The following is a 57,500-nucleotide window of genomic DNA, read 5'->3' as shown; positions in this document are numbered from 1 at the left end:
AACAGATGCAATTAATCAATGTAATTACTTCCTCCCAGCAGCTTCAAGGACTGAATGGTCAGGTTGAAAAACACTACATCCACTGCTGTCTGTCTGTCCGTGCGTGTGTGCGTGCGTGCGTGCGTGCGTGCGTGTGTGTGTGCAAGTGCGTTTGGCAGATGTCCTGGCTTCTGAAAATCCAGTAAACATTGGTGGAGAGAGAAATGCTAAGCGTATACGGACAAAAATGTGTGTGTGTGTGTGTGTGTGTGTGTGTGTGTGTGTGTGTGTGCGTGTGTGTGTGTGTGTGTGTGTGTGTGTGTGTGTGTGCGCGCGCGCGTGCGCGCGTTTGCGTGTGCGTGAGTGTGCGTACGTACGTGCGTGCGTGTGTGTGTAAAGAGTGTGTGCATCAATTTGGTTCTATACACTCTCTGAGTTTGGATTGCTATAGTGTAGATTGGCGTCCCAGAGATAGAAAATGGTATCAAATGGTGGTCTGTGGCCTGGTAAATATCAAACTGGGGGTCCTTGAAATGAAAAGCATTGAGCAGGGACGTGCTGGCCATTGGGAAAAGCGGGACAACTCCCGAACGGCCGGTTCATTCCCAGCTGGTCCAGGCCGGCCATTAGGAGAAAAATTAAAATGACGGCCCGTTCCATTTTGGGGGCTGGGCGGCCAACAAAGTAAATCGTCACTTTCGGGCAGAAACCTCGTATCTCCAAGTTTCAAATTTGTACATTCTTTCGCGAAGCAAAGCCCTGCTTCATCATGCAAGGCAGTCGCACAAAAGTAGTGAAAACAGCAGATCTACAAGCACACAACTCCTCGCGGTGCGAGGCGTTGTGTGCTTGTAGATCGGCTGTTTTCACTAGTTTAAATAATTTTTAAAATGATAAATACAAAACAAATGGTTTTGGACATACAAGGTTTCCACCGGACAACAACGAAATATAACTCATGTAATTGGCCCACTGGCTTGTCACTTGTCATGATCTGAAATGGAAAATCTTTGAGTAGCAGCAGCGCGCTATAGAGAGATCTCTCTCTCTCTATAGCGCAATGAGGGCCTCTCCAACTCTTTTTCCCAGGCTGAATCAGGGGCCCAGCACGTCCCTGGCATTGAGACAACATGAGGCAGCAGAAGCCAGACATTCATCCTGGGAGGATGCATGCTAATCATACAGTACACTGGTTCTCAAACTTTGAAATGTGACGGTCTCCCCACTTTGACAGTGTACAAATGGAATGGGTCCATTTGGTATCATTTGTACAATGTCAATGTTACAGACACAACACCAGAGGGAGCGAACACAATGATCTGATAACACAAACCCATAAGACAAATATGGGTAAAGTCTGCTTCTACAACACTGCCACCCAGGTGTGGAATTCCTTGACTACCTCCCTTAAAACATGTACTGTAGCTCGCTGGCATCCTTCGCTGGCATCCCTGAAAACTCACCTTTCAGGAGGCCAGAGAAGGGGGCTGTTAAGTATGACATCATTTTGTAGGCAGAGGAGAATTTCTGCCCCCAGTTTCCATGAATCTTTTTACTATTTTTACTATTTACACGTTTTTCTTCTCTTTGTTGTTGAAAGGAAAGTGTTAGAATTATACTTTATTCGTTATTTTTGTCTCGGATCTGTTGAAATAGCGAGGGACAGAAAATGCCCCATAGACAGGCGAGAAGTGAGCACCCCCCCCCCCCCCCCCCTTACCTTAGCCCCCTTGTTTCCCCTATCCTGTACATATAGTGTTTTTATAACTGCGATATTATTTAATGTTTTCTTTGGTTGCTATTTATTATGTCCATGAATTAAATACTGAGGGCTTCCAAAGTAAAAAAGACGTAAAAGGTCTTATTTGGGATGTTCCTTGTTTTGGTGTTTAACTGTAGGCTACTTGTACTGTACTACATTTCAATTGTATTGACTATACTAAAATAATCAATCAATCAATCAATCAAAACAGACTTGCAAGGATCAATTTAGAGCCCCATAAAGGAACATGGAGTCCCTGAAATCCACTTTGAGAACCACTAATATAGTAGATCCAGTCACCGTGGTGACTCCTGATGGCACTGTAATATATGTATGGACGCTTGTTTCTGCCCACGTCAGCTATTTATTTTAGATGTGTATAAATGAGGCTTTCACCCCCAGTAGCTATGGCAACCTATCATCTTTATCTCTTGTGTAGGCTGCTGTGCTGTAACCTACTTGTACAGTGCTTTACAGGACGACATGCAGGTAATGGGTAGAAGCCCTGCAGGTACAGACTGCTTTATCTAAAGCCACGCGCTGCTGCGATCAGAGGTCTACATTCATATTCGTATTTTCCAATTTTTTAGTTTGATGTTTCTGCGGGTAGGTCCCAGGATGAGGATAAAGATAAAGATTCCTTTCGAATAATTACGGTTCAAATAATTGCTGCGGGAGATATTGAATTAATAAGCGCTAACAGCATTCCAACATGCAGCAGAATCGTGATAAATGATTGGACCCTGATTGTTAGACGGAGCCAACCTGATTTGAAGCGCTGTAAACCTGCTGAGCAGAGGTTTTTCAGAGACAGCGTGAAACTAGAGGAGGGTTCCAGTAATGAAACTGAGTCTTGCAGTTTGTCTAACTAGCCCTGATTCACTTATTGTTTTTGTATCATGTCATCATGGGTCCGTATCATGTCAGTACCATGGTCAGTACCATGGTCAGTACCATGACAGTATCATGACAGTATCATGGTCAGTACCATGACAGTATCATGGTCAGTATCATGTCAGTACCATGGTCAGTATCATGACAGTATCATGGTCAGTATCATGTCAGTACCATGGTCAGTATCATGGTCAGTATCATGACAGTATCATGGTCAGTATCATGGTCAGTATCATGGTCAGTATCATGGTCAGTATCATGTCAGTACCATGGTCAGTACCATGGTCAGTATCATGACAGTATCATGGTCAGTATCATGGTCAGTATCATGACAGTATCATGGTCAGTATCATGTCAGTATCATGGTCAGTATCATGTCAGTATCATGGTCAGTATCATGTCAGTATCATGGTCAGTATCATGGTCAGTATCATGGTCAGTATCATGTCAGTACCATGGTCAGTATCATGGTCAGTATCATGGTCAGTATCATGGTCAGTATCATGTCAGTACCATGGTCAGTATCATGACAGTATCATGGTCAGTATCATGACAGTATCATGGTCAGTATCAGGTCAGTATCATGACAGTATCATGGTCAGTATCATGACAGTATCATGGTCAGTATCAGGTCAGTACCATGGTCAGTATCATGACAGTATCATGGTCAGTATCATGTCAGTACCATGGTCAGTATCATGGTCAGTATCATGACAGTATCATGGTCAGTATCATGTCAGTATCATGGTCAGTATCATGTCAGTACCATGGTCAGTATCATGACAGTATCATGGTCAGTATCATGGTCAGTATCATGACAGTATCATGGTCAGTATCATGTCAGTATCATGGTCAGTATCATGTCAGTATCATGGTCAGTATCATGTCAGTATCATGGTCAGTATCATGGTCAGTATCATGGTCAGTATCATGTCAGTACCATGGTCAGTATCATGACAGTATCATGGTCAGTATCATGACAGTATCATGGTCAGTATCAGGTCAGTATCATGACAGTATCATGGTCAGTATCATGACAGTATCATGGTCAGTATCAGGTCAGTATCATGGTCAGTATCATGGTCAGTATCATGACAGTATCATAGTCAGTATCATGTCAGTGTCATATCAGAATCATGGTCAGTATCATGTCAGTATCATGGTCAGCATCATGTCAGAATCATGTCAGTATTGTAACGACCCTGCAAGAGATCGAGCCGCAACCCGCAACGCCAAGAGAGCTAGCTCGCTTGGCATGGTGAGTTACGATCTCAATGTCAGTATGATTGTATGTTGTTTCTGACAACTAGACAGAGTGTGGTTTAGCAGTTATGTGGTCCAGTGCACAGCTTGTAAACTGCTTATAAAGTTAGATCAGGCCACAGCTGCTCTGATGTCCACTTTAAACTGCTCAGCAACACACACTCAATCTGACTGTCCTCCACACATCAGAGAACAATGGCCTGGTAAAAGTTACTACTTTCATGACCCTGAGAGCTGTGTGTGCGTGCGTGCGTGCGTGCACGTGTGTATGCGTTGTTTCTCACGACCCTGGGGAAGAAAAGTGGCCTTGTGTAACAGGGACTCCTGCAGCAGGACAGCAGAGAGGGCATCAAGTTCAACCATAGCATAGAGTCTATGCTAGTGTTGAACTTGAAGCCTTCTCGGTCTATGCTGTGGTTGCAGCCTTATCCACTGTCCTGCAAGGGGTGTCCAAAGTGGGGCCCGAGGATACATTTTATACGGCTGCCTCTTCATTCCACAACTGTATTATAAACGGCCCGCCAGCACGGTCAAACAAGAATATTATAGTATAATTTGTCAGGAGTCCTTGTTCCCTGTTCCCTCATTCTGAAGGGGTGAAAGAAAGGCTGTTTTATTTTTGTTTTTTTACCTTGCACGATTGGTTACATTTGGTAATGTGAGTTATTTGTGTTATGTTCAGAGCACACACCTGACAAAAGACCATTGCTATTAAATATTGATGATGATAGTTAAATAAAATATTGCGATGCACATGTAGCCTACTGTATGTGACTTTGTTATGGTCCGACCGAAAGTACATTTTGTCAGGAGATACTGTAAATGGGTGTTTTAATATTTTCTAATGTGGCCCCTTTTGAAAAAAAGTTTTGACACCCCTGGTCTATGCCATAATATATCTTTAAAAAAAGTATACTAGTTACATTAATCCAAGCCGTAACATGATTAGTTGCTCAAGTACTCAAAGGCAAAGCACTTTTCAATGGTTCATTCATTGGGAGGTGAAGCTGCACACAGTTGACACCAACTGTCCGTCGTTGCCCCTCAGTTTGGCCTTGTGCCCCTCAAGACATTGGCATGACCTGAGGCCACAGTGGCTTTAATGTCTTTTGTTGAGATTCTGAAATCTTAACTCCCCAATTTTAAACCAATCCAGTGACTTTGATTGGTGCTGGGCTGAGCATGGATCAGATTATAAATACCATCATTTATCTATTTCACTGCAGACTAAAATCTTATTTTATGCGATGGCCTTCCTGCCCTGGCATTTGGCCTTTGTGCCCTCAAAAAATGCACAACACCAAAGGCCAAGTGGCCTTGCCCCTAAAATGACAAAATTCCAGGCCTGCTTAAGGCCCAAGGATACTTCGACATATGAACCGGAGGAGCTGGGATTCAAACCGCCGACCCACAGATCCTTGGATGACCTGCTCTACCTCCTGAGCCACAGCCACCCCTTTCCTTGATCATAACACACTCTGGAAATGCACACAACCCACCCATGTGACTTGTCAGATGGGTGGACCACAAACACCTGAGATTTTAAAGTGGGTCCTTACCCAGAAAAGGTGGAGAACCACTGGATTAGACAGACAGACAGACAGACAGACAGACAGACAGACAGACAACACAAATAAAAAACAAAGCTTCACGCACGTAACATGAGCAGATGTAATATTATATTACTTTATTTATCTTTTGTACAATGTAATTACAATACAAATATGTAGGTTTAAATACAAAAATTCTGTAAATAAAGATTAAAAATAAACTCCACTGGTTTGTTCGTTTCTCGATTTTTTTTTTTTTGTTACCATCACTAAACTATGGTTTTTACAATCAACTTCATGAGGTCATTTAGTTTGCTTAATATGGAACACAATTAACCTACATCTTTTTTTTTTATTTGGAGGGCGTGCTTAACAAGAGGCTGGAGAGGAGAAGTAACAATGTTCTCAAAACAAAACAAAAGCATCAAATTCATGAGTGACTCTGTGTCTCGTAAAAGACAGGAGAGGTGGTGGAAGAGAGGAATTCCTCTGGTTTGTCCAGAAAACAAAACAAAAGGGGAAAAGAAACATGGGCGCACCCGAGATCCCATAAATTAGGGCCCATGCCATATAAATTTAACCCATTTAGGCAAGAACACATTACAACGCAATATTTTATGCTTTAAATATTCAAAAATAGCAGATATACAAGCTCACAGCGCGGGGTCGGTGCCGCGCTGCGAGCTTGTAGATCTGCTATTTTTGAAAAGTCGCGAAAATTAGAATTTTGACCCGATTCTATAAGTGTCTTTTGAATCCTTCTAAGATTTTTTGAAAAACCCTATGTTTCTACGTCAGCAATCTGGCCAGCCATCGTCAAAGAAAAGGTCCTTTTCACTTAACTGGAGCTCAGTTAGTCTGTTCTTGAGAGACTACTATGTCAGTGGTTCTCAAACCTTTTCATGTGAAGGACCCCCAAAATGATATTTATTTGGCCACGGACCCCCATCGCAAAATATTTAGTTCCAGGGACCACCCAGAAGCAAAATTTTAGTTACAAACGTTCGCTTTGAAAATACATATATTCAAAGATTTGCACACATTTTAACGACTTTTTCAAAAATAGCAGATCTACAAGCACTCGGTGCCGCGCTGTGAGCTTGTATATCTGCTATTTTTCCGAGCTTGTATATCTGCTATTTTTCACTGGTTAAAGCATTCAATAATTCTAGGCCTAAATGGGTTAAAGTCCTCTTTGGAGACAGCTTATCCTAGGGGTCTTCAACGTTTTCTGTCCGAGGACCCCTTAGTTGAGAGAGAGATGAAGCAGGGACCCCCCACACAACCTGTTCATAGATTCCATGTACTATATAGTTTCATTGTTTGACAGCACAATCTTAAGTATATTTTGGATTCATGTCAATGAGTGTTTTCAGATGTTTAACCACTTGAACCGTCAATACTTAATAAACTTGACCTTCACTCTGTACTTAGTCTGCTCTTTTTCCACTCTACACCAAAGCTCTTCGCCGAAAATAGCCAATCTACAAGCACACAACGCCTCGCAGCGTGAAGCGTTGTGAGCTTGTAGATCGGCTATTTTTGGCTAAAGTTCTCAGACGCTGGGGTTCAAGTGGTTAATATAAAAAAGGAGAAAAGGTTTCTAGCACTCAAAGATTTGGAGGACCACCTGTGGGGTCCTGGACCCCCTGTTGAAGACCCCTGGCTCATCCCAATGGTTCTCAAACTGTTTAATGATTGATGGTTAGGAAACTATCATCAGATAGTGTACAAATGGAACCAAATCGATCCCTTTACTGGTATGTACGGGTAACTCTGACAGCTTACAAATGGATCCGTACAGATGCATTTTGGTTCCATTTGTACACTCTCAAAGTTAGGGGGAGGTCAGTGCTGTAGCCTAATACATACCGGGGGGATCTTGTAATTATAAAGGTTTGAGAACCTCTTGCCTATCAGACACAGGCCGAGGGGGCTTCGGCTTAATTGGCCGACTGAGCCATATGGAGTTAATGATGGCGGGGAAACTCAGCTGTGGTGGAACGGAAGCATCCAGTGGAATTCCCCTGCGGAGGTTCAGTGCTTCTCTAGACCAGAGATGAGTCTGGTCTGGTCTGGAGAAACCAGACGGAAATCGCTACCTTCCGAATTATATCTCCCACGGTTGTCAGCACTGAAGGATTTGCATATTACTTGAGTGTTGGATGTCTATCTACAACTGCGTAAGGGATTTCTTTTTTAGTTGGGGGAGGATATCCATCATTTATAAATATGAAAAAGGTCTATCACCAAAATCAAGCAACAAGTAAAAAACGTTGCTACTCAAAATCTGGGAATTACACCCAACAGAGAAGGAAAGCCTATAATTCTTGACATATGCCATTAAAACCTCCTCTACACCCGAAAAGCCCTTCTTCTACAAAGCACATTTTTACACCTTGCAGGTTCTGTAATGTTGTCTTCTTCAACGGACCACACCTCCTGATGATTCATGCTGCAAGTAAAGCCAAAACGCATTAAAAGCACTGGAGCACATTGTCGTGTAGCGGCTGTTAAATATACTGTATACTGTATAGAGGGGTTGCGCATACCATTTGTTACACAAAAGAATAACTTTCAGTTTATGTGGCCACAGCCATATGATCTGTAACTCTTTTCTTTTCTATACGCAGGGCTGCAGATGAAAGTGATTTGTGTAAGCCTATATTTCTAATAGTAAGAAAGTGTTGTACTTCAAAAAAAGGGGGCAGACAACAATAGGCCTACTCCTATGGATGTTTAATGTATTTTTTTTGCTCGTGTTTATCGCCTCTGTTGGGTGGAAACCTCATAATGTCCCAAACTGTTACTTTTCAGGATTCAAAAGCAAAAAACAGAAAAAGCAGCAGATCTGCAAACTCAAAACGCGCCGCCTTGCACAGCGTTCCGAGCTTGCAGATCTGCTACTTTTCATGCTTTTGTGTGCCACTGTAGTATGATCAAGTAAAGCGTAAAAAGTTAGAATAAGATAAGAGGTTTCCGCCCCGACAGTGACGATATCCTCACACACTCTCACTATCTCTCAATATCTCACTGCCTTTCCCCCCCATCTTCTTTCACAGCCTTTCCTTCAGACATCCTCCAGTACTATTATCTTGATTATATGATATCCCTTCTCTCCTTCAGACGGACACTTTTTTCGCTTTTCTTTCCCTTTTATTTTTGCTCTTCTCCGTACCTCTGTCTTACGGATTTGGGCTGCCAGTCTGAGGCATAGCCTTAATCAATTCAACTCAACGCGACTCCTAACTTGTCTGTCCACTACTAACTGTAGTCTTGTGTAGCCAGACAACAATTCCACAATCTCCGAATGCTGTATAGAGTCTGTTCGTCATTTCCGTTCACAAACGTAATCTTAAAATATCTTCACATATATATATATATTTTTTTAAATTCTATTTCTGCTAAGCAGCAAGCTATATATCGTCGTTGTCGGGTGGAAACCTTGTATCTCCAAGTTTCAAATGTGTACGTTCTTTCGCAAAGTAAAGCCCTGCTTCGTCATACAAGGCCGTCTCGCAAAAGTAGTGAAAACAGCAGATCTACAAGCACACAACGCCTCGCGGTGCGAGGCGTTGTATGCTTGTAGATCGGCTGTTTTCACTAGTTTAAATCATTTTTAAAATGATAAATGCAAAACGAATGGTTTTGGACATACAAGGTTTTCACCCGACAACGACGATATGCTTAAGATGATTTAGATTTATTTACGGATGAATTTTCACGACTGTAGAGACGAAACGGAAGTTGGGAGGAGCCTGTGTCACATCCGCTTAATAATTCTCAGAGCTTCCGTTGCTCCAGACCGTATGACGGAAGCATCTGAAAATTGTGCGAGGCAACAGTCTGGCTCACGAGACTAGTCCCCTACGAGAGGAACGTGGACCATGAGAGGCACTATCTTGTTTTTCTCCTGTTAGTTAAGGGGCCGTTTTTTCCGCCGACCACTATAACTATAACGACAACTACATTGTCCACCGTCGTCTTTGTTATGGCTGTGGTGTGAACTCAGCCATCCACTTGAGCTAGAACATTTTTTTTAAACTATATCTTTATAGCTATAGTTATCATGCTTGGTTGTGAATGTCCCTTTCTCTCTCTCCCCCATCTGGTGAAACTCTACTCCTCTCTCCTCAGTAGTCCCAGTGACACAGTGGTGGGCGAGCGAGCACCACTCCTATACGGTGACATGACTGTACCCTGTGTTTGTAGGAATGTAGTGCATCGTTTATTTGGACCAAGTTCCACAGTGTTTCGAAAAATGTGACATAAAAGTTCCACTGAGTTTATTACAGCTCCTTGTGGGGGGGGGGGGCAGAGTTCAAACGAGTTCAAAACAACTGCTGTGTTGTAGAAGAGTAGTAAATCCAGAGTGTTGGTTTGGGCTGTCCTGAAGTGATTCTGAATGCGTTCCGGTGGAGCTAGAGCAGTGGTTCTCAAAGAAGGGGGGGTCCGTGGACCCTGGTGGACAAATGGAACCCGATGGACCCGGAATCCAATTGTACACTCTCAGAGTTGTGGGCGTCCGTGGCCTAAACTGTGGGTCCTTAAAATGACAAGGTTTGAGAACCATTGAGCTAGAAACCCTGGGAAGGCAACGGATTTATAGCAGCAGTGGAGTGTTACATATGAAGGCTATGGAAGCATGCCACTATTTACACACACACGCATGCACACACGCACACACACACACACACAAACACGCACGCAAGCACACGCACACGCACACACACACACACACACACACACACAAACACTCTCTCTCTCTCTAACACACACATTGCTGTTGCGTACACGTCGTGCTGTGCTAGCAGCCCTGGTGTTTTGGTTTGTTTTGTTATAGTGTTTCAGTCCAGTTATGTATGTTCCGATTTAACTCCCTTTGCCTCCTCACACACATCTGCTGTTTTGACGGTCCCTTTTGCATGTACAACACAAATAAATATATACGCTTGGGGGTTGGGGGCTGGCGGAGGGGGACAATCTCCCAAAATACTGCGATTCAACAAAATGTATATAACTTGTTAAAAGAAAAGAAACGATTAAAACCAATAAATAAACAAATCCTTTTGGCCTATTCTTTCAATCTCCTCGACTATTGGTCAGTGAGTCTCCTCTTTGTTGGGTGGGCGGGCACTCACGTCATTGGCTTCCTTCCTTATTGGCCATGGAAACCCTCTTCACTGTGCTTGGCTAATAGCAATGGCAATCTCTCTTAGCAGTCAACCAATCAGTCTCTGCCTGGACATAAATATCTCCACAAATAAATCAAAAAACAAACTGCAGAAACACCTCATGGACTGGAATGCTTCTAGTGGAGCTCCCATTAAGAAAACAAGAAAGAAAGAAACTTGGACCCCTGCTGTTTTCAGGATGTATATAAACACAGGAACGGGTGGAATACATCCAGACCGGAAGAAGCAAAAGCAAGGAAGAGAAGTGGGTTGAGGGAAGGCTGGAAGGGTCAGTCCAATCCGGTTTGGGTCTATAGTGAGCTAGATCATCCAGCCTCCATAATTCAGAAACGGCCCAGCAACTTCCCAACGCCCCTTCCTCGCTCTCCCTGGAGTACAAACTAAAGAAAGCAATACACTTGATTAGACCCATCCAAACATCTTTCGAGAGCTGTTAGCAAGTTGCTAGGCTATCATGGTTCGGATGCTAGGCTAGTTCCAGGACCTGCCTTCCCCAGTCTACGCAGAGCTGCCGGAGGTTAGCACCTGGCTATCACGGGCTAACTCCAGGGCTAGTGGTATAGGGCTAAAACGAGACTAAGCTGCGGCTTTAGAGCTCGATCTCGAATGTCTTTTGCAGATCATTGGAAAAGGGGTTGGCCGCTGCCGCGGGCTGCTGAGAGGCCGGCTTGGTCTCCAGCGCGGCCCACTTGGCCTCGAAGCGGTCGACTTCCTGTGACTCGCTGGCAACCGGCGCCGTTCGCTGACAGCCCTCTGGTGGCCAGCTGCTGCTGCTACTGCTCCCGCCGCCGTTCTGGAGGGCTGTGGCGGGCGCGGAGGACAGCGCGGAGGACAGAGAGTTGGCGAGCGGCGGCAGGCCGTTAACGGCCGTGGACAGCGGCTGGGTGGAGGAGGAGGAGGAGAAGGGCGGGGAATGGAAGCCTCCGGAGGAGTGTCCGGCCGCGCCGGGGAAAGAGTGGTGCTGCCCGACGACGCCTCCGAGCGCCGCCCCCACTTTCATGGCTCCCGCTCCGGCCGAACCCATGGCGCCCGAGGAGGAAGAACCGGCGGCGGCGGTGCAGAAGACGTTGGCCACCATCTGCGAGGGCGTGATGCCCACCACGGGCACCACGCCGGCGCTGGGGTAGGTCATGCTGCTGGCGATGCCCGGCATGTAGCTCTGCATGGGCACGAAGGAAGGCTGCTGCACCGGCTGTCCGGCAAACATCCCACCCCCGCCCGGCGCACCCGGCGTGCTGTCAAACACCAAGGGGTAGGAGGACTGCATGGAGCTGGGGAGGGAGCAGGGGGCCCCCGGCATGGAGGGTTGCATTATGGGGACCCCTGCCGGCATGGAGGGCTGCATTATGGGGGCCCCCGCCGGGATGGAGGGCTGCATTATAGAGGCCCCCGCCGGGATGGAGGGCTGCAGCATAGGCGCCCCGGACATGCTCGGACCCGACATGGTGGGGATGGACATGGAGGGGAGGGACATCGGGGGACCCGACATGGGAGGGCCCGGGATGAGAGGGACCGACGACAGCGCCATAGGCGGCGGGAGAGGCATGGCGGGCTGGCTGGGCAGCAGCGGGTTGGACATGGAGGCGAGGGACAGCGGGTTGGACATGGAGGCGAGGGACATGGCAACGGTGCACACTGTGGGGGCCTGATGGCTGGACAGGATTGGCTGGCTGGACATGATGGAGGGCGGGCCGGGGATGGTGGGGATGATGGCGGTGGGATGGTGGGCAGGGGGCGGGGTCTGCTGCTGGGCCTTGACCGCCATGGCCACCTGCTCCAGCCAGCGCTCCGCCTCCGACGGCGTCCGCTTGTGTCCGCTCTGCATGTGCGTCGCCGCCGAGACCGGAGGAGGAGACTGGAGAGGGACCGCCTCCGTCTGGACCCAGGAGGCTGGAGAGAGAAGGAGAGAGAAGGAGATTAGAAACACTGGAATGGAATATCATTATGATTCATGTGTATGTTGTTTTAAAGTGAAAGTGTCAGAGGCGTCAATTGGGTATGGCAAGGTATGGCAGCTGCCATACCTTGGCTACAGGGGAAAAAAGTTAAATGTACTTCTTAAAATAAATTCATCATGCCTGTTGCCAAGGTATGGCAACATGACTGGTGTCTTGCACACGTGCCTTCAGAAAGTGTCAGTGGTTTTCCTAAATATTCAACCAATGAAAAGTATTAACTTGCTTGTGACTGAATAATAACTATAATGGATCCAATCTGAACGCATTTTCCTGAAATCTGTGAGCAAAAGCTGGATCATCTAAGCAACATCTCTAAAGTTAGATGCTGCCTCAGTCAGATTCTGGAAAAACTGGTTCATGTTTTTATTTCAAGTAGGCTAGACACTAGCCTATTGTTATGCACTCTGTGCCGGACTTACAAAGCAGGTGTTACATAAAACTCTGGCTTGTTCAGAATGCTGCTGCGAGAGTTTAACTAAAAACAAATCTGAACATATCACTTCTATTTTGATCCCTTAGGCTTAGATCACTGTTTCCCAAACAGTGAGTCGGGACCCATTTGTAGGTCGTGGGTAGATTTTTATGGATTATGAGCAAATATCCCCTTTATGTGTTTTTCTTTCTATTTCCTACATTTAGTTTTTTATTATTTAAAAAGATTTGACATTTTTCACAAAAAAATCTTAAATTAAATTTTAAAATGAATTAAAAACAAATTCAGATTTCTTTCAAAATAATTGCATAAATAAATACAAAATTCCATATTTTTGAAAACAAATGAGAATAAGAAGTAGTGAAAATAGCCAATCTACAACGCGTTGCGGCGCGTACATAAAGTATAAACAGAGCTGTAAACATACAGTATAAAAAGAGCTGCCACCTTTGAACGCATTTTAAATCTGAGGCTTTTTTGTATACTATTTGGGGAAACATAAAAGTGTAGTGCAGTGCTGGCTGTCACCTTGCAGTGGGGCGGGGGGCGGGGGTGGCAGGATGGGGGGCACAGTGCAGGCCGGGGCGCCGTTGGCAGAGGACGGGGGGTTGGAGAAGAACTCGTCCGACGGGTTGGTGAAGGAGGTGTTGATCTGACTGCAGAGGGCGTTGATGCTACTGTCTGCCTCGCACCCCGGGACCCCCATGTCCATCTCTGACACTAGAGGAGATGAGGGAGAGAGAGAGAGAGAGAGAGAGAGAGAGAGAGGGAGGGAGGTAGGTAGAGGGAGAGAGAGAGAGAGAGAGAGAGATAGAGAGGGAGAGAGAGAGGGAGGTAGGGAAAAATCTATAAGTAATTGGTTCTCCAACGTATTCATCTATAAAGCAGGAAACCAGCAAGGATCTGGGAATAAACATGGCATTGTGTTCATGAGGATATCCTCCTAAAAACGGGTTGAAAAAAGGTCAGTCGTGAGAATATGTGGAGCCGTGGTTCAGAAACAATGAATCGGTCAGAACATTACACACTTTAAATACAGTACCTTTTTACAAAGAGTTCCCCCAGCCTTAAATATGTAATAATAATAATAGTGTTGTACTCGGGTCAATGACTCGTCTCAAGTCTGGTCTCGAGTCCAAAGTTTCATTGACTCTCGTCTCTGTCTCGCCCCTGATTTTACTCTGTCTTGACTCAGTCTCTGAGTCCACTTGAGTCACTACAATGCAATTAAATACTTGTGTTATATCCATTTTATGAGGAGCCCTTTCACATTAACATTATAAGACAGCTGTCTGGAGCTTTTCATAAATGAATTATTAGATAATGTGTGAAAATGGTTTAGTAAGTAAACCTAGATTAGTCCGGAGAATGTGTCAATCTTGAGCAAAACAGGGAAATGAGTGTCTGTCTTCAGTATATTTTCAGGGAGCAGAGTTGGAAAAGGGTGGAGTCGACTTCTAAGTTCTATAATAACTACACCTTTGAACATGCAGCACCTGTGTGTGAACACAGCTTTTACACACACACACACACGCACGCACGCACGCACGCACGCACGCACTCACGCACACACGCACGCACGCACGCACACTCACTCACACGTATTACCTAGGAGCAAGAACCTTGTGCACTGCCACTGCACCTTAAGCCTAGTGGATTTCAAATGTTTTCATTTTGGTATTGCATTAAGCCACTGACAGCAATCCTATTTGAGTGATACATACTTCTGTATAAATAAACACTGCAACTGCAACTATAACAAGGGAGCTACCAGCAGGTGTCGCCAAGATGACAACTAAAATGAATGCCACAGTATGACTCCAATATTGAATGTGCAGTGTTATATATAGAGATGATATAATCCAGCAGCATGCAAAAAAAAAACTCTTCTTCTCAACCCCAATATGTCTGTCAGACTGATGGGGCCTGCAGTGGATTTGAAGGCAGGATGTCCCCATTCTCTGCTCTGTCCTCTAGTGTGGAACGCTGGCTTATATAGAGCCCCATACTTCCATGTCAGCGGTGCCAGATTTTGCGAGAGAAACAAGACCAAAATGCTGTAAGCGTCTAGGGCAGGTCAGTCAAACTTTATTGTCCAGCGCTCTTTCAGAGCAGTGGTTCCCTGAAATAATATGTGGAGCCCTGAAATAATATGTATTAAAGGAGTAGTTCACCCCCCAAAATGACTTTTTTTCTATTGATTACTCATCCCATGGAGACTTAATAATATTTATATATATATATATATATATATATATATATATATATATATATATATATATGTATATGTATATATTTTTTTTCCTTTTTCGTATTCCTAAGACAACATTTTGATAATAGTAAACGTACCCCCATTGATTCCGGATGGGGACCCAAATGCATGGGTCCCCATCCGGAATCAATTGGGGTAAATGTATTATTATTGTGATTGTGATTTTTTTTGTCTTAGGAATGCGAAAAAAAAACTAAAAATATTTTTGAACTGAAGTCTCCATGGGATGAGTAATCAATAGGAAAAAAAGTCCTTTTGGGGGTGAACAACTCCTTTGAGGCACGGACACCTCCCCCCACCAACACGATTCCAGATTTGGGTAGCTCTTTTTTCTTTCCCCAACATATTATATTATATTTTGAAATTGGCAGATTTTCAGCCCGCAACTTCCAATATTTACGAGCGACTTTACAGGAAGACAAGCCTTACATTAAACAGACTTGGCAACACTGTTCCACATCCTTCCAATTCCGGCTTCCGCAGATATAAATAGACTATAGGAGGTCTAACTGTGGTCTCTCTCCACACTGCGGAGGTCACAGCACACAGAGACAGTGCATTGTTAAAGCTCCTGGGAGAAGCCACTGTAGTTCACATCCATTCATCTTTCTGTCAACAACTATAGCTACATGGAGGCACTTTTACTTTTACTCAAGTATTTTCCTTTTTTTTATAATGTATAGGCTATTTCTGCTCCGCAACATCTCAAAGGGAAAATATTGTGCTTTTTCGCTCCACTACGATTATTTGAAAACTTTAGTTAGTCGCTACTTTGCAGATTTCAGGCTATTATTATAAAACATACATCTATCACTTAGGCCCTTTGGCTATTTGAATAGCTGATCTACATCTCACAACAAATCATATCATCATGAGCTCATAAGATATGTTTTTTTTAACAAAAAAAAGCAGATCATTTTGAAACATTTAGATTGTTTTAAATGAGCAGTTCACAATAAGTACTTTTACTTTTCCACCAATGCTTTCTGTGGGACTTTACAACCACTTTCACGTCTTTCTTTCTGATTGTCTTTCTCTTCTTCGTTCCGTTCCTTTCTTTCCTTACTCCCTCTCTAGCCTTCACTCACCCCCCCCCCCCCCCCCCCCCCCCCCCTCCCTGTGGGTCTCCCTCCCTTTCTCCCATTATTTCCCTGTGCCTTCCATCTTCTCTCTCTCTCTCTCTCTCTCTCTCTCTCTCTCTCTCTCTCTCATGGGAAAGTTTTCATTCTACTGCTGCTCAGACTGACACCACCCATTAAAGGATGTTCGACCATGGTCTCTTAAAGATAGTGGCCTGAAAAAGCATTTATCAAGAGACCACAAGCCGGGGAGTTAAATGTAATGTGCCCATCACTTTTGTGCATATACTGTTACTGCACTCTGGCTTTGTTGTTGATGACATGTATCATTGTGATTTGATGGTACAGTATGTTGATGAATTGAATACATAGGACCACAACGGAAACAAGTCCCCAACACTTTGTTGTTTTATCCTTTTAGCTTTAATCTATTACTGTACCATCTGACTAATTAAGCATTCAATCAATCAATGAAGAAAGTCTCAGTCTCTCTCTCTCTCTCTCTGTCTCTCTGTCTCTCTCTCTCTCTCTCTCTCTCTCTCTCTCTCTCTCTCTCTCTCTCTCTCTCTCTCTCCTCTCTCTCTCTCTCTCTCTCTCTGTCAGTGTGATTAGCCTGGAGGCCTTGAAGCTGCAGTGCAGGGAGCACGGGGGCACCAGGGGGCAGACCTTTAAAGAAGCCTTGCTGCTTTGTTCTGCACAGACCACACTTGTGATCACTTCTCTCTTTACACTCCTTGCTGTCGGGTGGAAACCTTGTAAGTCAAAACCGTGCTACTTGTGTCACATTTTCCACTTTAAAAAAGCTATCGTCGCTGTCGGGTTTGGAAGTCCAAAAACGGTTGCTTTTTTATTATTATTTAAAAAAATATTAAAATAGTGAAAACAGACAACCTCCAAGCTCACAACACCTCATGGCACGAGGTTGTTGTGAGCTTGCAGATCCGCTATTTTCACAGATTTCGTGCGATACTCTTGTATGATGAAGTATAGAGGGCATTGAAACATGACGATACGAGGTTTCTGCCTGACGACGGCGACAAAGCGATCTCTCGATGTCCACAGAGCAGAAAGGCTCTCTATATGTGCAGCCATACAGCAGTGGGCTCAAAGTATAGTCATTCTACGACCTTGAGTGGGCACATGGCATCTGTGTGTGTGCTGGCATCTGGGGACATTATGAGTCAGTGTGCGTGTGTGTGTGTGTGTGTGTGTGTGTGTGTGTGTGTGTGTGTGTGTGTGTGTGTGTGTGTGTGTGTGTGTGTGTGTGTGTGCGTGCGTGCGTGCGTGCGTGCGTGCGTGCGTGCGTGCGTGCGTGCGTGCGTGTGTGTGAGAAACCTCATTCATATTTCATCATAGAGCATGATGGAAATAGTAACTAAAGTAACAGACTTTCAAGTGAAATAAAACGATTCATTATACGATACATTAAAGCTGCACTACGTAACTTTCTTTTTCTACCCTGGATTTGAACCCGGGCGGTTTCCTGCACAAGTGCTGATTATTATTATTATTTTACCATTGAGATAATAGAGCCTGCCCGCTTGCCTAGCAGTGGATAAATGTAATCTTGGCCATCAGATCCTGTGTCTAGAGACATGACCTTTGACACGATCTAAATGTCTCAATAGAAGAGCAGGGAGACCAAATACAACCACCCCTAAATGTATAATTGTCTTATGGAAGATGCGTCTGAGCATGTATTCTATGTTTGATCCATCCTAAAACTATTTAATCTAATACAAAATGACTCAAATCAGTCATGGCGCCTGAAAACCTTAATCCATGAGCCTACGCATGCGGTATGTGGTGACTCCATCTGAGTGATATACGATATGTACTATATCGTCGTTGTCGGGTGAAAACCTTGTATGTCCAAAACCGTTCGTTTTGCATTTATCATTTTAAAAATGATTTAAACTAGTGAAAACAGCCGATCTACAGGCACACGTTGTGTGCTTGTAGATCTGCTGTTTTCACAACTTTTGTGCGACGGCCTTGTATGATGAAGCAGGGCTTTACTTTGCGAAAGAACGTACACATTTGAAAGTTGGAGATACGAGGTTTCCACCCGACAACGACGATATCATCTCTGTCGGGTGGAAACCACACTCTAAGAAAGAATTCTGTGACCGAGTAAATAGCACTATTAGAAAAAGTTATATTTACTCAATAAAATCACTGAATATCATGTATGTGATTGTTTGAGTAGGTCACACCAAACAAAATGAGTAAAAATCCAACTGTTCTTTTTGAGTTAGATGTACATATATTATTTGAGTTAATTTCATGAGAATAAATTAGTATTTGACCAACTGATTTTATTCATGAATTATACTCAATTTGTTTTGGTAATTTTCCTTCATAATATTTGAGTATGGAGTACTTATATGGATCAATTTAAAAAGACCCTTAATTATTATTCATTCCAACTTAATAATCTTTCATCTCTCACAACAACTTAAACAATTGAGTAGATATGACTAAGATTCAAAATTGTACACAAGGGTTCATGGGAAAGTTCTACTGGAACATTCTGTCAACAAACAGCAGCAGCACACATCATCTTCAACAAGAAACCTGGAGAGTGTTTGCAAATATTGGTAAGTAGATTTACTGTATCTTTGTGCATATAGGCTACACAAATGTATTGGGTATAACATATGTTCTTTACAAAGGTTTGCAGCTAGTTAAGGTTACAGTGAGAGGAATGTGCAAGCCCTCTAGTCATTGTGACTTTTTGCATTTATTACAAGCTATGCACAGCTGCATACAATGGTGTGTACAATGAAGATAAAATGCACAGGTATAGGCCTACATTATTATCTACATGTCTTCTTTTTTACTCTCTTCCCCTCATCTCTGTCTTCCAGGTTAGTGCAAAGTTCAGGATGATCACCACACTGAATCTTGAGCCAAAATGTATGGCAATGTTGGACTTCTATACCCCCAAACTACTGTCCATGTTCCTGTCCAAGAAGGGCAGTTTGGGCACAAATGAGTATTGTACTTCAGGTATGAAACTTTCATTTACTCTAACTGCTTTAATTATATTTCACCTGGCTAATGACAATAATTACTATATTAATTTATGCTAAACTCATCTTTATCCCCTGCAACTCTCTCTCTCCTGATTATTCATTTCTAAATGTATGTCTTAATAGCTACTAAGGACAGTCTCCCAGCTTCCGTTGCTAAAACTGGGTTGTGGAAACAATTGTATTGCCAAAGTTTATGTTAGTTATGAAAGTGCAGTCATACTTTTTCTTTATTGTTCAAATAATTATTTTTCTATTCTGCAGAGAGGAATCCCCAATCAACGAACACGAGAGGTCATCATCCGATGTCTCATCGACCATCTGGAAGAAGATAGTGTCAAGATCAAGGACTTTCAAGTTAGTAAAATAAATGTTTTGACGTTTTAATGTCATCGTGGATGAGACCATCACATGCAAAGGAACAGCATAGTGATGTCCAGAGAATGAGGTTGTGACATTGGCTGAATGGCTGTTGCATCCGTTGCATGTCTGGTCCAACTGATTCAAGATTATGCCCAGGGCTGCATGTGTGGAGACAGCTAGGATTGCTCAATGTGTGTCTGTGTGTCTTGTAACATTTAGCCTGAAAGTGAGCTCTAAACAATTATCTTCACAATGTGTGCAGGAAGGAAGCTGCTGGTGCACCTGTCAGAGTAGAAGAGAAGTTGACAGAGGAGGTGATGATGAAGATGAAGATCTACCTGCTGCAGAACCAAGAGGACTCAATGAATGAACCTACTGATGTAGGTATTGTGATTAAGGGCATCACTGCCCTCAACAATCTTGGGGGTCTGCTGCTATCTGTTGGGACTGTAGCAGCAGACATACCCCAAGAACCTCTGAGATACCCCAAGAACCTCAGATATGGTCTTGAGATGTTCCAAAAAGTACTAGTTGAGTTGGATCCTGGACACCTTTCAGCCAAAGTTCAGAGACTGAAAAAATGTCTGCTTGCCGACTACTGTTCAGCAAGATGCTCTCAGAAAGTGGGTATAACCTACTGAAAGTGGATTTATTGTCAAAACAGCATTTTTGCAATGGTATTTGTTGCTGATAGTAATTAGTTAATGTAAAGTGTTTGTTTCTGGTGCATTCGAGTCATAATGCAAACAGGTCAGTTTAGCATATAGACATTACACGTGTGCATAGTCAATATGTTTAAATGTTGAGCTACTGTAAATGCTTATTTATTATTTCATATTCCAAGTTGTGATTTTCTTTCATGCCAAATGGCCTCTGACTGTCTTTAATGTATTTTGTGGTTATGACCTACTGTTCATTTGATGGGCTCATTGTTCTTATGGTGCATAATGTTTGACAGACTGCTTACTTACAGTATGCACAGTTCAATTAGAGGTACTTATATACAGTATTGTGAACACACACTGCTCTTTAGTAAACATAATTTTAAAAGTGTCAGGGATACCCCTTTCCTGATCATTATCTTTAAACATATTGTTTTTGCAGGCATTGTTGCATGTCATTTACATACTAAAGTATGTTGAATGTTCATACTTGATGTGGTGTTACACTGGTCAAAATTAGTTGATTAAAAACATAATTATCTGCATAATTATTTCATGTGTATTCATTTGACATCATGTACTCCTGGAGTAAAAGGTAAAGTAAATGAAAGGGGTAAATGGTACTATATGAATTAAATCAATAAAAGTAAATGAATAAAGTAAATGTGACATATTTGTTTTGTTAAATCATACTCTAATATTCAATTAGATCTACTTAATATTTCAATGTATTTACTTGTAGTCTTTTGTGGCATTGACTGAATAATTTAATTATATCTACTCAATTTCTTTAGGTCATTGTACTCAATTTTAGTTGTTAATAAGTACGTAAAAGTTTTGGTTACTTTTACTCAAATTAATTGAGTATCATCTACCTGATTTCATAACAGTAATATTTACTCAATATTTTTGAGTGTAAAAATGTTTCACCAATAAAATTGAGTAGAGCCTAGTTTTTGTTTTTAGAGTGCAAAAACTGTTACTTTTCAGGATTCAAATAAAAATGGCAGATCTACAAGCTCAAAACGCGCCGCTTCTCGCCACGTTTCCAGCTTGTGGATCTGCTACTTTTGATGCTTTTGTGTGACGCTGTAGTATGAGCAAGTAGGGCGTTGAGTTACGAAAGAAAACACAAAAAGTTAGAATATTGTTCAGATATTTGCAGCCCAACCCAGCTGCTTTTTTCAGCTTAACCCAGCTGAATCCAGTGCTGCCCACAAGGAGCGCGAGGGGGAGGGCAGCAGTGATAGCTGGAGCAGGGAATCGTACCTGCGACCTCTGGGGCCTCCGGAGTCGTAGGTATGGACACTAACCACTCAGCCATCACTGCTCACTGCTCTATATACAAGCATGTGTTAGCACATGTGAGTGTGTGTGTGTGTGTGTGTGTGTGTGTGTGTGTGTGTGTGTGTGTGCGTGCGTGCGTGCATGCGTGCGTGCGTGCGTGCGCGTGTGTGTGTGAGTGTGTGTGCACGCGTGTGTGCAGTGACAGCTTTAAGGGGCTGCAGAGGGCCGAGTGTGTTGAAGTCTCTGGCTGAGCAGGACAACTGACTGACCAACCAGATCAATACACACTTTGTTCACACAACGCCAGCCTACAGAACCGGCTGGCAGCCGCTGTTAAGTGCGTGCAAGCCTCTCTCTGTATGCGTGCGTGCGTGCACTGCGTGTGTGTGTGTATGTGCGTTTGCCACACAGCCCTTTTATCAGTCTGTAAAAAGTACCCTCTCCAGACCATGAATACAGTTTTCAGTATGGTGAAAGAAATGTACAGTAAATGCCCTCCTTTCCATGCTATCTTTTCCAAACTCTCCTGAACTTGAATGCAGCATCTTATGTTGAGAGAATTGCCCTATCTGTATAGAAATCCATGCCGTACGCTACATCTCCAGTATTGGCTTGATTATGTTATTAGTTCAGTGAGGTATGAAGCACCAAAAATAGGCAATCTTCAAGCTCACAACATGTTGCAGCGCGCCGATATTTTCACCAGAAGTGCCCTTTTAGAAATGTCAGCCCCTGCCTCTCTAACATTCTCTGCACGTCCCTGGTGTGTGCATGCATGCGTAAAGGGAGAGAGAACGACAGAAAGAGAGAAAGAGAGAAAGGTACAGACAGAAAGAGACTGAATTTAAACAGAAAGAAAGCAAAGTGTGAGAGAGTCCATGGTGCATGATGTGGGTTTAGGTGAGTGCGTGCATGTGTGCGTGTGTGTGTGCGTGCATGCATGCGTGCGTGCGTGTGTGCGTCCGTGTTTTAACATTCTGATCAGCCTTCCCACTCATCTCGCTCTAATGACAGCAATCAGTTATTGAGAGCTGTGATCCTGTAGCACTATGTTAAGTGAGCTTCTTTAATGTGACGGGCGGCAGGTGTGAGTGTGTGAGTATATGTGTGTGTGTGTGTGTGAGTGTGCATGTGCATGTGTGTGCGTGTGCTTTTGATACTTTTAAATTTTAATCCTGAAAAGAAACAGTTTTGGACATATGAGGTTTCCACCTGACAGAGACGATGATGATTTTACCCAGCAATAGTTTATATGCATTAAAACAAGCAAATGTGAAACGCATCCAAGGGCTATGTACACAACAGAAGAAACGCACGCACAAATAAACATTGCTGCACAAAGGCGTTCAAGGAGCTAGCCTATTAGTATGCATACTGTTGACTAGAGACATTGGGTTCAAGCACTTGTTTGAAATTCACATCATCACAACGTTGATGCAAGAGTAAAGCAATGGGAATGTGAGCAGTTTGGGTGTTGCATAAGAGTGCTTGAGTTTTAATCTGCACTCATCTTAAAATGCAAAAAAGGCAGCCTTTCAGGTGAACAATTTGCGCAAGCTGTTGTCTGGGATAATGTAACTGATGAAGACGAGCTCTAAAGTCAAAGGGGGAAAAAAACAGACCCTCTGGACTGGAGTCTGCAAGATCTCGCAACAAAGAGCATTTGCAAGGGAGCGAGTAATCACATTTCACTGTGGAAAATGCAGAGGCATTGGAACACCTGGTCTAAGGGAAGAATATCCAGAAATCATGAATATGGATACAAAAATGCACTGACAAATGTATAAATAATACATAGATGTAGACTATAATGTTGCCTCTGTCTGGCAGTGACAAACCTTTTAGTCACTTAAAGGAGTAGTTCACCCCCCAAATGACTTTTTTCTATTGATTACTCACGCCATGGAGACTTGAGTTCAATAATATTTTTTGTTTTTTGTCACATTTTTTGTCACCTAAGACAATAATGTGATTACAATAAATTTACCCCCTTTGATTCCGGATGGGGACCCCAATGCATTTGGGTCAAAATAGGCTTCATTTATGGTCTGTAGAAACCAGTGGCGTTATGTTGTCCATTTCTTTTTACAGTCTATGGTTCTAACCTGACCACACCCACACACACACATACCCCACACACACACACTCTCTCTCCCACTCACCACCGGGGTTGCTGCTCCCCTGGTAGTCGGTCTTGCGCTGCAGCGTGGACGGCAGGTCGTTAAGGCGGAGCGACAGCTGCCTCTTGAAGGGCGAGTTCTTCCCGCTCAGCGCCGGGAAGCCGCGGAAGGAGCCCTGGCGCACCAGCTGCTCGATGGGCGCGTGGCGCCGGGGGATGGCGTGGGGCCCGCCGGGCTCCGGGCGCTCCACGGGGGAGGCCGCCCCCTCGGGAGGAGAGGCCGTGCCAGGTGGCAGGGCGGGGATGATGGCACAGGCTGGGTCTGCAGGGGCACAGAGGAGAGGAGAGGAGAGGAGAGGAGAGGAGAGGAGAGGGGAGGGGAGGGGAGGAGAGGAGAGGAGAGGAGAGGGGAGGGGAGGGGAGGAGAGGAGAGGAGAGAGGAGAGGGGAGGGGAGGAGAGGAGAGGAGAGGAGAGGAGAGGAGAGGGGAGGGGAGGAGAGGAGAGGAGAGGAGAGGAGAGGAGAGGAGAGGAGAGGAGAGGAGAGGAGAGGAGAGGAGAGGAGAGGGACAGACGCTATAAAAATGCTATTCATTATTATTATCAAATGTGACAATAGGGGGTGGCAATTGTGTTCCCCTGATGATCCAAATGACACCCAGATCCATAAAAAAAAATGTATAGAATCTTGTGTGAAAGTAAACTTTCTTGAAACTTTCATATAGTCTACATACATTGCACATTCAGTGAATTATTCCAAATCTCTTTTTTTTTTGTTAAAATCTCATGAATATCAAAAGTCAATATTTCATGAGACCACTCAAAACAAGGATTTATAGAGAAGTCAGAGTTGACCAGTGGGAAGTTTTCCGAAGTCAGTTATGATTTGGGGTGCTATGGCATCTGCAACGCTTTTTTACTCAATATTCAATTTTCTTTTTGATGGATCTGTATATCATTTCTGTCGGGCAGAAACCTCTTGCGTTTGTCACAGAAGCGGGTGGTCGTTAGCCTGGGTGCCACCCCGTTCGCTCCATTCCGCAATTTGTTTTGTCTCTCCGCATCACAGTCTGGAAATGATTCCGTTGACTCGTATTTCAGGAAGCAAGTTGTGACGTACCGGTAGGCGTCGTCGTTGCTGATTGGATGTTGTTCCAACGAATCAGAGTAGGGTTATCGTAGCAACGTCATCATAAACACACTCAGCACACTGGTGTGTTTGACAGACATCACCAAAGACCAATCGGAAGCCACGGATGTGTGAATCCCGCTTCTATGTCCCACCTCCCCTTGGAGATAGGAGGCTTTCCAGACTGTGATGCGGAGATACAAAACAAATCGCCGAACGGAGCGAACAGGCTAGCACCCAGGCTAGGTGGTCGTGGTCATAGCACAAGCGCTATATGCTTTGGAATGGCGCTGTCTTCTTACCTTTCTTCTTCTCCTGCAGCTTCATGATGTCGTCTCGCTCCCCGCTGCTTCCGCTGCCGCCGCCCTGCTGGCCGGAGGAGGCGGTGATGCGGAAGGAGCCCTCGCGGACGAAGGAGGTGCGGCTGGCGTCGAAGGAGGCCGTCACGCCGCACTCTTTCTCCCTGCGCTGCTTCCTCTCCAGGCAGGCGGCGAAGGCACAGCCCACCGCGTGGCTCAGACGCTCCCCCTGGTGGAGGTACCGGGAAAGAGACAACAACGACAACACAATGTTGTGTATTAGAGCAAGGGTCTTCAACAGGGGGTCCTCAGAGTTACTACAGGGGGTCCTCCAAATCTTTGTGTGATAGACTTTTTTTCTCCTTTTTTATATTAACCACTTGAACCCTATGCTTTAACCGTGTCCATATTCTGTTGGTAAATAGATAGATTAGATGTTTATAATACATTATTGACATGGCATGCATAGCAAGTGTTACCTAATGTGTTCAATATTTTAGCAAAAAGATCTTGTAGATCTGATATTTCTGAATAGCTAACATATAAATGGATGAAGTGGTTAGGATGATTGTCATGCTACATTAACTACTTTTGGTGGTTAATTGAAGTCCAACGAGTACAAACGATTAGCTGCTCAAAGATTTTTGAACAATGCTTCCGACACTGTGTCTCCATTTCTCGCCGTACACTGCGTCTCTTCTCGCACAAAACGAGGCTTCTATCTAAATTGTGACACAGTGGTGGTGCCCAGTGGGTTTGTGCACGTCCGCCTGTCTCACAATTCAAGGTCGCAGAATAATAAGCAGGTCATCATTTGGAGCTAAACCTATAGGCATATCCACAATACAGGATGTAAGCGCTTCAAACGCGGGTCGGATTATAGGCCTACAAATTATCGCCTTCCAAATCCCCTTTTGTCAAATGTCAAGCAGAGGTTATGCCTGGTGTCAGCGAGTGCAAGTTATTCCACCCTCCCTTCTCTCCACTGTGTCTATGTCAGTGGGTTTCAAAGTGGGGTCCTTTGTGGGAGGGGGCGGGGGACCAGGAGATTTTATTTCCGACAAATCTAGTCTTCAGGGGGTCCCTGGCACAAAATACTTTCAGATGGGGGTCCCTGTTTCAGATGGGGGTCCGTGGCACAATAGTTTCAGATGGGGGGCACAAAACACTTTCAGGTGGCAACAAATCCAGAACCCCAGTGAAATACATTACACGGCACAGCGTGCTTTAAAAATAACCCTGGTCCGAAATTAAATACAAAACGGGCGGCAGTGTGCAAACATGATTGAAATAACGTGAGGTACATATTTATGTGCTCCGAAATGCGCTCCAATATTCGTCCGAAAAAGCGCAGCAGTGTGCAAAGACCTTACTCATGCCATGGAGATTTGAGTTCAATAATATTTTTTTGTATTTGTCGCATTCCTAAAACAAAAGAATCGATTATAGTAAATGTACCCCCATTGATTCTGGATGGGGACCCAAATGCATGGCCCTGGATGGGGACTGAAATGCATTTGGGTCAGAACCAATGGAGGTAAATTTAGGGTCAAATGGTCAAGTAAATTTACCCCCATTGATTCTCACAAAAATGTATTTGGGTCTCTATGGCATGAGTAATAAATAGAAAAAAGTCATTTTGGGGGTGCTACTCCTTTAAGACGGAAGTGATTGAGAAGGAGAACTACAGAGACGAAGGAGGGAAGGTGACAGGAGACAGACGGGGCAGAGCTCCATACATACTGTACTGTACTGTACTGTACTGTACTGTACTGTACTGTACTGTACTGTACTCTACTCAGTGGTGTAAAGTAACTAAGTAGATTTTCTTAAGTACTGTGCTTAAGTACAATTTTTAGGTATTTGTACTTTACTTGAGTGTTTCCAATTTCCAATACTTTTACTTCTACTCCACTACATCTCGGATCCAAATATTGTACTTTTACTCCATTACCATTATTTGAAAACTTTAGTCACTAGTTACTTTGCAGATATAAATGATTATATTATAAAACATACACAAATCCACTTTAGCCCTATTTTATACCATGGCTATTTGAAAATAGCCGATCTACAAGCTCACAACGTGTCGCATTGCGACGCGTTGTGAGGCTGTAGATCTGCTATTTTCAAACATTTTGCACTTTTTTGTATTTAAATGTACTTTAAAGTACATTTTGATGCCAATACTTCAGTACTTTTTACTTTTTGTACATTTTAGACTACGGACTTCTACTTGTAAGGGTGCCCTCAGACCAAAATACCTATGAGAGTGGAATCCGCGTTCTGCCAATGCATTTCAATGAGAAGGGAGCGTTTTTTGCAGAAATCCTCTGCTGGCATGAAACCGCTTCACTCTCATTGAAATGCATAGGCAGAATGCGGATTCCACTCTCATAGGTATTTTGGTCTGAGGGCACCCTAACAGTGTATTTCTAAATATGTAGCAGTATTGATACTTTTAAGTAAAATGTTTGAGTACTTTTTCCAACACTGTCTCTACGGTACGTAACCCCTCGGAGCTGGCTGCTGCTCTCTCTCTCTCTCTCTCTCTCTCTCTAATCCCCTCCTCTAATCCCACGGGGCTGTGCTCCCGGCCTCTGTTGTGCACAGATTACTAATCCAACCGACAGTCTTAGAGCCAGCCCAAGAGCAGATGACAACAGCATGCACAGGAGGGGAGGAGGATGACACAGTGGAGGTTGTTGGTTCCAGGCCCATTCCTGCTGCTCATGAGTCATAGGGTGGGGCAGGTGAATAACATCAGAGCCTTGCTATGCCATCCTTGCTCCTTCTGTCGCACCAGTGTTCATTTTGACAGCAACATTTTAGTCTTTTGAATAAAATGTCATTGAGTTTTAGTCATGTTTTTGTCATCTGAAAAGTGTCGGTTTTAGTCTAGTTTTAGACTAAATATCAAAAGACTTAAGCCGACTAATTCTGCAGTTGATTTTGTCGACAAAAATGTATTTTGGCACACCTTGATGGCGTCGTGATATGGCAGATTTTACACTTGGTTGCATGCTGAAAATAGACAATCTACAAGCTCGGTTTTAGCCATCATAGCTTAGTTTTTATTTCGTTTACGTCAATAAACGAAATAAAACATTTTCCGCCATGGTCGACAAAATGAACACTGTATTGAACTGGTTCTCAAACGCTTTCAATGTCAAGGACCCCCAAATTAACGTTTTGGGTCGTCATGGGTCACGTCAAAAACAAGAAAAGCCATATGTAAGATAACTTAAAACAATTGTCAAGTCACAAGGCAGTGTGAAGGGGCTGAACATCTAATACCACATATTGGGTGTAAACCTCAGTCAAATTGATAATTGAAAATTGAACACAAAATGTTTGAATACGGAGATACAGTTTCTTTCTGCCTGACAGCGATGATATGTTTTATACAGTGGTTTCACGGTGTGACACTACTGGCTGTATGGGCCGTGGGTCTCACCGAGTCTTTGAGGGCCATGAAGCAGTGGCAGATCCATCGTCTCGTGGTTCCGTCTCGGCAGATGTAGGAGAAGGCCTTGTCGTAGTTCCGGTCTGGAGCGCAGAACGATACCTTCTCTATGGTCTGGTCCACTATGAGGTCCTGAGAGAGAGAGAGAGAGAGAGAGATAGAGAGAGAGAGAGAGAGAGAGAGAGAGAGAGACAGACAGAGAGACAGAGAGAGAGAAAAAGGTCAGAGTGAATCAATTTACAATTTAGGCATTTAACGGAGTTCTTATCCAAGGTAAACACATACAGTACATCAAATGCATCTAGATAGTAACCTAGGATCAGTCTAAACAGTATAATCTCAAAACATAATCTGTACATTGAAACAAACTATAGGATCCCAGGTCAACAAATGAATGACAAGTTAACCTTAAGATAAGATTGCATGGTCAATCAACTACCAATCAACCAAGATTATTTCAGCAGGTGGATAGGGTCAGAGGTCATTTGCTCCTAGTCTACTGACTGACGCTTGATTTGGAATCGTACATGAGTTCTGGGCGGGAGCCATGGTTCCATTTGTAAACTGTCAGAGTTAAGGGAAAGACCTTGAGATGTGAAAGTTTGAGAAACACTGCCTTAAAGAGTTTAAGTGGCTGACCCTCCACTAAACCCTGCCATCTTCCTGTTTACACACACACACCCAGTCAGAGAACAGAAGCTCACATGATGACATGACACCGCCGCAGCTCTTTTCACGGCCGAGGATGTTTCCACCACTTCATAATAGAAAGGCTTTATTCAGTCTGTCTCAGCATGGATACTGAGGGGAGAGGGGGCAAGGGGGGCCCTAGCTCTTTCATTCTCTGTGTGTACATTAAGGGGCCCCTGACTCACCCCCCCCCCCCCCCCCCCCCCCCAACCTCCTCATGACCCACTGAACGAATAAGAGAACACATGAGAGAAGAGAAGAGAGAGCGAGAGAGAGAGAGAAGAAAGAGAGGGTTCACACACACACTTCCTCTCCTCCTGTGTTGCACTGACAAAAGGAGGGGAGGATGAGGGGAAGGAGAGGAAGAAGGGGAGGCTGAGGAGGAGAGGAGAGGGAGGAGGGAGGGAGGGAGGGATGTGGAGATAAAGGACTGGAAAGAATAACAGTTCTATTCATTGTGGGCCAATTAGTGAATGAAGGGGCCTGCTGGTACCGAGGTGAAAGGCTCTCCCAGCAGCAACATGGAGAGACGGATGGACGGAGTGTGCGTGCGCGCGCGCGTGTGTATGTGTGTGTGTGTGAGCGTGTGCATGTGCATGTGTGTGTGTGTGGTTTTCAGGCACTTTGTGTTCTGCTGTCTATATCAGTGGTTCTCAAAGTGGATTCCAGGGACTCTGTGGGTTCCTTTATGGGGGTCTAAATTGACCCATACAGGTCTGTAACTCTGACAGCATACAAATGGAACCAAATGGACCTGTTAGGGTCCATTTGGTTCCATTTGTATGCTGTCAGAGTTAAGGGGAGACCTTGAAATGTGAAAGTTTGAGAAACACTGGTCTATATTGTATGTGTGTGCGTATTCATGGCATTTGTTTACAGGTTCCATATCTGTTCCGTGCAATGTGTATTGATTGATTGATTCATTATTGATTGATTGTCTGAGGTACAGTAATGCTACTGTAAAAGGATAACTGAAAAGGCCCTGAGGGCTTGTTTCCATTGTGGTCCTGACTGTGTACTATTCACAGTATATGTAAAGGAATGCGTGCGTGCGTGCGTGCGTGCGTGCGTGCGTGCGTGCGTGCGTGCGTGCGTGCGTGCGTGCGTGCGTGCGTGCGTGCGTGCGTGCGTGCGTAAGTTTGTGAGAGAGACGGACAGAGAGGAGGTGACTCACTGTGTGACCATTAGTGCTATACAATACAGTAGCATGTGACACACAGGATGTGTCATAGTTTGCCCGTCCATTGCTTTATATAAAGGTCATGCGGAGGTGTCTCACATACGTTTGAATGGGCTGTGTGTGCGCGTGTGTGTGTGTGTGTGTGTGTGTGTGTGTGTGTGTGTGTGTGTGTGTGTGTGTGTGTGTGTTTGTTTCATCAGCAGGGATGTTAGGAGGTCTTATGTGACCAACTCGACCAGCTGAAAAGACACAGGAAGTGACAGCGATGTCACCCTTATGCTTTACTCACAAATATCTCCACAGCATGAGACCCTTCCTCTCTCACACACACGCACGCACGCACGCACGCGCACACACACACACACACACACACACACACACACACACACACACACACACACACACACACACACACACACACACACACACACACACACACACACACACACACACACACACAGTCACACAGTCACATCAGGCGTCACAGTAGCCATCCCTTCTGTTGTCGGGGTTTTAGGGTGACATCATCAAACCGTGCCAGAATGGGAGTTGAGAGGGCAGAGAGAGAGAGAGAGAGACAGAGAGAGAGGGAACTAGCCTGGGTCCCAGCCTGCCACGCTACGTTCAGTGGATTGGTTTTGTCACTTCGCTTCTCAGTCTGGCAAGCCTCCATTTGATTCATATTTCCGAACGTCACCTGTTACGTAGTCAACGTCGTTGCTGATTGGATGTTGTTCCAACGAATCAGAGTAGGTTAGGGTAGCTACGTCATCAGCACCCTGGCCACAATATGACTTCCGGTTGGTTCTAGCGGAATTGGCGGAAGTGCTGTGTTTAACGGAAGTTACGTCATGCGTTGTAGTCTGCCGGTGAAATTCTCGCGGCGGAAGTTGAACAGTCTCTGCCTGATATTGTCACCAGGCTTTTCTCTTTGCAGATGAGTAAGCCTGGCTACGCGAGGCTACGTCAGCAGCCAGCGCCACACTATCCATTCTTTTCTCTCTGATGACAAAAGTATCGCTAGTTCGAGACTCGAGATACCTCCACCTCCAATAAACGCTTTCAAAGCAGAATACTGCTATGCTTTTATAGCTGTTATATATAACTTATAAAAGTTAATATAACTTTTTCAATGGTGGTACGTTGCCATGCTGCTCATACAAGCAGCCTCATTTTCATTCCGACAAGTCTGGTTCTGATCTTGGACCTTGAAAAACGTAGACCTCAGTGGTGACGAGAAGAAACACCTCATGTACTGTACGTGCACACAGGCACGCACACACACACACACAAACACACAAACACAGACATTACGTGCCACACACTTACCGGTACCTTTGTTTTGTCATCCACCACCCTGAGTCCGTCTGCTGACACCCACCCTTTTATAGCTGTTATATATAACTTATAAAAGTTAATATAACTTTTTCAATGGTGGTACGTTGCCATGCTGCTCATAAAAGCAGCCTCATTTTCATTCCGACACGTCTGGTTCTGATCTTGGACCTTGAAAAACGTAGACCTCAGTGGTGACGAGAAGAAACACCTCATGTACTGTACGTGCACACAGGCACGCACACACACACACAAACACACAAACACAGACATTACGTGCCACACACTTACCTTTGTTTTCTCATCCACCACCCTGAGTCCGTCTGCCGACACCCACAGCACTGCTTTGACTGTCTTTTTACCACTCTAGAGACAGAGACACACAACACATTAGTTTAGTTTCAAAGTTCTTTAGCACTTGGCAAATTAGCTTGAATACAGATTCAAGATTGTTTCCATTCTGTCGGGTGGAAACCAAAATATGTCCAAAACTGTTACTTTTCAGGATTCGAATTCGAAAATAGCAAAGGTTTTGATGCTTTTGTTTGACACTGTAGTATGATCAAGTGTGGCAATCATTTATGAAAAAAAAATATATATAGAATAGAATAAGATGTTTCCGCCCTCTTGTGTTAAGTGAACTCTGGGTTGATTTGGGTGTTAAAATGGTCCATTTGGTCGCATAAGATTACATGTGTACACATTGAGAGTTAAATGAAGGAGGAGAGCAGAGCGGCTGGCACTAGGCCTGTTTCTCCAGAGGAGGGCACCAGGCAGCGATAAGAGCACTAAGCCTGCATGGACCTGGGCTAAAAATACACCATGCGGCCTGTTTGGACATGACTGACACTGACACTGACACAGACAGAGACACAGTCACAGTCACAGACACAGACACAGTCACAGACACAGACACAGTCACAGACACAGACACAGACACAGTCACAGACACAGACACAGACAGAGACACAGACAGAGACAGAGACACAGACAGAGACACAGACAGAGACACAGACAGAGACACAGTCACAGACACAGACAGAGACACAGTCACAGACACAGTCACAGTCACAGTCACAGTCACAGTCACAGACACAGACACAGACACAGACACAGTCACAGACACAGTCACAGACACAGACACAGTCACAGTCACAGTCACAGTCACATACACAGACACAGACACAGACAGAAATACAAGAAGGGAGAGAGAGGAATAAATATGTTTTCTGTACAAATGATGGGCATTATTCATGTATACAGTCATAGAGAGGAAAGATGAGTGTGTGTGTGTGTGTGTGTGTGTGTGTGTGTGTGTGTGTGTGTGTGTGTGTGTGTGTGTGTGTGTGTGTGTGTGTGTGTGTGTGTATTATTAGCTGATGCTGCATGCGCATGCTGCAGTGAAAAGGTGTGTAATGACCTCCAGTGAAGTTGGAGTGAGTACAACAAATGCTACTGCTGTGAAACACACTGCACCACAACAACACTGCAGCTTAGCCGAGCGCTACAGGTGTGTGTGTGTGTGTGTGTGTGTGTGTGTGTGTGTGTGTGTGTGTGTGTGCGTGTGCGTGTGTGTGTGTGCGTGTGTGTGTGTGTGTGTGTGCGTGTGCGTGTGCGTGTGCGTGTGTGTGTGTGTGCGTGCGTCTGTGTGCGTGGATCATCTGGATATACTCACAACTTTGAGCTTCTTCACTGCCTCCTCACATACATGCATCCCTCGGGACTCCTCTACCTCGACCAAACCCAGGTACTGGAGAGCGAGAGAGAGAGAGAGAGAGAGAGAGAGAGAGAGAGAGAGGTGTTTCATTGTCGCAGGGTAACTTTCAAAGGATTCGGCCAAAGTAACCTTGAACAAGTGAGTGCATGGATTAGAGCAAAAATATTATCTCAAGTCATGACTAAACATGTTTGAATGGACAAGTCCTAATGTGTGAATTGTGCACACACATACACATACACATACACATACACACGCACACACACACAACCACTAGCTGCTTCCTATACCATAAATACAATGATGTTCTATACTGTTCCTGCTGATCTCAACACACAGCCAACTGGGTGAAGAAATCACAGGTTGAGACTTTAACCTTGGAGTGAAATGTGAGGTCAGGTTTTATGGAAGATGCATCATTCTGCACATGTTGCTAGTTTGACCACTTCAAATGCTTAAATAATAACCAAAAAATAGCCTGTCTACAATTGTATTTATCTGTACTGTGTATACAGTATAAAGGCTATTTTTGCCGAGTGGGAAACCCTTAGCCATGCAGAGGTGGAAAAAATACTCAAATTTTTACTTGAGTAAAAGTATCAATACTGCAATGTAGAAATTCTCTGTTAGGGTGCACACACACCAAAATACGTATGAGAGTGGAATCCGTATTCCGCCAATGCATTTCAATGAGAATTGAGCGTTTTTTGCAGAAATCCTCTACTGGCATGAAACCGCTCCATTCTCACTGAAATGCAATGGCGGAATGCGGATTCCACTCTCATAAGTATTTTGGTGTGTGTGCACCCTTAGGGTGCCCTCACACCAAAATACCTAGAGTGGAATCCGCCAATGCATTTCAATGAGAATGTAGCGTTTTTTGCAGAAATCCTCTACTGGCAAAAAAACGCTCCATTCTCATTGAAATGCATTGGCGGATTCCACTCTAGGTATTTTGGTGTGTGGGCACCCTTACAAGTAAAAGTCTGGAATTCAAAATGTACTTGAGTAAAAGTACGAAAGTATTGGCATCAAAATGTACTTAACACATCGGGTGCTCCTGGATTGCCCCATTTATCCCCTCTCGCTGCCCAGGCCCACCACCATTGTATTGAATCCGGCCCTGCTGCGTCAATGCATGCGTCATGACGTCACTTGGTCACATGACCGCAGACAGGATGTTATTGTGTAACATACTGTGTTGATCATAGCTGTTCATTGCCGATCAAAATTTGGACATTTTGCCGCACCACGCCACAGTTTTAGCCATAAAACAAACATCAGAGATAAAGGGCGTTAAAGATGGGGAAATGCATTGGAGTATACGGAGAAAAACGGCCGCGCGATGCTCTCAGCGTCGACTCGAAGCAACTAGCGGCTAATGGGCTACATCCAGGCGCAGCCCCAACCTAACGGTGAGATTTAAAGTTAATACTGTAAATACAGTAAACACGTCAACGCGTCGTGGGCCTCCAGAGACATCAAAGAGATTGGCGTGTAGACACCTTGTGGGCACCCGCTGAGTTAAAGTACCAAAAGTAAAAGTACAAAAATGTTTGAAAATAGCAGGTCTACAAGCTCACAACGCGGCTATTTTCAAATAGCCAAGGTATAGAATAGGGCTATAAAGTGCATAAATGTACGTTTTATAATATAATCATTTATATCTGTAACTAGTTACTAGTAACTAAAGTTTTCAAATAATTATAGTGGACTAAGTGGAGTAAAAGTACAATATTTGGATCCGAAATGTAGTGGAGTAGAAGTAAAAGTACTGAAAACTGGAAATAGGCCTACTTAATTAAAGTACAAATACTGTACCTCAAAACTGTACTTAAGTACAGTACTTAAGTAAATGTACTTAGTTACTTTACACCACTGCCCTTAGCCTATTATAGCGGAAAGAGGGAGAACAGGAGCGTCAGTCTATCTTTCTCTTCTGAAACAGTGGGTTTATTTTCTTTCTCTGCACACCCAGGTGGTGCTATTAATGTTCTGCATTTCTATGGCATCTTTTACAAAGAAAAAACACTTTTACATTCACCCACTTGCACACGCACATTCACACACACCGGTGGAGGAGGAAACCAATCAATCAAGGCAAGAACCTGCTTGTCGGAAGCACTTAGGGGTTCAGTGTCTTGCTCAAGTACTCATTATGTAGAATGTCTCATTTCACACATTTTCAAATGTATAAAAATCATTTGAAAATTGCAGATCTACAAGCTCACAATGTGTCAAGATGCGACGCATTGTGAACTTATAGATCAGCTATTTTCAAATGGCCAAAATGTAGGCTACTGTATATAGGGCTGAAGTGGTTAATGTATGTTTTGTTATGATAACTAGAAGCTGGGCCGCCCTTCGGGCGGCCCAGCGTCTAGTCGGCGACCTGGCCAACTCGGGAACGATGTAAATAGAGAATTAATGCCCCGCCCTTTAATGCAAACCCCATTATACCTGTTGTCATAGGACCCGTTTTGACCATCTGTTTCCCTGTGTCCATTTATGCCCATATATGGAGATATCTGTATCTGTCTGTCTGTCGGCGTCCATTTTATGTCCATATATGGAGATCACTGCAGATATAGTTCTGGGTCCATTTTATGCCCATATGCCCATATATGGAGATATCTGTCTATTTGCGCTATTTGCGTCCATTTTATGCCTGCCCCACCCTTTAATGCAAACCCCAATATACCTGTTGTCATAGGACCCGTTTTGACCATCTGTTAGCCTTTGTCCCCACCCTTTAATGCAAACCCCAATATACCTGTTGTCATAGGACCCGTTTTGACCATCTGTTTGCCTTCTGTTAGCCTTTGTCCCCACCCTTTAATGCAAACCCCAATATACCTGTTGTCATGTTGTCATAGGACCCGTTTTGACCATCTGTTTGCCTTCTGTTAGCCTTTGTCCCCACCCTTTAATGCAAACCCCAATATATGGAGATCTCTGCACACACAGTACCGGTTGCGGAAAACTCTGATGTCAGACATCAGCTCCGCATTCGGGGATTCATTTTATGCCCATATCTGGAGAACGCGCGTGCCGGTGGGAAGAACGGTTCTCGAGATTCACATACATACATACACATTCACAGAGATTTTTTGTTGACTCCTGGCGTACGTGATGTCAGAGCCTTTTATGAAGTGATGTCACAATGAGTCAGCGATTGTGCCGATTTCCTCAGGAACAGCCTGATGTTAACAATCAGCTCCGCATAAGGAGATTCCGAACGTTTCGCGCCGCTTCGGGAAAACCGCATGCCGAGTCGGGCCGAGGCCCGGCACTGCACTCCGCGCCGCAGCGGGGAACGCGCGTGCCGAATCTGAAGCCGGTGGGACGAACGGTTCTCGAGATACGCGGATTACAAACAAACAGACAGAGATTTGTCGCATTTATAGATAGATAAAGTACTGTAACTGGTAAAGTTTTCAAACAAATGTAGAGAAGTAAAAGTACAATATTTGCCTCTGAGATGTAATGGAGTAGAAGTAAAAGTACTGACAATTGGAAAGTAAATGTACTTGCTCCTGAGCAGGGGCGAAATTAGATCTTATTCTGCATGGGTTTTCAGATCAAAAGGGCCCTGTACTGCCGTGAGGGGGGCCCATAGATTAGGAGATTAGAGACCCATGATATATTGGAAATGACAAAATACATATCGTCGTTGTCGAGTGGAAACATTGGCTTGTCCAAAACTCTTCGTCTTGCGGTGCGAGGCGTTGTGTGCTTGTACATCTGCTGTTTTCAATACCTTGGTGCGAAGGCCTTGTATGATGATTCAGGGCTTTAATTTGCGAAAAAAAACTTACAAATTTGAAACTTGGAGATGGTTTCTGCCCGACAATGACGATATAATAGCCTATGAATTTATAATACTGTCCCCAGTAGGGGGGCCCTTGGGTTTATTAACCCCATCAACCCTATACAAATTACGCTTGTGCTCCTGAGTCACTGCCCTGCCAATGTGTGCAAATCTTTGAATACTGTTTTTTTAAAAGCAAACACTTTTAACACTAATCTTTGGCTTCTGACAGTCCCTGCATGGCACAATATGTTTTTGAGAACACACTGCTATAGAAGTAGATTGTTCATGAGTCATTGTTGAGTTCAGCAGTTCATCAGAGTCACATTATTCCTCGGAGAGAGAGCGAGAGGGAGAGAGAGATAGAGACCGAGATAGAGAGAGAGTGAGTCTTCCATTTTGAGACATTTCATTGCTAACTTTGTGAAGCAACGGCAATTCCTGACACACTCCATCTATCCCTACTCTGTATCGTTCTCCATCTCTTCTTCTCCCGTCTCTCTCTCTCTCTCTCTCCTCCTCTGTAACACTTTCACATTCTCTCTCTCTCTAGCTAAGTGATCCAGATGCAATCAGCAAAAACAAGGCTCCTGGTGCCGCAACAAAAAAAAGAAACTCACTGCAGCATGTCGGTAAATTTGTTACAAAAATGCACTGCAGCCAGTGTTGCCAGGTTTCGCGATAGAAATAAGCACCCAGGTCTATGAAAACAAGGCCAGAAGAAGAGGCAGAGAGCACTTGAAACCTACATCGGCTATTTTAAAATAGCAGATCGACAAGCTGACAACGCTTTGTGAGCTTGACAGCTATTTTCAAAACAAATCTTTTGAAAAAAGGTGGAAAATATTTTTTTAAACATTTTCACAAAACCTTTCTTGTATTGGGGGAAAAACATTAGAAAACAAGCCACAAATAAGCAACTACACTTTAGAAACAAGCCCAAAAAAACTACCAATTATCTACAACCAACTTTACAGAAAAACAAGTCCAAGGTAGCTTATAATAAGCGGGAACACTGAGTGCACCATGTCAGGAGAAATGTCTGAGACATTTCAGACGTATATCCACCTTCTTGCTCAGATTTGCTTGTGCTGCAGATGCCCTTTGATATTTTCTCTTTTTTTCTTTCCATCTCCAGCACCTCCCCGTCTCTAAAAGTCTGATATCCAGTGAACAAACTGTGCATTTTTCTCTATTTTTGGGTAGGAAGTCATATTTGGAAGGAAGCCTGTGTTTTTCCCACGGAAAACAAAACCACAATGCTATATCCTTTTATCAACAAGAAATCTGGATCCACGTGACTGCATCTGTCAGGACCTACTGTACTGTACACATCAAAACTAAATCTGAAAATGATTGTGTTCCCTCATGGTGTAATGTTAATGCAGGCTTTTTTGCCTGTGACTGAGAATGGTCTATACTGCTGTGTGCCATATTGAGTTATTCTGGTCTTGTTCCAGTTATTCAGTAACAAACTCAGTTGAACCACTGCCTTTAGTTCAAACTTATTAAACAGAAACCGACTCTAATTCCGGTTGGTTAGGGTGCTCAGGTGGCACAGCGTAAAAGTAGCTGCCCGCGTCTACGTATATGAACACACAAATGGCCTGTGTTCAAGGGAGGAAAGCCAGACGGGGAGGTGATACTAAGAATTAATATTCAATTAGATCCTTATATTGACAGGAAGGTGCTCCCTAATGATGAGCTGACAATTTGCTCCTTGAGATCAGGGTCTAGGTGCAAAGTTTAAGGGTTTTAAGGGCTTAATGCTATAGAGAGCCAATAAGCATTATTGTGCCTGCATGGCTTCCGTATAAGTGAGCACGCATCACATTCTTATCCGGGAAAAAAAAAATATTTTCGGCAAGCGACGTGTGAAGTATGAATTCGGTCTATTTAGTTTCCACTGGTTCAGTGGTTCTCAAAGTGGATTCCAGGGACTCTGTGAAGGGGGGGGGGGGGGGGTCTAAATTTACCCATAAAAGGCTGTAACTCTGACAACGTACAAATGGAACCAAATGAACCCTGACGGGTTCATTTGGTTCCATTTGTGCGCTGTCAGAGTTATGGGGAGACCTTGAAATTTGAATGCTTGAATAAAACACTGCTAGCTAGCTTCTTACCCTGACGGGGAAGTTACATTTGCCCTTGCGTACGGCCTCCTCGTCGGCCTGCCACTGGTGGGGTCTGCTGGCCTCGGGGACGTAGGTGGGCTTCTTCCGCCGCAGGCTCTGACGAAGCTTGTTCATCTCCGGGGTCTCGTGCTCCCTGGTACTGTGGACAGAGGAGGGAAGGGACACTGGGTGAGCAACAGAGAAGGAAGGACACGGGCTGGTGCCTGATTTACACTTGGTTGCGTAACCGAAAGTAGCAGATTATAAGTCTAAATTCTAAAGGTATAAGTATAAATCATACAAGCGGAGATAATGATGAGCACTGTTAGATTTTAGTGGCATCAGCTGTCAAGTCTCCAGACAGATATTCTACAAAGGGGAGTCTTTCAAAGGAACCAAGGCTTTATAAAACATGCTAGGACTTCGCTGTCGCCCCGTCATTAGACCCATGCACGATCTGGGTCATTAAGGATCCCACCAGACAGCTTCCCTTTAACATTTTATAAAGACAAGCAAGGAGAAATACTCCTCAAATGAACCCAAAGGAAGCCAATGCTTCTCCTTTTAATCTTGTATAGTTGCTGCTGAGCAGAAACCTCTTATCTCCATATTGTGACTTTTTTAGTTTTCTCGCAAATGAATGCCCAACTCCATCATACCACAGCATCACACAAAAGCATCAAAAGTAGCAGATCTACTAGCTCTGGTCCATAGCGTCTCCCTAACGCTATGTCCCTCTACCTCCGCTCCGGCTTGGCAAAACCCGGAAAACCCTCTTGTCTGGTTTGAAAATAACAAAAACTGTTTCGCCCCTCACCAAACCAAAGGTATCTGTGGAGAGTTGAAAGCTTACTCTACTTAGTGGACGCAGTCTGGGACCCCCACCACACACTTAAAATACATTTCTAGGGCGAAATATTTCACCGGATGTACCGGTAGACACTCTTCCTGGAAACAGCGCTTCCAACGTCGCAGAGCTGAATAACATCCAACGAGACTAATGCTCTGTTAATGCGTTCCTCTGACCTGCGCGGCAGTAGTGAGTTGGCGCCGTGATGGCGATGACAAATAGTTAAAAAAAAAATGAATAAATTGAGTTTCCATTTTTCATTTCGGTAGAGGAACATAGCGTTAGGGAGAATACTCGACCAGAGCTACAGATCTACAAGCTCAAAACATGGCGCAAAGCAACACATTTTCAGCTTGTTTACTAACAGTTTCGGACATATGAGGTTTCCGAACCGACAGAGACGATATTATAAGGACAAAACTTGGTGAAAACTACAGAATAAAACTACTGCATTGATGTCCGCAACACTAGGCCTCATCATCGATCATATGGTGCTGATTGCATCATTCGTAACACAGCTATCATCTCCTAACGAGGCGAGCGGCGGTGAGCTTGTCTCATATAGATGCAAGCCCCCGCACCGCACGATGCTCCATTGATTCCTTTAATGAGAGACAGGCTGTGCAGCGCTCACAGGTGGTGCACCCACAACGCTAATGAGCACAAAGTACACAGAGGGCTCTTCATCTCTCCAGGTAAAATCTCCATAATTTGACTTTTTAATGTTTTGGGGGAGTAAATTATTGAGGCCCTACTTCGTCATACTAACAGTGTAGTAGCAAAAATAGCCCATGTACAAGTTCGCGACGTGTTGAAAAAAAAGTGTTTAAGTGAAAGTGGTCTGTCTGTGACTTTTATAAATCATCTCTGCCGGGTGAAAACCTCATATTATTATGTCCCCAAAACCGTGACTTCAGGATTCAAATTCAAAAATAGAAAAACCATTTGATGCTTTTGTGTGACACTGAAATATGAATGATCAAGTAGGGCATTCATTTTGGGAAAAAACAAAAGCTTAGAAAATGGAGATAAGAAGTTTCTGCCTGACAGCATGCAGTGAAATATTGAGCCAATGAAAAGCAGGGACGTGCAGGGAATGTTAGAGAGACAGGGGCTGAAATTTCGAAAAGGGCCTTTTGGTGAAAATATCGATGTGAGCTTGGAGGTCAGCAATTTTCGGTGCTCAAGTCAATACTGGAGATGCGGCGTACGGCATGGATTATGGATTTCTGCGCAGAGGGGGCAATTCTTTCTACATAAGATACTGCATTCAAGTTCAGGAAAGTTTGGACTTCAGGTAGTAGTATTAACGTATATTAAAGTATTAACAAGACTCCTAAATAATAAGCACAATGGATCCATTGTAACGCAGGTTATTTATTTTACGTAAAAAAAAGGGTAACAGTTTTGGACATACAAGGTTTTCTGCCCGGCAGCTATGAATGCCATGATGGCTGATGGTGTCGCACGACGCATGCACACACGTGTGCACACACACACACACACACACACACACACTACGCGCTAACATCCTCTGATCAACTTCTACACACTTGCACAGTGCACAGACACACACACACACGTACGTACACAAAGTGTGGCCCGCATTTGCGCACAGACACATGCTCCAATCAACTTCGCTCGTCTCTCTCCTCCACAGCTTAATTATACCATCCAGTTAAGCCGGGCTGCTTGATTAGCAATGCTGATTTCCAGCGCGCTGCATAATGAAATGTGACACTAACAAAACATGACCTGCTTAAAAATGATAATTACTGTTTTCGTTCCCCCACCACCACCACAGTCACTTGCTCTCTTTGTAGCGATATACCGGTAGTACACATGCAGTTAAATCCTGAGAGTTCATTTATCTCAGCTCCAGGTACTGCTCCGTTTTTCTAATGACTCTTTCCTTCTCACCCTATTTCTCTCCTCATTTTCTGCACAGTATCTCATCTTATTCAACATCTAACTTATCATCACTGTTGGGCAGCTAAAAATGTAAACTTTTTGTTTTTTAGTCTGCTAATTTAACTGCTGTTTTCAATGAATGTCCGACCCAGAAGGCTACCCTCCCCAAATACGGGCCAATTGTGTTCGCTTACGCCCGACAAAACCGGATGCACCAAGATGGATTTGAACCCACAACCTCTGTGGTGGTGTGCAGTGCACCATCGCCTTATAAACCATATTAGTTTTACCAAAATAAACACATTTTCTAGAAGAATCATTTTGGAGGTGCCCTTGGTTCCGATCGTGGGTTCCGGCCGTCTGATGACGCAAAGTTATTTTCTGATCCCGTCCCCCAGACAGGATCAGAAAACTGCAAATGGTATTGATCCCAGGCCAGGGTTCGAGGGGCTACTGCTCTCTGGGTGCCATTCAGTAGCAGCTCACTGCTCTTATACAGTATAATAGTTAGGATGGGTTAAACGCAGCAATGACCGATTAAACCATTCCCCTTTCCCTCTCTTACCGTCCAGTTCCCTCGTCCCTTGTCATGCTGACCGATAACACTTCACAGGGTCTTTCCTTAGTTTTCACAATGTTAATCTACAGTAGTATAGCCTCTTCTCTCTGCTCTTCCATGCACAGTACAGGGTTTATATGCTGGACAAAAGCACTAACACACACACACACACACACACACACACACACACACACACACACACACACACACACACACACACACACACAAAACAGGCTCACACATCACTTCTCATAATCACAGATAACAGGTGCGGGGATAGACGCGTTTTTACCGGAAGTGATCGAGCTCGGGCGATTCGTCCTCGCATGTCGTTGCTCGTAACTCAAAACACTGAGACGCATTAACTACCAAGTATTTAAATGCGTCTGGTTGCAGCTCACACACACACACACGCGCACACACACTCACACACACACACACACACACACACACTGAGTGGCTTTACACATCTCTGGCATGGGAGGCACGCAGTCCCAGCCAACAGTTAAAATGCGGAGGCCTAAACACATGTACACACACACACACACGCACACACACACACACACACACACACACACACACACACACACACACACACACACACACACACACACACACACACACGTACACACACGTACAGAAATCACACACCAGTCCCTCTGCAGCTACAGAGCTAGGCGGCCCGGACACGCATGCTCAGCTGACGCGCGTGCCAGCAGCCATTTCTGGGCACGCTGCCAACCCGGGGCCTGGCACCACCTGGCTGGCATCCATCCACAGTCATTGGAGCAGGTGGGGGGGAGGGGGGGGGGGGAGGAGGGAGGAGGGGGGGGGGGGGGGGGGGGGGGTTCGGGAAGGGTAGCTGGAATCCTGCGGCCCGCGAGGGATTACTGGAGAGGAATTAGGAGGAAGGGGAGGAGGAGGGACGTTGGAGGAGAAGAAGGAGGAGAGAAACGAGAGAGAGAGAGAGAGAGAGCATGTTGTTGGCATCGGAATCTCGCCCCCTCCTGGGCGGGAACCTTTGGGGTGGGGGGGTGGGGGAGGGGCTGGTTAATGCCCCGTAACTGCCCTCATATGGTCGGGGACAGAAGGAGGGGGGGATATGGAAGGGGAGGAGAAGAGAGACAAAGAGACCTGATCTCATACAACTAATATGAGATTATGAGACATGCTCTGCAGACTAGGGATGGGACGATATGAACATTTCATATCGCGATTTATTGTGACCAAAGAAATTTATCGCGATAATCAAAATATCCCAGACATCCATTATCTTGGGTTAGAACATTTGCCAAAAATTGCAGATCTACAAGCTCACAACGCGTTGCAACATGAGATCGGCTATTTTTTGGCAAAGAGATTTGGTAGAGAGTGAAAAAAAGACTGTATCAAGTACGTGCTGTATATTATAAGTACGTTTTACTAATTGAGGGTTTAAGTGGCACCAGCTATGCTGCTTGGCAAATAAAAGGTGAATTGAACCCAGTGCATGATGGAGGACGATTTCACGATAAATTAAATCTCAACGATACGATTATCGTGAGTGTTTTTCACAATAAACGATAATATCGCTTATTGTCCCATCCCTACTGCTGACTGGAAGTCCTATGGAGAGAGAGGGAGTCCACTCCACACCTCGTATGTAGATGTTACTGTAGTTACAGTATCCAGATGTACAGTACAGTATGTTGTTTACATCCTATCACGAAAGCTGTAGCGCAGCACAAAACAAAACATCACCTGCTGCTTTACATCTGTAAGACCGTCATGTGACAAGAACTGATTCTGATCATGAGGATATACTGTAGTCCAGGGTTCCCCAATTAGTTTTCCCCAAGGGCCGAATCATGTCTGGGGTACCAAGCCGAGGGCCACAACATTGCAGGGTGGCGACGGCGGCGTTCCCGCTACTCCAGCGACTGCGACAGTTCAGATATCGTCGTTGTCGGGTGAAAATCTTGTATGTCCAAAACCATTAGTTTTGCATTTATCATTTTTAAAATGATTTAAACTAGTGAAAACAGTCGATCTACAAGGACACAACGCCTCGCACCACGAGGCGTTGTGTGCTTGTAGATCTGCTGTTTTCACTACTTTTGTGCGACGGCCTTGTATGATTTGCGAAAGAACGTACAAATTTGGAGATACGAGATTTCCACCCGACAACGACGATATACTAGTGTTGTTGCTGCTCTTATACCACCATTATTACTGGGGTTGGTGTGGGCCAGACAGTAGCCCCCCGCGGGCCGCGGGCCGCGGGCCGCCTATTGGGGAACCCTGCTGTAGTCTCTGTGGGGTGGAAATCTCTAAAATATGGCGACGATAAAATATCATAGCCTACCTAAACACAACCACAGCTACACAACACAAGTGAGCAGTGGTGGCTGAGTGGTTAGTGTCCACACCTAGGACTCCGGAGGCCCCAGAGGTCGCAGGTACGATTCCCCACTCCAGCTACCACTGCTCCCCTTCCCCCTTGCGCTCCTTGTGGGCATCACTGGGTTGAGTTCAGCTGGGTTAAAGCTGATAAAAAAAGCAGCTGGGTTGGGCTGCGATATCTGAATTTCCCTCGCGGGAGGAGTAGGTAACTATTATTATTATTAACAAGAACTAATTGACATACAAAATATCAACTATGAAAGTGGTGACACGGTGGTCGCTCGCCCTTTGAAGCCTAAAGTCGCCGGCCAGTGAAACTAAGTTGCCGCTGTGCACTTTGAGGAGCGCCATGTCACAGCGAACCAATCGTCACAAATGTCACACGCCCACATTTTGAGGAGGCCTTTTTTCACAAAGCCACACTCGTTTTTGCTGGCTGATATAAAAGTGAAACGCCCAAAGACACGCCCTTTTTCAACAATGATTGTTAGACTGCGGTCCTCACAGTCAAAAAGCAATGGCTGTCACATCACAGGCACCGTAGAATCAGGAACTCGTGTTTGATTGAATGAATGAAATGAACAGCACTGCTGTGTTACTACACACAGTACGTGTGCACTTGTCCTCTGGATGGAGTAAACATAGTGAAGACACCAGTATAGACCAGGAGGATGGCTGGAGGGACGCTAACATGGGTGGAGACATTTCCCAGCATGCAACACAAGGCCCTTCCACAGCCATGACCTCACCATGACACAACAAGAACCAGCTGCACTGGAGAGAGGGAGAGAGAGAGAGAGAGAGAGAGAGAGGGAGAGAGAGAGAGAGAGAGAGAGAGAGAGAGAGAGAGAGAGAGAGAGGGAGAGAGAGAGGGAGAGAGAGAGGGAGAGAGGGAGAGAGAGAGGGAGAGAGAGAGGGAGAGAGGGAGAGGGAGAGAGAGAGAGGGAGGGAGGGAGGGAGGGAGTGAAAAAGGAGAATGAAAGACAGAGGGACGATACTAGTGAGAAAGAGGGCCATGGGTAGAGACAGAGAGAGACAGAAAGGGGCAACAGACAGATATACAGACATACAGGGTGGGGTGAGAGGCAGGGAAGAGAAAAAAAACACTGAACAAATCTATAAATCAGCTTCATAAGTGAATTCCCATGTGTACCCCACACGTGCACACACTCACACAGACACACTCACACAGACACGCACACACACGCGCGCGCGCACACGCACGCACGCACGCACGCACGCACGCACACACACACACACACACACACACACACACAGAGCAGAGCTAGAACACATAGTTGCTGTCCCGCCAGTCAGTGTTGCTGTTAGGGGCCATCTGGTCTGCATTGTTTTGGTGAAGATGAACGGAGAGATGAAGAAGGGTTTGGAGACAGAGGGATGACTTACACTATGATGTTATGTCTTTATGCTCCTTCATGTTCTCATCACCCTGCTTCACCTCTGCTCCCTCCACCACAGCCCTGCTACACTGTCTGTCCACCACAGTTTGAGTTTACAGTTTACGGTTTAGGCATTTAGCAGACGCTTTTAATCCAAAGCGACTTAAGCCCCTATCATAGTCCAAGGTGAAGAGCTATCCACCGCACATTTTAGATGGAAAGCTTTCCACCTCAAGTCAGAAAATAAGTGAAGGCCATCATAGTCAGTCACGGTGAAGTCCTATTCACCGTGACTGACTGGTCTAGATCGACCAATCAGTGAACGGGGTGAAGAGCCTATCTGTCTGAAAGTAAAAGCAGAGAGATGTGTCGGGACTCGCGGTGGAAAGCTCTTCACAGCGAGGAATGACGTAACGTTGTAGTTTTATGACTCAAAAAGACTACACCGCGGTGGATAGCTCTTCACCGCGGTACCGACTCTGATAGGGGCTTTACAATACGCAGGTAATACATCAATATCATCGTTGTCGGGTGGAAACCTCGTATCTCCAAGTTTCAAATTTGTATGTTCTTTCGCAAAGTAATGCCCTGCGGTGCGAGGCATTGTGTGCTTGTAGATCGGCTGTTTTCACTGGTTTAAATCATTTTTAAGATGAAAAATGTTATGTCCGGTTTTGGACATACGGACATAAGGACATAAGGTTTTCACCCGACAACGACGATATAATAAGCAAGATAATATGTCAGTATACCAGTAAGACTCCCTAATCGGGAGATAAGCGACCGTCAGGTCGCAGCGTGATTTTAGCACAAAATGTGTAGGAGCAGTGTCCAAAAATGTGTTTGTGGATTGGCAGGCAAGGAGTGTGTGTGCAAAGTTTGGCATGGATTGGGGCAACGGTGGCGGAGATATGAGTTGGGGAAAAGTGTGACGTGACGGACAGACTGACAGACTGACGGACAGACTGACAGACAGCCGGTGGAGGTTTTGGTAGTAACTGCGACCTGACGACAAAAGACAACAACAGGGTATAAAACAAGGTTAAATCGACACTGTGGATTTGGCCGTGTTGATGCAAAATGTGCCCACTGTTGGGCCTCGAGGGCATTGCAAGTGGCCCCAAATAAATTGGTAAAACAGTGAAAAACATAGTCTGGAGATGCACATGGCCCACCCATCTGACATGATGGCAGCCTGTCGGCTGTTGAGTGGTCAGAAGATGGGTGGGCTGCGATGGCTGTCAGGATTCTCAAGGTGACCCTGTTCCAGGGACGTGCTGGCCATTGGGAAAAGCAGGACAACTCCCGGATGGTCCAGGCCGGCCATTAGGACAAAAAATAAAATAAAATGTCGGCCTTCGTTCCATTTTGGGGGCTGGGCGGCCAACCAAGTAAATCGTCACTGTCGGGCAGAAACCTTGTATCTCCAAGTTTCAAACGTGTAATTCTTTTCGCAAAGCAAAGCCCTGCTTCATCATACAAGGCTGTCGCACAAAAGTAGTGAAAACAGCAGATCTACAAGCACACAACGCCTCGCACCGCGAGGCGTTGTGTGCTTGTAGATCTGCTGTTTTCACTAGTTTAAATCATTTTCAAACGGTTTTGGACATAAAAGGTTTCCACCCGACAACAACGAAATATAACTCATGTAATTGGCCCACTGGCTTGTCACTTGTCATGATCTGAAATGGCAAATCTTTGAGTAGCAGCAGCGCTATAGAGAGATCTCTCTCTATAGCGCGCAATGAGGGCCTCTCCAACTCTTTTTCCCGGGCTGAATCAGGGGCCCAGCACGTCCCTGCCCTGTTCCTAAATAGACTGGGTAGAATGGGTACTGCTATTGTAAATAAAAGTCTGCTGACCAACGCTAGCCTCACATGATCACCACTTGTCTGAGATCAGCTCCTTGTCTCGACAGCTTAACAGCAGGTTAATAAGTAGGCCTAGAGACTCCTGCAGCTTAGAATATTTGAAATTACACTAAATACTATCGGTCCTTTGATGTGAATTTGTGTGTGTGTGTGTGTGTGTGTGTGTGTGTGTGTGTGTGTGTGTGTGTGTGTGTGTGTGTGTGTGTGTGTGTGTGTGTAAACTCTGTTAAGTCTATATCAAATCAAGTGTGTCCAGCTGTACAGTACTGTACTGCACACTGGCCAGCTGGGAGACTGATATCTTTGGCAGGCCTTCACAGCCTCTAACAAACACACACATGCACACGTACACACACACACACACACACACACACACACACACGCGCGCACGCGCGCACACGTGCACACACTAACACACACTGGAGAGTGCTCCTCCCAAATCCAGATGTTGTGTGTTGTGTGGCGTCTCGGATATTTGGCAGAACGGGAACGCATTCTGCTTTCACACTCCTTCACCTACCTCTCTCTAACACACACACACACACACACACACGCGCGCACGCACGCACGCACGCACGCACGCACGCACGCACGCACGCACACACGCACACACACACACACACACACACACACACATACACACACACACACACACACACACACACACACACACACACACACACACACACACAACAATAACAGCAACCGACACCTGACAGCACACTGCCTATAACAGACAGGAGGGGTGGGGTGAGAAAGGCATTTTGCCACACACACGCTCACGCACATGCACACGTGCAACCACACGCACGCACGCACACACGCACGCACGCACGCACGCACGCACACACACACACACACACACACATGCATACACATACACACACACCCACACCCACGATGAGTCACCACCACCTTGCATTACGGTAAGTCAGCCATATGGCTGCGCATCTCCAGGGAGATGATGACAGGGGAAGGGCGTGTGTGTGAGAGAGAGACAGACAGAGAGAAAGATAGAGAGAGCTTGTATTACTATACAAAATACAGTAGAATTTGAGAAATTGTGAAGATGACAAATCCTAGTCCTTTTAAAACCATAAAACCACAAGAGAAATTGTGGTTTTATGGTTTTAAAAGATGCGGGGAGTTAGTTTTACAATTAGGAAAATGAGTTAATGTTAGGATCAGTCATTTAGAGGTTAGATTGAGGGGTTAGCGTTAGACCTGATTCACCCTTTGGTTGCATGCAGGAGTGAGATGGCAGATCGGACACATTTGTTGCACCGATGACAATCATTTTACACTCTGAGTTACATTAATACTCTGGATTCTACAACAGAATGACCCAGTTTCTGTGACCATCAGACTCTTAACTGTAAACAGAGTGACCCCAATAGAAACAGTGACACTTGTCATCTACACAACTGCCAGCTGCTTCAGACACGCACGCACGCACGCACGCACGCACGTAGGCACTTAGGCACGTAGGCACACAGTCAAACATACAGTACGCCCACACACAAACACATGCCACAGTCCAGTCCTCAGGCTGCATTTATGGTGTGTGTGTGTGTGTGTGCGTGCGTGCGTGCGTTTCCAGAGTAAAGGAATGTGACACAGTAGACATAAACCAGGGTACTAGCGTCTTCACCGACCCTGCATAGGATGGTCTTTTACATTACACTGCACACTGTGTGTGTGTGTGTGTGTGTGTGTGTGTGTGTGTGTGCGTGTGTGTGTGTGTGTGTGTGTGTGTGCGTGCGTGTATACATACGTGCTGCGTGCGTGCGTATGTGCGTGCATGCGTCCGTATAGCGTGCGTATAGTGTGTATATTGTAGTGTGCATGCGCGCTATAACGTCAGTGTTCATTCTTGGAAATGTCCTATTACCCAGGGTTGATTTGCTGAGAACAAAGCCATCAGGACATACTGTAGGCCAGGCTGGATGTATAGTACTTTACATACTGGGCTGTATATCACTTTCAGTGTAATAAATATCTATTTTAATCATGCACATCATGTACACTAACAGTACACTGGACTTTGTATTTCTGATTAGTCGGAAATGAAACAAGTCAATAAGATATTCAATGTCATTCTGGAGGTCAGTCTTCAAAATTATAGGGAAAACAACGCATGTGAACAGAACAACCATCAATGTAGACACCGTACCGCGCAGCACAATAATCATGATAACATCTATTTGTAACTCAAATCAGTAGCGTCAGTTCAGAAAAAGCTAAGGTATGGCAACATGACTGGTGTCTTGCACGCGCAACTGGAACAGTTGTTCAAGTGCAGCTAAACTTTCATGTTAGTTAATGTGCCACAACAATGAATTGCACCTGTGTGCAGCTGACCTGCGGAACCTGGGAATATACCATTCTGTCAAGATGGGGAGAATACAAGTGTGGAGAATATAATTATAATACCTATAATACCTATAATACCTGTAAGGGGCGGCATAGCTCAGGGGTAGCTCAGTACGCCCACACACAAACACATGCCACAGTCCAGTCCTCAGGCTGCATTTATGGTGTGTGTGTGTGTGCGCGCGTGCGTGCGTGCGTTTCCAGAGTAAAGGAATGTGACACAGTAGACATAAACCAGGGTACTGGCGTCTTCACCGACCCTGCATAGGATGGTCTTTTACATTACACTGCACACTGTGTGTGTGTGTGTGTGTGTGTGTGTGTGTGTGTGTGTGTGTGTGTGTGTGTGCGTGCGTGTATACATACGTGCTGCGTGCGTGCGTATGTGCGTGCATGCGTCCGTATAGCGTGCGTATAGTGTGTATATTGTAGTGTGCATGCGCGCTATAACGTCAGTGTTCATTCTTGGAAATGTCCTATTACCCAGGGTTGATTTGCTGAGAACAAAGCCATCAGGACATACTGTAGGCCAGGCTGGATGTATAGTACTTTACATACTGGGCTGTATATCACTTTCAGTGTAATAAATATCTATTTTAATCATGCACATCATGTACACTAACAGTACACTGGACTTTGTATTTCTGATTAGTCGGAAATGAAACAAGTCAATAAGATATTCAATGTCATTCTGGAGGTCAGTCTTCAAAATTATAGGGAAAACAACGCATGTGAACAGAACAACCATCAATGTAGACACCGTACCGCGCAGCACAATAATCATGATAACATCTATTTGTAACTCAAATCAGTAGCGTCAGTTCAGAAAAAGCTAAGGTATGGCAACATGACTGGTGTCTTGCACGCGCAACTGGAACAGTTGTTCAAGTGCAGCTAAACTTTCATGTTAGTTAATGTGCCACAACAATGAATTGCACCTGTGTGCAGATGACCTGCGGAACCTGGGAATATACCATTCTGTCAAGATGGGGAGAATACAAGTGTGGAGAATATAATTATAATACCTATAATACCTATAATACCTGTAAGGGGCGGCATAGCTCAGGGGTAGAGAAACTGGTATTAGAGCACGAAGGGTATAAACGAAGGGTATAAATCCCGAAGGGTTCCCAGTTCGAATCCGGGCTCCCCCTGAGTTAATGTCGAAGGGTCCTTGGGCAAGACTCTGAACCCCTAATTGCCTCCGGTGAGTAGGTTGGTGCCTTGCATGGCTTCCTCCGCCACCGGTGTATGAATGTGTGTGTGAATGGGTGAATGTAATGCACAATCTATGTAAAGCGCTTTGGATTAAAAGCGCTATATAAATGCACCATTTACCATTTACCATTTACCTGTTAAAGTGACCAGTTTGTTAAATTAAGCATTTGTAGTTATTTTACTGTAATTTAACAACATAATAACCAGCACAGATAGACAAAGAGACATTCATGGATTTATATTTAATATAACTTTTATTTTCCCCCCTGGACCCAGGGTATGGCAGCTGCATACCCCTGCCATACCCAATTGACGCCCCTGACTCAAATGGAAGCAAATTGTCCTGTAACACATTTTGAGGTGAGTTGAGTTGAGTCAACATTGAGATGTATGTTGTGTCCTTTGCTGGTTTCTAAAACGAAAGCCTCTTGGGTACAGCAGCCGCCAGCTAGCTACACTGAGCACAATTTGAATATCAAAGTCACTATTCGACGTTGTTCACCGAAGTCGAATATTCGCCTTTTTTTCTCTCTTTAAAAAATATATAGTTTATAAAGCTTGGCTAGATAGGAAGTCATAAGAATGAGTTGTCAATGGTTCTCAAACCTTTTAGGCCATGACCCCCAAAATAAACATATTTGAACTGGGGACCCCCACCCTGACAAGCACTTGGAATTGTAGGTATTACATTTAATGTGACTCGGTTCCACAGATAAATATTGTGAAAATAGCCGATCTAAAATGCACTATGCTGGCATCTATGGAATCTAAATGACTGAAGTCAGTCTGAGAACTTAAATCCATGTGAGTGACATGAAATTGAAAGGCACCTCTGTTTTTGGAGCTGTGTGAAACACAGGCTCCCTATACGTGGCTGTGTGGGTCTGTGTGTGTGTCTGTCTGTCTGTCTGTGTGTGTGTCTGTGTGTATGTAGCCTGAACTTCCTAAACTTCGGCACGCCACTAGTCCCACAGTTTTGCCACCAAACACTTGCGCCATATGTCAAATCGACCGGCTTACTCGGGAATCGTGGGCTATTACTTTTCTAAGAGAAAGGTTCTATAGTTTAATTGATATTAATTTATTAGTGAATTAATTTTCCCCATTGACTTAGAATGGGAATCGCAAAAACTCACATTCAATTATTTGTCTCTCGCAAACCACAGGGGCTACAGTTTCAAGACTTGGAGAGGAGGTTCATAATGATTTCAAGGATTAAATAAAAAATAATTGTGTCATTTGGCCTCATGGTGGCGCTATAACACCCCACTTTACGTTTTGGCCTGTAACTCTTGAACCGTAGGTCGGAAAATTAAAAATATTTTTTCCCTGGATTCCTTGGGTCATCACGCATCTCCCCATATAGGCCACGCCCATTTGCGCCATGATAGATTTTCCGCCATCTTGAATTTTCTCCAAAACACACTTTTTGCTCCTTTTCCTACATATTTTCTTCAAATGTCACAAAAATCGGTACACATGATCCACACACACACACACACACACACACACACACACACACACACACACACACACACACACACACACACACACACACACACACACACAGCTCCACTTCACACGGGTGTGGATGTAGATCGGCTATTTTCACAATGTTCGCCTCTTGCTTACTTAATATTTGACAGTTTGGCCTGTCCTGTCGAATATTCGACTATTCGAATACTTTAAGGTCGAATAATTCGAATACTAAAAATCACTATTCGTGAATGCCCTAGTGTACAGCACTATACAGTGGGTGGTTTATGAGACACATTTTGCGCACATGTTGCGACCGTTGACATTCAACACACTGCATGTCTTATGCAGCGTGATTGTCCCATAGGGTAGGGTGCATATTAGTGTGTGTACACTACAGTATACTGTGTGTGCGTGCGTGCGTGCATTTGCGTGTGTGTGTGTGTGTGTGTGTGTGTGTGTGTGTGTGTGTGTGTGTGTGAGGTCCCAGTTTTTTTATTAGAGCAAATCACATCTCTGCTGTCACTCCTCATCCATTAAGTCCTCCCCACATCCTCTGTGACCCAGCAGATCCCCTATAGCACTGTGCTTACATCTAGGTCACTAGGTTCACACTGTGTGCTTTGACATTCTGAACCTCCACACTACGCCGTCGCTGTCAGGCAAAGAAACCTCCTATCTCCCGCTTTCAACTTTTCCTGTTTTTTAGTTTTTGAGCGGTGGTCACACCGTCTCCTATACGTGGCCGCGTGTGTGTCCGGCCGTCCGGCCGTCCGTCCGTGTCTGTATGTAGCCTCAAGGCTGCAGTACCTTTTCTGACCACACATGTTAAGGGAGGGGCGCTGTTGTTCTCTCTCACACACACACACACACACACACACACACACACACACACACAGACACACACACACACACACACACACACACAGGGGGGAAGGGTGGGTCAGCATGTGTGGTCAAGTATTATTATTATTATTAACAAACTGAATGTTTTAGGGTCAAATAAATTAGAGTGTGTGAAGAAACTACAGCATTGTAAAGCACACTAACCCCACTGCACCCACCCAGTAGTGCTGTTGCACAGCCTCCACGACCACCGCTCAGTTCACACGGGTGTGATTTTTTTGTTTTGAGTGACACACAAGCTCACAACGCTTCACATTGCAACGTTTTGAGCTTGTAGATTTGCTCTTTAAGGCATTTCCGAAAGGTTTTGAAAGTGAACGTGAAAGATGTGTCTGTGTGTTTTAAACCGAAGAGTATCATCAAGAGCTTGTGACTAAATATGAACTAGATTGGATCCTCTTTTCATTACAAGGTTTCCACCCGACAGCGTCCATATATTGGTCACTCTGGTCAATACTGCTGCCCAGAGCAACACAACAGCACTTCACAATATAGAACACGCCATCAGTTTCCATATCGTCTCTGTCGGCTGCAAACCTCATATGTCCAAAACAGTTGCTTTTCAAATTAAAAAGTATTAAAAGCAGCAGATCGACAAGCTACTTTTGATACTTTTGAGTGACGCTGTAGGCTGTAGGCCAGGGCATTGATTTACCCAAGAAAACACAACAGCGACGATATGTTTAGAGGTTATCACACAATGTATAGCTGTGTACAGAATGTAGCACAGGGCATCATTTTACATGTGTTTATTCATTTAGCTGTTGGGTTTGCTCCTGTAACTCAATCAGACAGGGACTCACTCTTCTACGATTAACATTACTGTTAATCAAGCACACAAAAACAACTTTTGCTTACATTCATGGGCATGGCACACACATACTGTACATTTACACAACGCTATCAATGATCAAAGATCAGCAATTCTCCCATTCAACATTGTACGAAGAAAAAGACTAAAGATCAGAGCACTCAAAATATAACGGAGGAGAGGATGTAAAATCAAAGTACTTAAATCTCAACGAAATGTTACAATCCATTGGTTGATGGTATTTTTAGAGTGCTCGGATCTTTCCTCTTTTTCAAGCTTCGTTTAGGTTCCCATTGATCCTTGAAGCACCAATCTATGTTTCGAATTCAACTTGCATCTCCAGTGAGCACCTGGGTGATCGGTTTCTCTCTCTCTACTAGCCTACTGTACTGTACATAGGTAGCTGCTGCAGTGCAGTGCAGTGTAGTGTAGTGTAGTGTAGTGTAGTGTAGTGGGTTGGTGCAGATGGCTGTGATTAGCAGCGTTCTGTCACTACATTCTGTACCTTATACCACCCACCCTCTCACTTCCACTGACACGCTCTCATTTGCCAAGCCACCCCGCCCCCCCCACCCATGCACACCCCCGCCAGAGAACCAAGCTCTTTAATTACTGTCTGAAGCAAGACCCCAAACTGATAAACATCGCTTACGTAGAGCAGAGGGGAGAAGGGATAGGTGTGTGTGTGTTGCTGCGTCAACGTGCGTGTATGTGTGTGTGTGTGTGTGTGTGTGTGTGTGTGTGTGTGTGCGTGTGCGTGCGTGTGCGTGCGTGCTTATGTGTGTGCGTGTGTGCGTGCGTGTGCCCATGTGCTACGTGTTAAAATCTCAGCAGTTAGGCTTCTTACAGATCCCTTTTAGCATGACGCTGGCTGCCTGGGAAAAACACACACACATGCTTAACAGTTTGACTGCCACGGGAGGGATATACCGCCCGCCACTTCCTGCGCAATCTTGCCAATTAAAAAGTAGGGAGGGATATACCGCCCGACCCTTTTTTTCATATTACAGTAGTACAGTGTTGGATCTATGCGGTAACCAAGATACAGCCCTTTTGGACGATGGGACGGTCGTCATGCATGACAATTCAGTGGCGTCAGTTCAGAACAAGCTAAGGTATGGCAACATGACTGGTGTCTGGTGAAGACACCAGTCATGTTGCCATACCTTAGCAACAGGCACGATGAAAAGTACATTTTTATTATTTCCCCCTGTCAAGGTATGGCAGCTGCATACCCCTGCCATACCCAATTGACGCCCCTGCATGACATCACACGCTCATTTGACCAAATTCAAGCATGCTGGTTGGCCGGTTCCCCCCAGAAACAAGGGTCTAGAGGCCCATTATACACACAACAAGAGTTCAGTGACTTCACCGGACACACAGCAATCAGAGGGAGAGAGAGATATATTGAGAGAAAGAGCGAGAATCAGAAGCAGCAGAGAATTTAGTTATAAAATCATTAGATTTAGTATTATTTAGAGAGATAGGCAGCCGAATCATGCCCCGCATCCCGTGGTCTCTCCCCGCGCCGGGTCAGCGGAGTGGCGACATGTCGGAATGGAGAGCGACACCCCCCCGCGCCATGCCCCGTGGACAGTCTGACTCTGGACACCAAGCCCGCAGTCAACGGCGGTGGCCGGCGCTCTTCCACGATCGGTTCATCAGCGACTAGCGAGGGCCTCTGCTGCTACATCCACTGCCTCGATTTTGGATCTGGCGGCGAGAAGAGCTCCTACGGGCGATCGGTTCATCGAAGGCCTCGGCTGGTAGGATCCACGACCTCGATTTTGGATCTGGCGGCCAGAAGGCAGAGCACCGATTGCTGCCGTTTCTCACCGCGCCCTGTAGGATGCACTGCGAACCCGGTAAGCGTTACAAAGTTTATGTACTTCTCTACGTTTCACTTTGTTCTATACGTCTGTCTTTCAATGTTATATGAGATCAGTGGTGTGTTCTACCTATAACGCACGTATACGGCGTCTGCTGTCGGAAAATAAAAGGCAGGGGCAGGTAGGATTAGCCCAGGGGGTCGCTGGAACCTCCTTAGCACCGGGGACTACCCTCCACACCTCGCCCGACTTGGGACACCCTCGCAGGCACGGCGCCGCCAGGCGCCGGCCTCTATACCTCCGTGATGGAGGAACAATAAA

The 57,500-nt window shown here is 44.9% G+C and overlaps 1 protein-coding gene across 1 annotated transcript; it reads right to left on the bottom strand.

Annotated features, from left to right (window-relative positions):
* Positions 1–11,232: 11,232 nt before the first annotated feature.
* Positions 11,233–39,728, bottom strand: numbl (NUMB like endocytic adaptor protein; the record flags this gene model as incomplete). The annotated part of the gene is made up of 9 exons (XM_080731469.1): positions 39,600–39,728; positions 33,624–33,698; positions 32,240–32,314; positions 28,735–28,875; positions 25,281–25,506; positions 23,898–24,173; positions 13,563–13,754; positions 12,280–12,533; positions 11,233–11,982 (listed from the first exon to the last, which is right to left on the bottom strand). The coding sequence occupies exons 1-9, from the start codon at positions 39,723–39,725 to the stop codon at positions 11,233–11,235; spliced, it is 2,115 nt and encodes a 704-aa protein (XP_080587595.1). The 5' UTR covers positions 39,726–39,728.
* Positions 39,729–57,500: the final 17,772 nt, after the last annotated feature.

Source organism: Nannobrachium achirus, assembly GCF_963921795.1.
Source record: "Nannobrachium achirus genome assembly, chromosome: 8".
Lineage (NCBI taxonomy): Eukaryota > Metazoa > Chordata > Actinopteri > Myctophiformes > Myctophidae > Nannobrachium > Nannobrachium achirus.
This window is presented reverse-complemented; position numbering and strand designations above follow the sequence as displayed.